The following is a 72,089-nucleotide window of genomic DNA, read 5'->3' as shown; positions in this document are numbered from 1 at the left end:
GGAACAACAAAAGACCCCGAATAGCTAAAGGAATCCTGAGAAAAAAGAACAAAGCTGGAGGTATCACACTCCCTGATTTCAAAATATACTACAAAGCTATAGTAACCAAAACAGCATGGTACTGGCACAAAAACAGACACACAGATCAATGGAATAGAATCAAAAGTCCAGAAATAAATCCACACATCTATGGACAGCTAATCTTTGACAAAGGAGCCAAGAACATAAAATGGGGAAAAGAAAGTCTCTTCAACAAATGGTGTTGGGAAAACTGGATAGCCACATGCAAAAAAATGAAAGTAGACCCTTACCTTACACCATGCACAAAAATTAACTCCAAATGGATTAAAGACTTGAATGTAAGACCTGAAACTATGAAACTTCTAGAAGAAAACATAGGCAGTACGCTCTTCCACATCAGTCTTAGCAACATCTTTTCAAACACCACATCTGACCGGGCAAGAGAAACAATAGAAAAAATAAACAAATGGGACTACATCAAACTAAAAAGCTTCTGCACAGCAAAGGAAACCATCACAAAACGAAAAGACAACCTAACAATTGGGAGAAGATATTTGCAAACCATACATCTGATAAGGGCTTAATCTCCAAAATATATAAAGAACTCATGCATCTCAACAACAAAAAAACTAACAACCCAATTAAAAAATGGGCGAAAGACCTGAACAGACATTTCTCCAAAGAAGATATACAGATGGCCAACAGACACATGAAAAGATGTTCAAAATCACTAACTATCAGGGAAATGCAAATCAAAACTACAACGAGATATCACCTCACGCCCGTCAGAATGGCTATAATTAACAAGACAGGAAACAACATGTGTTGGAGAGGATGTGGGGAGAAGGGAACTCTCATACACTGCTGGTGGGAGTGCAAACTGGTGCAGCCACTATGGAAAACAGTATGGAGATTCCTCAAAAAATCAAGGATAGAACTACCATATGATCCAGCTATTCCACTGTCGGGTATTTATCCAAAGAACTTGAAAACACCAATTTGTAAAGGTACATGCACCCCTGTGTTCATTGCAGCGTTATTCACAATAGCCAAGACTTGGAAGCAACCTAAGTGCCCATCAAGGGACGAATGGATAGAGAAGATGTGGTATATATACACAATGGAATACTACTCAGCCATAAGAAACGATGAAATCCAGTCATTTGTGACAACATGGATGGACATTGAGGGTATAATGCAAAGTGAAATAAGTCAGAGGGAGAAGGTCAAATACCGTATGATTTCCTTCATTAAGTAGTAGATAATAACAACAACAAACAAAGACATAGAGACAGAGATTGGATTGGTGGTTACCAGAGGGGAAGGGGGGAGGGAGGAGGGTGAAAGGGATAATTCAGTACATGTGTGTGGTGATGGGTTGTAATTAGTATTTTGGTGGTGAACATGATGTAATCTATGCAGAAATAGAAGTACAATGATGTACACCTGAAATTTTTACAATGTTATAAACCAATGTTACTGCAATAAACAAAAAATTAAAAAATAAAAAAATAAAAAAATAAAAAAATAAAAAAAATGAAAAAAAATAAAAAATAAAAATAAATAAAAAAAGGACATTATCAAGGAAGTGAAAAGACAATCTACAGAATAGGAAAAAATATTTGCAAATCATACATCTGATAAGGGTCTAGAATATAGAATAAATAAAGAACTTTTACAACTCAACAACAAAAAGACAAACAACCCAATTCAAAAGCGGGCAAAGCAGTTGAACAGAATTTTCTCCAAAGAAGATATGCAAATGTCCAACAAGCACGTGAAAATATGTTTAATATTATTAGTCATTAGAGAAATGCAAATCAAAACCACTATGAGATACCACTTCATACACACACTAGGATAGATTTAAGTAAAAAAAAAAGGAAGAGATCGGATTTATGGTAACCAGAGGTGTGGGGCGGGGAGGAGAGAAGGTATTGAATGAAGGTGGCCACAAGATACAAACTCCCAGTTATAAGATAAATAAGTACTAAAGATGTAATGTACAACATGATGAAAATACTGCTTATTAACAACAGTTAATACTGCTGTATGATATATATGAAAGTTGTTAAGAGAGTAATCCTAAGAATTCTCATCAGAAGGAAAAAAAAATTTTTCTTTTTCTTTTATTTTGTATCTATATGAGATAATGGATGTTAGCTAAACTTATTATTGTGGTAATCATCTCACGAAATATGTAAGTCAAATCATTATGCTATACACCTTAAACTTATATAGTGCTGTATGTCAATTATATTTCAATAAAACTGGAGGGAAAAACAGAAAATAACAAATATTGGCGAGAATGTGGAGGAATTGGAAGCCTTGTACATTGGTAGGAATATAAAGTCATGCAGCTGCTGTGGAAAACAGTTTGGCAGTCCCTCAAAAAGTTAAAAATAGAATTACATATGATCCAGCAATTCCACTCCTAGCTATATGGCCCAAAGAATTGAAGACAAGTACCCAAACACTTGGACATGAATGTTGGAAGTAGCACTACTCACAATAGCCAAAAGGTGGAAACAACTCATATGTCCATTAATGGATGAATAAACAAACAAAAGAGATATATACATACAATGGAATATTATTCAGCCATAAAAGAAATGAAGCACTGATACATACTACAATGTATCTGTACATTGTATACTTAGCATATGTACGCTTAGCATAATGTGAAAAAAGCCAGACACAAAAGGTCACGTATTGTATGATTCCATTTATATGAAATTTGCAGAGTAGGTAAATCCATAGACTTAGAAAACAAATTGGCGGTTGCTGTGGCTGGGGGGTAGGATGGGGTATAACTGCTTAATGGGTATGGGGTTTTATTTTGGAGTGATGAAAATGTTTTAGAACTAGATAGAGGTGGTAGTTGCACAACATAGTGAATATACTTAATGCCACTGAAATGTTTGCTTTAAAATGGTTAATTTTATGTTATGTGAATTTCACCTCAATTAAAAAAATGTAATTCAAAAAAAAAAATTTTATAAACTAGAAAGTGAAGAGATAAGCAGGAAACGATTCAGCAGACCTGAGAAAAATTAATCTTAAACTAGCAGAAGGGGAAGCTAAAAGCCAAGAGAGGTTTAAGTCACAGTATTGCTCAAATGCTAAGGAATTGGCAATCACAGATACCACTAGTAATGGAGATAATCTCTATCTACAACTTGGAGACATCTGGGGATATATTCTCTGAAGAAATAAACAGAAGACTCTAGACTTGGAAATCAGTGTTGTGGCAGGAAATGTATACTCAAAACAAAGACATTACATGGATATTTGCATACTCAAGGCTGAGGCCACCCCTTTAGCTTCCTCCTCCCTTAGTAACCAGATACAGACAGCTAGATAGTCACCCTTTGTGCCAGAAATGGGTAGAGTCTGGACCAGCCCAAAAAGAGAGAACAAACTTCTCAGACAGATCGTCCTACAATTACACACAGTCCTTATGCCATATTGTTCTATTGCCAACTTGGCTAAGTTGGGAGCTACATTTACCCTTTTCTGTGTGGTTCTAAGTTAGAACTGCCCAAGAGAAAAATTTGCATGAAATTTGGGGAGGAAAGTGAAGAAGTGGTCATTACTCTAGAGAACCCCACAGTTAAACATCATGCTGAAAAGTACAGAGTTCCTGGTAGTTTCCCACTCATCTCTCCTTCTCCTCAATTACATGTCTAGCACCTCTTCCTAACTATAGGCCCTGGTGACAAACAGCATTTCCAGGCCCATCACCAAACACCTGGTGGCAAACCTGCAGAGAGAGCACTGAGGTAATAGTTTCCTACAGGCCTCTCCTTGAGCTCCTGTTTGTATTCTCACTCTGGTGGCTAGACACGCATGGTTTCTTAGACTCCCCTAGAAATCCCAACTTGTCCACCCCCCTCAGTGCCTGAAGAAGACCTTGCTAGTGACTTTTCCTCTGATCCACCAGTCCTTCACTTTCAAGACTCCCTTCCAGCCCACTTCTGTAGCTCCTCCTACAATTCTTTAGGTCTAATCCCTTGGAATAATCTCTTAACATTTATAGACTTAGAGAGTCTACAAACCCCATTCACGTGCTCAGAGTTTCCAATCAGCTTTTTAACTCATCACTCTTTATTTGTCTTGACTAAGCATCTGGGGAAAGCCTCTAATAGGAAACGCCTCTAATAGGAAAGACCTAAAACAGTTAAACAGAATAAAACAGCTTATAGCAAACAGAGAGAAAAAAAACTTCCTTCCCCAAAATACTATCATAAATCTCCTTTGAGAGAAAAGAGACAATATTGCAGACACAAAAACAAGACAGGATTCTATTATAAACAAATATTCAGACAATAAAAAGAGCCCTGAGAATTAGAAATATAATAGTAAAAATGGAAAACTCATCAAAAGAACGGAAATATAATATTGAAGCCATCCCCAGAAAGTGGAACAAAAAAATAAAAAGATGAAGAAAAGATTTTTTAGAAAATAGAAGACTAACCCAGAGGGTCCAAAATCTGAAAACACTGGCATTTAAGTGAGAAAAGAGGAAGCAGATAGGAAGAAATTAACAATGAAATAATTCAAGAAAAGTCCCCAGAGCTGAAGAAAGAGTTTCTAGATTAAAAGGTTTTGTACACTGTCCAACAGAATGGAGGAAAATAGACCCGCATCAAGGTACATCACTTGAAATTTCACAACATTGGAGAGAAAGATCGTAACAGCTTCTCAAGAATAAAATCTGATCACATACAAAACACTAAAAGTAAGAATGAGTTTAGACTTCTAAATATCAATAATGGAGAAATGTCTTTAAATTTTGAAGGAAAATTCTACACCTATTCAACTAGGAAGGTAAACTTTTTGCCTGGTCAAGTAAGAATTTAAGGGTGAGTAGCTTCACCCACCCTTTCAGGAAGCTGCTAGAGAGATAGTCAACCCAAGTAAAAGTTCTGACAATTCCATCGTGTGGGTTTTTTCCCCAGACCACCAACAATTCTCCAACACCAGCTGGGTGTCCTATAAGTCAACTCAATTCTGACACTATCTACCTGGAGAAAGCATCAGATTCCACAGGTTAAGGGCTCAGTCCTACAAGACTGTCTTCCTCATCCTCATTTCAGACGCCAATTGCAAGTTACTTTGCTTATCACCTTATCTATCACCTGTGCTTCTGACCAGCCGGCTATAGATTGAGGTTTCAACAACCCCCTCATTGGGTTCAATTAATTTGCTGGAGCAGCTCACAGAACTAGAGAAACATTTTTCTAACTAGATTAGTGATTTATTATGAAAGGATATAACTCAGGAACAGCCAGATGGAATAGATGCATAGGGCGAGGTATGGGGAGAGAAAGTGGAGCTTCCATGCTCTCTCCAACCGTGCCACTCTTTACTCTCTTCAAATTTCCATGTGTTCACCAAATGTGAAGCTCTTCGAACTCTGTCCCTTTGGCTTTTTATAGAGTCTGTATTATCTAGGCATGATTGATTAAATCATTGGTTTTCAGTAACTGATTCAACCTCCAGCCTCTCTCCCATCCCCAGAGGTCAGAGGGGTGTGACTGAAAGCTCCAATCCTCTAATCACATGGTTGACTCCACTGGCAACCAGCTCCCATGGTTAGGTGCATTCCAAAAGCCACCTCATTAATATAATAAAAGACACCTTGATGGCTGTCTTCTCAAGAAATCCCAAGAATTTTAGGAGCTCTGTGCCAGAAACAGGGAGGAATATTGAATATATATTTCAAACCATGGGAGAAGTTAAACCAAGAAGAATACATGGGATAGAACAAATATGAGAGGTAGAGATTTCTTAGGTGATGCTGAAGGGAGTGAAGACATACCAGGAAGAGAAGGCAGGTTCAAAAGTATGAAACCAAGAATGTGTAAAGGGCTATGTATCCATAGATAACTCTTCTCTGTATAGTAAAAAATAACATTTTGAAAAAAATGGAACCATTGCTTCTGTTGATATGATCTATAATGCTGATGATGTATGGCATAGACTGAATGATGTATCAATGAATACATGACCTAGGTTAACATGAATGTTTATATTAAATCCTAGTGTTTCTTTTTTAACCAATATCTTAGCAAAAGACTTCTGATTCATGCAGAGTGCAATGCCTAAAACACATACACACACAATCTGTGCAAGAGGATTTATTTTGATATAATTGATATGTAGATATAGATATACATATACATAAAATATCTTCAGAAGTTGGATGTTATAAGAAGCTGGTAATAGTGCTTGCAACTCTGAGGGTGGAAAACCAGTTAACTGGAGAGAAAAGAATGTGAGGAAGACTTACTTTTCTCTTCTGAGTTTGCATTTTGTTGGCTCTGAATTTTGTACTATGCATATATTACCTATTTCAAAAATCAAAATAAAACACAAGAAAAAGAATGGCTTTAGAGTTCTCAATAGCCAATGAGAGATAGAAGGCAATGGAATAATGCCTTCAGATTTCTAAGGGAAAATTATGACTTAGAATATAACATAGTATGTATGGAAATATTACCTAGAATTCCATACATAGCCAAACTATCAATCGGGCATGAGGATAGAATAAAGATATTTAGATATTTTCCAGTATCAAAGGCTTCGAAATACACTTCCTGGGTACCATTTCTCAGGAAGCTACTGGAAAATATATTTCCACAATTGAAAAGAGATAAACATAGAAAGACAAAGATATAGGTTATGGGAAATAGAAAATTCAGCTCAAGTTGTTACTGCACAAAATTGGGGTTCTCTTGCCCAATGAGCATAAAAAAACCAATTAATTACAGCATCAGCTTTTGGGTAAAGAAATCAGCTTTATTCTGTGAGATTGACCTGCAGGGAGACAGGAGGTGTGTGTCCTCAGATCTGCCTCCTTGATTCAGGATTTGGGGCAAAATTTAAGAGGTTAGGGAGAACAGGCTGGCACACAGAAATGGTGGCAGGGCAAGTTTTGATTGGTGGGCTTCAAGCATTTACGGTAAGGTTCTAAACATTTATGGTAAGGTGGGAAAGGAATTTTAACACTGGATCTTCCTGAATGACGGACCCCTCACTTCTGATAAGAGTCTGACTTTTAAGTTCCAGTCATGTCCTGGTACTTTGGTTTGGTGGGGAGGAGAATCCTTGGTTTCGTGATAAATTCAGGTCAATATTTCTTCTTCTGCACATGCTCTGGCTATGTGACTTTTGCAAATTTTCTGAAAGACAACTTCTTAATCACTCTGTTGATAAGAAATGGGGTCTGTTCAAACTGGCTCTAAATGGGCCTGTGGTTACAAAGTGAGAGACAAAGGGAATCCTCAGGTGAAGGGCAATCCCAGGATCACCACTGTGAGCCAAGCCTAGAAGATTTCCAATCCAGTTAGAGCTGGTCAGAGACCTCAGAAACCTCCAGGAGAGACTGCTGCCAAAAGATGAAATGGCTAGAGCCCCTAGTGCCTCTGAGAATCCTGAGAGGAATTTCAGAACAGTAGTTTGTGCCATTCCTGGCCCTGCTTGCCCTCTGATGCATTCTTTGCCATTCCCCTGCTCTACTCTGTGTTTCAGGACAGACGGCCCTTGGAGACTTACTTTCTCAGGCTTCTGTGGTAGCTTGTGTCTTAGTCTGTTTGGGCTGCTATAGCGAGATACCACAGACTGGGTGGCTTACAAACAACAAACATTTATTTCTCACAGTTCTGGAGGCTGGAAGTCCGAGATCAGGGTGCCAGCATGGTTGAATGAGGGCCCTCTTTGGGTCACAGACTCCTCGCACTATCGTCACATGACAAAAGAGACAAGGGAGCTCTCTCGGACCCCTTTTATAAAAGGATTAATCACATTCATGAGGGCACTGCTCTCATGACCTAATCACCACCCAAAGGCCCAACTTCCTAATACCATCACATAGCGCATTAGGATTTCACATCTGAGTGTTGGGGAGACACAAACATTCAGACCACAGCAACAAGCTTATGACTGAAGCCACTGGTGAAAGTTTAGAGGAGAGAAAGGGAAGGAAAATCAGATTATTTATTCCCTTCCTTCTTTATCTTGGATGACTTTTTAAGCAATATTGATGTTTCCTTTTTGATTCCAGCTCTCCCTGGACATGAAAGCCACAGCTTCAGACCCTAGGGTACAGCAATATCACCTTCCTCTTTTTTCTCTTTAGCCTAGAGGTGCTGGTAGCTTTCTGCTGTTGCTAAATTTTTTATTTATTTCACTGCCCTCTTTCAGCTTCTGAACTTCTGCCTACATTTCAATTCCACGCATTAAATTCCCTTTGTTATAAATACTGGAAGTGGTTTCTTTTTTCTTGATGAGACTCAGACCAATACATAGTTGAATTATAAAGAAGTACCTAGAAATCTAAGAAAAACAATACAGCAAAATAATTAATAGAAGGAACAAAGTTTGTGTGGGAAAGAGAATGTGCTCATATTTTACTGTATGACTCAGCTCACTTTTGTTTAAATGGTCAACATAATGCAAGTAGTGAATACTGATCTAACAAACATTAGGTGTACACTTAGTAACCCAAAACTTTCAATCTGATACAGATCATAGGATTTCTCTCATAAAGTAGATAAATATTCCTTCTACTTATAATGGCTAGGATGTCTTGCAGTCCCATTGTAGAAGGAGAATAAGATATAGAGGCAGGAAAAGGAAAGCCCTTCCCTCTGGTGTAGGTGAAGGGGAGAAGAAAGTAGAGAAGAGAGAAGAAGGAGAAAGGAAGTGCAGGATGTGAAACATGTAGACCCTGATCTACCTTTTCCAATCTTCCTTCCAGAGAAGGCAAGTAACTTGGGTAAACTCCAAAAGCACGGAGTTTTAAAAGGAGACTGACTTCTCAGAACCAGAGGCAGAACCACACCAGGTAAACGTGACAGCATCTCTGGATTCTAGCTGGGAGCTTGTCAGGGGACTGCTGTAGTAAGGATGAGGGTTCTCAGAGCTGGAGGCAGAAGAACAGAACACTTGGGCTGGGGTTTAGAAGTTTAGACAGCACTAAGGCTTGCCAAGGTGGGACTGAGTCAATGTGGAGAGAACGCCAGATCCTCACCGAGCTGAAGATCAAGAGAGAACAAGCTCATTGCCATAATTGACAGCCATGGAGTTCAGCAATGGACACAGTCCAGAAATGAAACAAACCAGCCAGTGCACTCCTGAGGACCAGACTGAAACCAAGGAGAGCCTGTTTCCCTCTGTTCTCTCAATGTCCTGAGGTCCAATAACCCCATCCCCACCCAAAAGCTGCCATCTTGGAAGGAACCCAGAAGGGGAGCAGAATCCCAAAGAACCTGAGTAATGCAAGGTAAACTGAGTCACCTAACAAGAAAAATTAAATTATTGGACTCTACTGTTTCAAGCTGATTTGGGCTAAAATTGGTGTATGTATTTTGTTCTCATGAGCTAGGAGACTTAAAGCTACTTTTTCTTTACACATTTGAGTTGTAGTGGAGTCAGTTTGCCGCCTCAAAATACAGAAATCTAGCTGCAGATGTGAAGATTTTATCTGTGAGAAGACTGAAGCACAGAGAGCTTAAATGTCATTGCCAAGGTTAAAGCTGAAAAAAAGAAGGGCAATTTTAACTACACTTGACCTTAGTAGAAAGCTACCCCTCTTTGCCAAGTCCAGGGATCTTGATTCCATGGTGAGGGTTCTTATCCCTATAATTGACTCTTGAGTCACTACCTCTCTTTTCCTGCCCCAACTTCTGGTTAATGAGGCAGCTCTTGATTCTGCTCAGGACTATGTGTCTGATGTTTCTGACAGACACAATTAGCTGTAAAAAATTACAGTTACAGATAGCTAGAAAACTTAAAAGTTATTTTACAGCAGGTCATCTATGAAAACAAATCAGGGAAGAACCCAAAGTCACTGATAGACTCTGAACAGATGTCTTTGGCGAGAATGGAACGTAGGAAGGACAAAATTCCAAACCATAATCCCACTTCAAGAGTTCTAATAACATTGATACAGCTTTCCAAGTTTAAGGTTTATAATGACAGTAAAACTCTGGTGAAAATACAAGTGGAGAATATATCAGCTGACAAGAGAATATTTTCAACAAGAATGATCACTCAGACTTTTGACAACTGCTTGAGTGTATGGATGATCAAAACAGAAAAGTAGCTACTAGATGTACGAGGATTCTGGACATGGGGCATTTTACCCCACCCACCACTTCACTTCCTTCTACAATTTGACGTGCTCCTGGGCATCAAGGACCAAATTATTTTAACTGTTATTCTGTCTCTGTGTGTTTTAAAATAATTTGATTCCTACTCAGTGCAAGCACTCAACAAAACTGTGGGTTCTTGTTATAATACTTTGTCATTTATAACCTTCTGTTGGATATATTCTCTCCGGTCATTCTCACAGCATTCTGTGTGATAGACGATACAGATGAGAAACTGTGGTTCAGAAAATTAAAGTGATTTTTCCAAGGTCGTGTAACTGGAACATGAGGAGCGAGGATTCAAAACTGAGTCTTCCAATTGCAAACCTCTTTCCACATGGATTCCTTCCTGGATTTATCTGATTTACAACAGGGCATTGACTCCCTACCCTTAACTCTGCCCTAGCATATTACTCATACTTTTTCCTTATCATCAGAAAGTAGTTTGTCAAGAATCACTGTCAAAAATTCTTAATCTGGTGAACTGTGTTGCCCTCCTAAATTTAACTCTAAACCAAATTATGCGTAAACAGAGATTCCTTCGCCTGAAGGCCTGAGATTCTGAAATTTTCTGTAGTGCCTGACAGACCTTTTTGATCCATCACATTTAGTCACATCAATCATATCACCTTGAAGAATACATTGTAAAGAAAATAATGTAACGTGATTGATGTGAACAGATGTGACATGGGACAACTAAGTTTCAGTTTAAGGACCCAAGGAGAAAAACACCTGATGCTCTATAAGGTTCACTAAACAAAGTCTCCATTGCTAACAGTATAAACACAATTTATAGGCTTCATTTTCTCAAGTGGGAAAGAGAGGAAATACAATATATGTAAATAGTATAATGTGTGTTTATCCACCATGTGTGGGAAGAAAATTTCCTCTGAATGTCTGAAATCTAACATTTCCCATTGCATTCCAGAGCCAAGTCTAACTTAGCAATGCTAATCCACAGGGGAAAAAATAATGTTTTAGGAAATAAATTGTTTATCATTATTATACATATGGATGAGAGCATTTCAAAATAATTCAATATATTTAAGAGAAATAAAAGATTTCAACAGATTTGAAATGTAAATATTTTATTGGGAATATTTTTAAAGCATTTTAGATGGTGAATTCTTAAAAGGCATTTACATTGTTACCAAAAGTTGTGACCATTCCTTTCAAGGTCTTGTTTTTGTTGAGTTTCACTTCATAATTCAAGCCTATGTGAAACAAAGATCAAAATATATTTTTAAAATACATATATTTTAAACTAACTTCTATTTTCCTGAGAGTTTTTTCCCATTCTTGAGAGACGTAACATTCATATATTTAAGTATCTTGGAGGAGAGAATAATACTTGATAATCAATCCAAGGCTTTTAAAGCATATCTTTATTGTCGCTTTTTAACATTCTCTCTTTCCTATCTCTGTTACTCTCTCTATCTTGCCTTCCTCTCCTTCTCTTTTTTTTCTCAAGGATTTCTTTTACAAAGAGAATCCCCAAGATTCCAGAGCCTGACTCTCAGATGCTGTGCTTCTAGCCCCTCGTGTGCACAGTTTGTGTTTCCTGGGAAGTACAGACAGAATTCTCCAGACAGAGCTTCCACGTCAAGGTGGTTGTCTAACCTTGGCCACATGACTGAATTCCTGAGCCTGAGGTTTCTTATCTTTATACTTGAGACAATTACAGCTATATATCTCATGGAGTAATTTGTGGGAATTAAAAGAGACCATTCTAAAGTGCCTAACATATTTAGTAGCAGTAGTAGATGTTCACTATATTAGTTTCTTTTCTTCATTACTTAAAGGATTGACAGTTGAATCTTTTTGTTGAAGCTGTAGTTTTATCTCCCAATTTTGTATATTTCTCTTCATTAATGCCCAAGAAAGGGGATAAAGATGAAAGCTACAGGTGTCTTCTCCTCTCTCTCTTCTCTAATTTGATTTAAGGGCGTATTACAAAGCGTTCAGCATGGTGCCATACCCCATGAGAACTAAAGATGAATAAAACAACTTATAGGGAGGTGAAAATTGGAGAAAGGAGTGGAAAGGCATTATAATTAGGAGACAAAACACTGTGTATGGCATCCCAGACCCTTCACAGTAATCCCACCCAGTCAAGCTCCTAGCCCCTCCTCCAGAGAAGTCCCTACTTCAGCCACATGGGAAGGCTTTCCATGCCCCAAACTTTCCTATCTCTGTGCTGTTGCACATTCTATTGTTTTTAACTATAATATCCTTCTCTCTTCTCTACTCATCAAAATTTTACTTACTCTTCAAGAACCATCTCGCATGTTATCTCCTCTGGGAAGCGTTCCCTGGTTCTGCCAGATGAAATTAATTACTGCCTCTCTCTCTGGCTCCACAGCTTGCTGATAACATTAGTGTAGCCCCAGTGTTTACTTGACAGTCTCCTCTACAAAACTTCTTGAAGATAGGATCTTGTCTTACTAACATTTATCTCTAGCAAGAAAATTCAGTATATTTTTATAGAAGATTAAATATATCAAGATCTATGTAGTAATCATCCTACACTCACATTGTTCTTAAAATTTATTTAAAATAATATTTCATGGATGTTGAGAGCTTAAGGCATTTCTTCCAACTTCCTTGTGTGGGGATCAAAACTGGGTACCCCAAAATGTGTCTCTTTGGCTTGATTATTTTTAAGAACAAAAGACTCTGAAAGAAACTTTGACCTTCCCCCTAACTGCCTAAAAGAATTTAAGATAGAAGGGCCTGTCCTAGGAAGGAGGTATCACCACAGATAATTCTAGGTGTGGTAGACAAGAAGGCATCTAGCAAGGGCCATTTTGTCAAAAGATCTCTTTCTGGTCCCATTGTCTACAGATGTCCCAGCACATACTTGTTTATCAAACATTTGCTTTTCCATCTCCATGTAAATTGCCTTCCTCCCTTTTGAAGTCTCAAACCACTACCCCCAACATCCTCCTTTGTCTTTAGCTGAAGATGGTATTTAAGGTGGTAGCTTCAGCCATTTTGGCGAGTTACTCAGTTTTCCTGGGTTTGTCCCATGTATACATGTTATTAAACTTTATTTTATTTTCTCCTGTTATTCTGTCTCATGTCAATTTAATTCTTAGACCACCCAGAAAGACCTAGAGGATAGAGGAATAGTTCTTCCTCCCCTATACCTGCATAGCACCCAACTTATAAGATTCCCTCATGTAAGCACAGTTACTAACAAGAAGCAGAGAGATTTGGAGAAAGCATAAGAATGGAAGATTGGAAATGTGATTCTGTCCTAGCTTTGCCACTCATTAACTGTATCACCTTAAGCAAATCATGTCTTTGGGCCACAGTCAACTCATCCATAAAATAAGAAGTTAAGCAAGATGATTTCTAAGGTCTTTTCAGGCTACAACATTCTACCATTCTACAAATCCCAATCCTAAAGTCTTAACATTGTGTTGTTTTCATCCAAGGACTTATAGTGATAACACTCAGTTTAAATGAAAGTTTAAATTAAGATGAGGGTGGTGACTTCAAAACAACTGGAGAAGAGTTATTGTGACTGGGATGCTGTGCCATCTCTTTTTTTGTTAAAAGTTTGGGAAAGGCATCAATGTTGACATGTGGTGCTGGTTGCTCTGAGTACACAATCAATGATTGCCTTAGGTCAGGTTCCTTAGAAGAATACCCAGAGATGAAGATTCTTGTTCAAATGATATATTGAGGGAGTGTTCTCAGAAGGAGAGTGAAGGAAGAGGAATAAGGCAGGAAAAATAAAGCTCAACAAGAATGTAGTCTCAGCTGAGCAATAGCTTTAGTCTGATCCCATGGAGAAGCTCTGGAACATGAATTACACCACAGATTTGACTCACTTTGAGGCAAGGGGGCTGACCTTTGGATTTCTATGTCAGTTAGTCATAGGCCAAGGCTGAGAAAGTACAGCCTCCAAGGTAGGTGAGTTGGCTCCTGGCTGCCACTTGACCTAGGGCAATTCCATGTAAAGAGAAAGGGGAAGCTTTGAGTTGTTGGGGTTAACACTAATAGCCCCTATAGGATGGGTGCTTCAGCTGATAAAAGGAATCTAGGCAGGTACCAACACCATCCTCTGATTAAAATTCCTTTGCTTCCCAGAGCAGAAGCAAGTACTCAAAAAAGTAGAAGTGTTTCCATGTTTGAGGAAAAATGTTAATACTAGAATATTCTACGTTGGGTGTAGCCATGCATTTACTCATTCATTTCTTCATCTAGTCAATTAAGAAATGTTTATTGAGTCCTGCTTACTATGATACTGAAGGGGAGGAAGACTTTCCTCTACCCACTCTGGGTCCTTTCTGACTGGGCTACAAATTAAATTGACATGAGACAGAATAGCAGAAGAAAATCAAACAAAGCTTTATAACATGTATACATGGGAGAAACCAGGGAAACAGAGTTTTCTCAACAAAATGGCAGAAGTTCTCTTCTTAAATAGATTTAGGTAAAGACAAAGGAGGATGTTGGGGGAGGGGGAGAACACAGCTATGGGAGTTTACCAGAAATTACAGTAAACAAGAGCATGCAGATTTAAGAGTTTCTAGAGATAAGGTCATCCCTCCCTTCTTCCTGGTACAGAGAGGGAGATACCTTTACAAATGGAGATTTCCCTTTTAAATGTAAATGTTTGGCAAACAGAACTTTGATAAGAATGGGTTTAGCAAGGACCCTCCCAGTCTAGCCATACCCAGAGTTAAATTCATTTAGGCAGTTAGTGGGGGAGGTCAAATGTCTGTCAGAGAAAATAATCAAGGCAAAGAGATATATTTTGAGGTGGCCAATTTTGATCTCCCACAATACCCACTCCAGTAAACAGTGCAACTGTGTTCAAGTCAGATGCCCTTGAAAGTGGCAGTCTAAAGATTTCTAGTGATTTAGTATAAGAAATCATATTTTTTAACAAGAGTTCATCACTGGGTGAGATGGATCCATACACTATTCTTTCTGTCAAGGGCCTCTGGAGAATTGAACAGATAGCTTAGACTAAGCTATATGTACCAGACGGTGGACCTGAGTTCACCAGGAGCACTAACCAGTGACCTGTAGGTGTCAAGACCGAGGACCCCTGGATATTACCTTTGCCAAAAACAGAGCTCTTGGCAGCATAAGAGCCTCTATAAGGTGTTACAGAACATGCGGGGCTTTGAATTTGTGTGTCTACAAGTTGTATGTTAACAGTTTATTTTTTCCCCTTGTATAATATTTGTTTGGTTCTTTCCTCTTGATTAAACTTCTTTTGGGTTGTTTGTGGGCAGCATGCTTGCAAGTCAGGAAGTTGTTGCCAGCTTGCTGGAATGTGCAGAGAGTATTCACTACAACCCTCAATGTCACCTAGGTCCTATGAATCATGAATGTCTCTAATAGATAGGGAAATTCATATTTAAATCACTTCCTTCCTGAAGAGAATGACTGGAAGAATGACTCCAAGGTTTCCAGCCTGACTAAATAAGGGATAACAGTACCAGCAATGAGACAGAAAACACTGGAAGAGGAGGTTTGGGAGACAACCGAGTGAATTGGCTCAAAGAATGTAACAGCTCTTTCCCATCCCTGCAGACACCTCTTAAAAGGTCTCCTCTCGTGGGAGGCTTTGCTTCTTGAGCCTAAGAACTCCTTCTGGCCTATCGCCATCTCTAGTTCATCCGTTTGGATTCAGTTCTTACTCTTGTAAGTTTCATTGTAAAGTTTCAAGCTGTCTTTTGCTTCCTTAGCCACTTTGCCTGGTGTATGTGTGTTGTCATTTACCCATTCTTCATTTAGGGACTGGGACTAACCTCATCCTTTCCATGCGTAGCCTTGAATTATGGAACCCCAGACCCAGAAGAGCCCCGGATTCCCCAGTCACCAGGAAGAGGAGATCTTTTATTTATCCTTGAGGCCTCAAGTGTTCAGGAGGTTTTGGGTCTCTAGGGCAGTGGTTCTCAGTTAGGGGCAATTTTGCCCATGGGGACATTTGGCAATGTCCGGAGACACTTTTGACTGTCACAGTTGGAGGGAGAGTGCTACTGGTGTCTGGTAGATAGAGGCCAGGGATGCTACTTACATCTTACAATGCACAGGACAGCCCCCAGGAACAAAGAATTATCTGGTCTAAAATGCCAATAGTGCTGAAGTTCAAATCTAAGATACTAAGCACATTAGCCTTTTTCACATCAAGACTGCACAACTTGGCTCTTCTCTTTACTCGAGTTGCAAAATCATCCCTTCCGGATAACAAGACATATGCGCTTATTAACAAAGGGCTCCCCGATTTCATGCTCAGTCTACTTGCAGCTGCCAGCGAAGAGGTTGAAGTGGACAAGGAGTTCTGCAGATGACTTGCTGCTGCTCTCCGTGGTCTCATCCCTCCCTCTAGTGGTAAGCATTGCAAATGCAGCTGAAAGGACAGAATTCTCCATTCCCCGGCATCAACATAAGGAGGGTGGTGTTGGGAATTGGAGTACTGTATTCAACAGACTATTCCCCAACCCAACTTCCAAGAACAAAAATATATTGGAAACATGGTAGAACTTTAAAAAAAAAAGTGCATGAGGTCAGCTTGAAGGAAATTTTATTTATTCAGTTACAGTGTAATAATCATTCATTTTTCATGAAGATAGAAATAAAAACTTACTGCTGTCAAGTGTAACCCATTTATGTCCCTTCAGCATTTTTGAAACCACCCCTAGGATTCATAGCATGAATCTGAGTTCAGACATTTACTAATTGTGTGATTTTTAGTAAGTAACTTTTTTTTTTAATGATTTTCTTTTTAATTTTTATTTATTTATTTTTTCCCCAAAGCCCCAGTAGATAGTTGTATGTCATAGTTGCACAGCCTTCTAGTTGCTGTATGTGGGACGCGGCCTCAGCATGGCCAGAGAAGCGGTGCGTCTGTGCGCGCCCTGGATCTGAACCCCAGGCCGCCAGTAGTGGAGCGCACGCACTTAACCGCTAAGCCATAGGGCCGGCCCGGTAAGTAACTTTTCAAAGCCTCGGTTCCTTCTTTGTTAAAAAAAAAGAAGTTCCTTCATCTGTATAATGGTACCTATCCTATAGGGTTTAGTGAGGAGTAAGTGAACTGTTGTGTGTGAATCACTAAGAACGGTGTTTGGCATTCAATAAGTGGCAGCTATTATAATGAGTATTAAGTTATCTGGACACACTAAGCTCTGGATTCAGACGGGCAGCATCTGCCACCTTCTTGCTTTGCATTAGGTAGGGAAAGTTAGAAGTGTGCAGTGCCTCTCCTCTGGCCTGCTCAAAATCTACCCCAGGCCTCTGTAGCACAAAGTTGCCTGCTTTGTGACCCTCTATAGACACAGTCTTCCATGGTTACCATTGACAACCCCATCAATGGCCAGATTTGTGGCCTATTCCACGCTGCAGCTCTAACTCCTAACCAGGAGATTGAATGGACTGACTAGCTCTTGATCTCAAGTCTAGGAAGAGCCTATTACATAAATAAGTGACCTGGAAGTAATTATAAACGCCCCAGCAACTCTGGGTGGGCTTGGCTTCATAGCAACCATATTCAACACCACCCACTTGTTACTGCCCCTCCTCTCCCTTTATCACTCGAGGAGATGAGCCCCAGGTGCTTGTGGTCTAATTCAGAGACCACTGTGATACAGAAAGGAGAGAGAGAAAGCTTTGTGTTTGTAGATGCAAATGTAGTTGGTAAAACGGTAAAGAAAAGAGAGGAAATGATTATCATAAAAATATTATAGCTGCTGTAAGGGGGAAAAGAGAGTGCATGATGGGTTTATGGGGTGCTCATAATATTCTCTTGACATAGGGAGTCACTTTTTAATTATTTGTTGAACTGTACTGGTATGTTACATATTCTTTTCTGTATGTATGTATTATATTTCACAATTAAAAATTATATATACTAATATCACTAATACTATTATGGCACAAAGGATGATATTGTACAGAAAAACCAGGTATCAGTGACTCCAAATCTCTCAAAAGAGTTGGACAGTGAATGGAAGGAGGTTTTAATAATATGTTAATCAATGTATTTTGCTTATATTTTCCTTTCTGTGCATGCCCAGGAGTGATATACATTGAAAATATGTATTTAAATCCAAAATAATTATTTCAAGAAATATAAAACAAAAATTCTAAGTCATAATAAAAAAACAGATAGTTATAATAAAAAGGAGAGAAAATTTCTCATGCGTCTGTTGATGCCCTTTAATATCACCCAATACCCGTGTATGCTGGCCCAGTCAGCCTTATATAGTCAAGATTACTGCCTACAACTGGTCTTGAACGTCATTCTTCGCTCTCTCCTAGCAGAATTTGACCTGGACACCTCTGCCTACATCTCTTTCCTGTGGGAGTTGGCTGCAGCAGTCTCCTCTGAAGCTTGGAGGCACTATCTCCCCAAATAAGGGCCTCTCGTGAGCTGAAGTTTCAGGGGGTGGCAGCCACAAATTCTTGCCAGAAGATCCTTTGGCCAGGAAATTTTGTAACCTTTGACTTCACCTGAGCCAGCAGATGGAATGAAAATTATTCATAAATGAATATGTAGAAAATAAATTAACTCAATATATTTAATGTATATATAGTATATTTAACATTAATAATATATTTAAACATTAGCAATAGGACAGAATAATTCCAATTTTGCAGAAAGACCACTTATGTAAATGACTTTTATGATTGCAATTCAATGCTGCTATACATGAGCACAACCTCTTCACACACAATGGCTTTGACAGAATTGCTGACACTCGTTTAGCTCTTCATTTACTTAAAGCAAAGAATAATTACCATATTCTAATCACTGCAAAAACCTGTTCACTGACCCGTGATAATTTAGAAGCTTTCTTACCTTCCCAATTTTAAGAAATTCCTTTAGGGGTTATTTTTTAATCCCTCCAACAATTCATAGGTGGTTGGATGAATGAACAAATGAGTCCCTCTGTCAATCAACAGATTTTATAGAAGAACAAGACTCTCATGAAGCAAATAGAACTGACAACTGATTTCATAAGAGACACACTGAATGAGACAATGTACCTGAAAGCACCTTAGAATGATGTTTGGAACATCATAAGGATTTAAGTAAGGTTTTTAGAATTTCAATCTAAATGCAGTGTACCTCTCAGTTGCTTATTGTAACACATGTAAAAATATGGAAATTATAGAAACAATAATTACTCAGAATAAAAATTCGTGGCATAAATAAGGATTCTAAAAATATTTGTTTTATGAATAAGTGGATTCCAATAGTTCTTAGATCCAATTATTATTTTAATAGATTTTCCTAAGTTTATTCCCGTGCATTTTTTTACAGAGGTGAGATTGTACTGTATAGATCATCTTATCTTCTGCTTTTATGGCTTTATATTATAAAATGTCCTTTCCCCATAAGCACTAAAAACCATTTGAAATATAATTTTAATGGCTCTCTAATACATTTTATATTCCTTAATTTACATTTCCCATATTGTTGAGTAATAGGATTGTTCAAGGTTTTCTTTTGTTTTCTGTTTTAGCTTTATAACTAAAGCTGTAATAAACACTGATGTAAATCTGCACCTGTTATTTCTTCACACTGATTCACAGAAGCGTTATTAAAGGGTGAAATTGTGTAGCAAATGTCTGTTGATTTTCCTGACTGGCCTCCATTTCCACTTCTTGTGGTGACAGCACCTCACTTTGGAGAATCCCCCCTGTATCCCAAGAGGTTTGGGTAGAGCCGACTCCATCCCTGGCTCCAAGGTGTGCGCAGGACCAACGTGAGGGCAGCTAGGGCATTCTGCCCTCCTGGCTGCTGGCACTGACTGGTCAGGACTGAATGTGAGACCCAGCTCAGGCAACAAGACTCAGTGCTGGGATTTTCCAGGAACTACTGTGGAAAAGTCATTCCCTTTCACTAGGGATTGCTAACCCGGATTGATATAAGCCCAATTTTCTAGTGACCACTGGAGAGAACCTGCCTTGGTATAAAGCTAACACAGAGGAAACTCAGAAGCTAGAGATGAAAAAAGGCAGATTCCCAATAACATAATTTCAGTGGCAGTTTCCATCCTGAAACTAGAATGTAATAATTTTCTTTTTGACCTAAGCGGGGATAAGGAAGGGTTTTCTATACTTGCAACCCTCAGAGACCAGACTAATTGAAAGAGTGTAGCATGTTTAAGACTGATGCTTTACTGCTAAATTATTTTTAAAAAATTGTAATTTATACACAAAGCAGCATCAAATAAGGGTATCATCACACCCTTATCAGTATTTCACATTGCTATTTTAAAATCTTTACTAATTTTATACAGAAAATGCTATTTTTTTAAAGGTGAAGTGAAGGATTGATAGGCATATAGATATGAGATGGTAGATAGTAAGACTGTTTTTTTTTTTTTTGAGGAAGATAGGCCCTGAGTTAACATCTGTTGCCAATCTTTCTCCTTTTTTCCTTTTTTCTCCCCAAAGCCCAAGTAGATAGTTGTATGACATAGTTGTACATTCTTCTAGTTGCTCTATGTAGGAGGCCACCTCAGCATGGCTCGATGAGCGGTGCTTAGGTCTGCACCCAGGATCCGAACCAGCTAACCAAGGGCCACCAACGGGGAGTACATGACCTTAAATGCTTTGCTACCCAGCTGGCCTCCTATGCTATTTTATTTTAATCTATATTTCTCAAATAACTAATGGTGGTATTTTTTTTTAATGTGCTGATCATTTTGATTTCTTTGTTAATATTCTTTGCCCATTTATCTATTATTGTTACTGATGTTATGTTATGCAATCTGAATTAGTTTTACACCAGGTTTTTCTAACTTTTATTTCCCATTTGCATTAGAAATATTTTTTTAATCTACTGTTTGACTTTTATGTGTGTAACATCTATTATTTCCCCTAGAAATATCTCCAATTCAAACTTGAGGAGGAACGATCTGATAAGAAGAGCAAGCATGTTCAATCTATATTCTTACTTAATTTACTTTGTAGAAAATATAAGTTTTAGTTTCTAGAACAATATGCATAGCATCTCTTGACTGGCTCTTTTTTAATATTTTTAGTGTTCTTTGTGTGTGTGTGTGCGTGTGTGTGTGTGTGTGTGTGTGTTTGAGGAAGATTAGCCCTGAGCTAACATTCATTGCCAATCCTCCTCTTTTTTTGCTGAGGAAGATTGGCCCTGGGTTAACATCCATGCCCATCTTCCTCTACTTTATATGGGACGCCACCGCAGCATAGCTTGCCAAGAGATGCGTCGGTCTGTGCCCGGGATCTGAACCTGCAAACCCCGGGCCACCGAAGCAGAGCGTGTGAACTTAACTGCCATGCCATCAGGCCGGCTCTTAGTGTTATTTCTAATAAAGTAAACTTTGATATCATGTGCATTCGTGATCATTTAAACATTTCTCTTCCTCCTTCCCACTTCTCCATACTCTTTTATAGGGAATTTATCAGAAGCAACAACGGAATTCTCAAGAGAAGACAGTTTAAATGACGAAACGGCTATTTACACCAATTTTATTAAGTCTTTAAAATTATATCAACAAGGATTATAAAACCTCTTCTAAAAGTCAAAGACAGTGAGTGCCATCAGACTGAGGGGAGCTTAACTGAATTCTCTTAGCTCATTTTATCTAAACTACTCCTACAGCAACAAGTTCTCCAAAAACGCAAACTTGTCTAATACGTATATACCACATTACTCAAGAAGAGAGATAAAACTAATGGAAATGATTATCCTCTTTGGGGAAGTGGGTGAAATGGCTTTTCACCAAACGCTTGTGGCCTTCCTTATGAAAGCAGCAGCTTGACGCTTGACTATTATGTCTTTTGACAAGGCGAACATAAATTCTATGATGATGCCAATAAGACACTGCAAGTTGTTGAAGAGAGCCATTATTTCTCTCCCTTGCTGAGTATTTGAGTGTGAGAAATACGTGTGTTTCATTAGGGAAGATCAAGATCCCAGAAGTGCCCCATAGCGTTGTCAGTTTATTTTCTTAGTGAGGTGATCATACTTCAAAGGGAAAACTACAGGAATATCGAGTTGGTTTTTTGGTCTCTATATTCCACTGGGATGTAAGTCTCTTGAGATCAGAGACCCCATAGTACTCAACGTTGTATTCTCAGTGCTGTTCAGTGCCTGGATCCTGGCAGGCTGCAATGATTATTTATTGTAATAAATGGATGAATGAATGAGCAAGTGAACTAGGCCAGCTCTTTCTTCATTTTATAGGAAAAAATAGTATGTCTGTTATACTGAATTATAGCTCTACGTCATTTTGGTATCGGTACTAATAATGATTATAATAATAATAAAATCTAATAAATTAACTTTTACTGAGTTCTCATCATGTGCCAGGCACTAGGTTAAACACCTCATCTGCATGATCCTAATTTTTACAATTCTAAGGTGGATACTATTATCATCCCATTTTACAGATGAGAAAACTAAAGAAATCCAACAACTATGGAGAAAAGCAAGAACTTTCAATAGGAGCCCTTCCTCCCTGTTTTTTAGTTTTTGCTACTTAAGTGACTTGTCCAAGACCACGTTGCAATTTAACAAGACAGTCAGGATTAGAACCCAGTTTTCCAGACAGTCAGATGAAAACAGTTTCCTCATTACCAGAGGGACTTTGACATGCTTCAGAATCACCTGCAGATCTTTTTAAAAACATAGATCCCTAACTGCTCCCACCCCAAGATCCAGATTCAGTATACCTCTGGCGGATCCCAGTCATCTACATTTAAAATAAGTTCACCAATTAAATATCATATTCTGAAAATTTAGTATCACTATTCCAGAGCCTACTAAAAAGCTAGTGGGGTTCCAATACGTAAGTAAAAATGAATAATGTTTAGACAATATTTTAACGGTAAAAATGCTTTTCATTGTGCAGCAGAGTCTGCTATCCCATCATCATGATCTGTGCCTGTAGATGGAAGGTTTAGAATATATACACAAATAAAAATGTAGGCTTGAAATCTTCTGTCCATATCCCGATTTGGTTTTTAGAAGGAAACAACGTTAAGAATAAAATCTTACACCTTGGAAACATAAAGGACAAATTCATGCACGTACGACATTAGAATGACAGACACCTGCTGTAGCAGTATTTTTCTTCTCAAATACACGACTGTCAACTTTCCAAAATGTTTTACTATCAATCTGAAAGCTTTGGAAATTAGCACAATAACCAGCAACGACCTTTAGACAGGTCAATTACACACCGGAAAATTTCAGTAAATATGAAGGTTAGGTAAATTAAGATAAGCAGATATAAAGCGAACAAATTGTTTCTACCCGCTGACACTGGTTTTCTAAATGATAGCCTGCCGAATTGTGTGTTATTTGGGTGAAAATGTAGCTTTTTACAACAGGTTGTTCTGTGATTTCATTTGTGTTTGTAAACCTGAAGGAAATACTCTCCTAGCTTTTAAACCTAATTCATCACGTGGGAAAGGATTTAGAGAAAGACTGCAACATAACCCACTCAGAGGCCCATGTCTTTCTATAAACATGAGCCTTAAAAGGAAAAAAAAAAAAAAAAAACAGGACAATTCGAAGTGCTAAATGGAGAAATAAGAGACCTGGATTCTAGTCCTAGATACACAATTAATTTATTTACTAGGCCTCTGTGGATCTCAAGTACTTTAATAAAATGGGGAGGTAGAGGGTGGGAGAGAAAGAGAAATTAGAGAATCTCGAGGGTCCTTTATAATAGGCGTTGGCAAATGTACTCTGCTAAGAGTCAGAGCATGAACATTTTAGGTTTGGGGGCCATACTGTATTGGCTACAACTACTCGCCTCTGCCGTTACGGCACAAAAGCAGTCATAGACGATACGTGCACAAACGATCGTGATGGCATTCCAATAAAATTAAAAAAAGCTTTATTTACAAAAATGGGTGGTGAGCAGGAGTTGGCTGTGGATGGTAGTTTGCCAATCGCTGCTTTACAGTTTTTCCTACAATACTATGAAATATGATATTTAGGCTTCCAGAGTACTAACTATAGGCCATAAGTTTTTTTTTTAATTTTTATTTATTTTTTTACCCCAAAGCCCCAGTAGATAGTTGTATGTCATAGTTGCACATCCTTCTAGTTGCTGTATGTGGGACGCGGCCTCAGCATGGCCGGAGAAGCAGTGCGTCGGTGCACACCCGGGATCCGAACCCGGGCCACCAGCAGCAGAGCGTATGCACTTAACCACTAAGCCACAGGGCCGGCCCTAGGCCATAATTATTTTAAGTATACTAAAGAAAATTGAATAATTACAGTTTAAAATAAACTTGTCAGTATTTTTCATACAAAACGTATTCATTTCCTGATATATTTAGTATTAGCCTGCACAAGAAACTTTATAGTGTTAACATTTGCCAATGCATTTTCCTTCAGTAATGCTCTCTTTCCCTCTGCCAGGAATATCACTTAAGAAAAATATGTTAAAAGCATACTTAAACACACACATCCTTGTAAATACCAATAACTCACAGTGGTTAATCATATCATATGGATAATTAAGAGCTCAGTCTTAGGAATCAAGTAGACCAGGCTTTGTCTTTCAGTACTGTGACTTTGGGCAAATTACTTTACTTCCTAGAACATCTGTTTGATCAGCTGTTAAATGGATATATAATACTTACTTCATTGGGTTAGTATGAGGATTAAATGAGATAGCATATTAACATGGTGAAAAGGAAGAAGAGATTACGTTCATATATTATATATAGCCAGCTTTCCTTCTAGATGTTCTTGGCATCTACTTGTCATTACCCAATAATGCCAGGACTGTAGTGAGAGAGTCAAATATATCATTAGACCACATATTTACAATCAGTAGACAACTGATGAAGTTTTTGTGGGGTTTTGGTAAAAAAAATAAAATATATTTTTTGGTAAAAATAATTTTTCTGATAAATTCTGGTCTTTAAAAAATGAATTTATGATTATTCTTAGAATGAGTCAGCTCTCCTTGAAATGCTCTCATTCTAAACATTCTATTAGCTCATGGTTGGTAACAGATTTTGCATGCCAAGCAAACTAAAATGTAGCTTTTTTTTTTTTTCATTTTAAAACAACTTTTATTGGGCCGGCCCCGTGGCTTAGCCGTTAAGTGCGTGCGCCCCTCTGCTGGCGGCCCAAGTTCGGGTCCTGGGTGCGCACCCACACACTGCTTGTCTGGCCATGCTGAGGCTGCGTCCCACATACAGCAACTAGAAGGGTGTGCAGCTATGACATACAACTATCTACTGGGGCTTTGGGGGAAAAAAAATAAATAAATAAAATTAAAAAAAACAAAAGAAAAAGGCAAAATGTTAAAAAAATAATAATAAAAAATAAAACAACTTTTATGGAAAAAGGCAGTACTTAAAATCTCATGAGAGCAGTTCCACTTCCCATAATGATAGAGTAAGAGCAAACCAGACTGAATCCTCCACAGAAAACAAACATAAAATCTAGATCTAATATAAATAGCAGCTACCTGAAGCACTGAAGAGCAAACAGAAGAAGATGGACTCTAGTGGAGTGTATTTGTCTAGAAAAGTGGAGTTCAATAAAGTTCCCTTTTTTGCAACTTCCAGCCCAAGGCCAAGTGCAGATGGTGCTCGATCCAGGCGGTGGGGCTGTGAGGGAAAATGGCCTGGTGAACCAGAAAACTGAAGCTCAGAAGACTGTGGCCACTGAAGAGAGTAGGCAAACTTTAGAAGGAAAAGAATCAGAAAGGGGGTGCGCAAATTCTTCCTGCCTATGTCTTTGGCTCACACTTTGCCTACACATGTGTGGAACAGATAGAAAGCATCTTGGCCAATAGTAATCAAACTGAAAGGAGACTAAAGCTCCCACCCAAGAAACAGAGTTTGCAGTTCAATTTTGCATGGAGTACAACAGGTTAAATAATCAAAAGGATTTACAAGGCTCCACAGAGCGTACTCATGTAAGATTTTTATTAAAGGCAAAAGATATGGTACAGCAAGAGAAAGAGGGTAAAAAACAAAAAACAAGGAAGGAGGGTGTGTGAAACCTCCAGGCACAGCTCCTCAGGGTCTGTCATACTTGCAAAATGAATATGAGTTTCATCTCAGGATTGAATTGCCAAGATTTTTCTGATAAGTCTTGGTTTCTGGAAAGCTGCCCAAAAGTTTCCAGCAGACTTTTTTATGTTCTTCTGCGTATAAAAGCCAAGCCTTAAAGTTTAACTGACCATGCCAGGTGTAATTCATCAATAAACAAGCCAGTGTTGGGTGCCTCCAGGGGAGTTTTGAACTTAAAGCAGCATATTATAAATCATTAGTTAGCTGACTGACCTTTTCTCGGCCAAGGTAAGGTGCCAGACTTCCAGACGTCCCTGGAGATAAATATCCTTGTTCAGCTCTGAAATAATTTTATCCTACACAAATTTCAGTAAGATAATTGCCTGCTAAAACAAAAGAAATAACACACATCAGGGAAAAATAACAGAATCCAGAATCTCAGCAACTTAACCTTCATAATTTCTAGGGTATAATTAAAAATTGCCTGACGTATGAAAAACCAGATAAATGGAACACAATGTCAATAGAAAAGAAAATCAACTAAGAGCAACCCTGAGATGATTCAAGTATTGGTATGAGAAGTTAAGGGGTTAAAGTGGCTATTTTAACTGACTTCAATTAAGTAAAACAAAGTATGCTCACAATTGAATAAAAAGATAGGAAGTCTCAGATAGAGAAATAAAAATGATAAAAGAAAAACCAAATGGAAATTCTAGAAGCAAAAAATATAATATGTTAAAAAAAAAATGGATGGACTCAGCGGAATGGAGATGAGAGAAGAAAAAGCAAATGAATTTGAAGATATAGATCAAAAGAAATTATTCAATAAGAAGAATAGAGAGAAAAAAAATGAACAGAGCCTCAGGGACCTGTTAGATGACAGCAAATGGTTCTATGTACATAATAGTACAAAATGAACATGAGAATGAGAATGTAACAGAAAAAAAAAATTCTTTTAATTGAAGATATCATGGCCCAAAATTCTCAAATTTGATGAATGAAGGTTTCTGTTACAATAGTTGCACCATTGAAAACCAAAGATAAAGAGCAAATCTTGAGAGCAACAAGAGAAAAAATGACACTTTGCATATAAGAGAATAACAATCTGATTAACAACTCACTAGTCAGAAATTAGGAGGCCATAAAAGAGTGGAACATTAAGGTTCTTTTAAAAAAAACTATCAGGAAAAAAAAAAACTATCAGCTCTAAATTTTATATCCAGTGAAAATATCCTTGAAAATGAAGGCAAAATAAAGAATAAAAATATATAGAATCATCCTCATGCCATCCGAATCAAAATCCCAACAGTTTTTTTTTCTTATTTATCTTTTATTTTGTGTGTATATGAAAATTCAGATGATTTTTTAAAATTATATGGAAATGCAGGGTCCAGTACAGCCAAGACAATCTGAAAAAGTAGAACAAAGCTGGAGTACTTATACTATCATATATCAAGATCTATCGTAAAAGTACAGTAATTAAGAGAACATGTTATCAGCACAAAGATACACAAACTGACCAATGGAACAGAATACAGAGTTCAGAAATAGACCCAGACATATATATTCACCTGATTTACAACCAAGATAACACTACAGTACAATGAGAAAAGGATGGTCTTTTTAACAAATGATGCTGAGTCAACTGAATCTCTATATCAACAAAAATGTATTTTGACCCCTACTTTATACCATACACAAAATCAATTTCACAAGTATTGCAGCTCTAAACGTGAAAGGTAAAACAATAAAACTTTTAGAAGGAAACATGGGAGAATATCTTCTTGATTTTGGTTGAGGTAGGCAAAGATTTCTTTAAAAGATTATAAAAGGTTAAAACTTCTTATAAAAGGAAAAAACGATAATTTAGATTATATTAAATCTACAAATTTCTCTTTATCGAAAGAAACCATTAAGAGGGTAAAAAGGTCACCCAGAGGAAAAAAAGGTATTCACAATACACTTATCTGACAAAGCACTCACGGAAAGAATAAATAAAGAACTCCTACCAATCATGAAAAAAATGACAGACAACTCAAAAGACCTATGCTAGGACGTTCAGAGGATTTTTATTTGTAAAATCCGAAAAATAGAAATTACCCGAAAGCCCATTAACAGTAGAGAAGATAAATAAATTGTGGTATATTCATACAAGGGTATATTACACATCAAGAATAAGGAATGATCTATGACTGCCGGCAGCAATACAGATGGAAGCAAAGAAGCCAGACAAAAAAAGTGCATTCTTTAAGATTCAATTTAATTAAAGAGGGGAAAAACAGGCAAGAGTAGATAGTGATTACCCTCGTGGGAGAAATAATGAAAGGAAGGGGCTTCACAGAAAGCTATGGGGATGCTGTTGATGTAATTTTCCATTTCTTGATATGATCACTGGTTAAACAGGTGTATTTGATTTGCAAAACTCCTTTAAACTACACTTTTAGGATATGTTCCCTTGTCTGTCAGTATGTTTACACATCAAAAAGCTGGTACAAAAGAGAAGAAACAGAGAGGGCATCATCCAGAGCAAAAGTGACTAACAAGTCAATGACAAAGGAGGAGCTCTAACTTATAGCCCAGAATCCAGATCCTTCCACTCAGAGGCCAAGGGACAGAGTGGGGATTGCACAGAAAGGCCATCAACAGAAGGGCCATTTGGTCTGAGTCTCCTATTCAAGAAAGGCCTCAAATGTGGAGTTTTGATATAATTTCCAAATAAGAGTATACATACAGTTAGGAGACAAACTGACAATTTGAAAAGGAGAATATGTTCATCGAAAACCTTTAAAAATTATGAGCTCATTCTGCCTCATAATGAACTATTAGGCAATTTTATACTGTTTTTAATAAATCCGGTAATTTATTATGAGTCGCAAAATTATATAGCTTTGTGGGATTTTGTATTAAAACTGTTTAATTTATATTAAAGTATATCAAGGATTTTATAATCTGACTTTGGCATGTCTTTATTTTTAAGGATATTAGGAACCCCTCCAAATGAATCTGACTTATCAAGATTGCTTGTATATAAAACCACAGAAATATTAAAGAAGTAATAGGCTTGCCATAACTGTTTCTTAAATCTGAACCCAAAATTGCAGTTTTCAGTGCCTAATTAAGATCTAAAATAAAGATTGATTTCATGTCCTATCTGGGTTAGTGGTCAATTCATTAAAAACGTCTGTTAAAGCTGGCTATACTTTAGAATTTAGTGTAAACACACAATATGCTGTCTTTTTATGGATGGATGTAATCAAAAGGTCTGATTCACAACTCCGTCGTCTTTTCCTCACTGAGTAAACTGTTTCAAAAAAAGCCAAGAAACTTACTAAAACTCTTACCATGAAAATCCACGCAACAAGAGCTTTATCCATTGCCTCTATTAACGTGTTAGATTAAAAAATAAATAAAAACCTCTATTACTTATAATAGTCATAACTTGGTTTCTTTCACTTTCCATATTTTAATATTTGAATTTTAATATTTAAAATCCACTAGCATTTTATTCAAGAATGAAAACAAAAAAACTACTAAAATTATTGAAGGGAAATCGGTTAATGGACTGAATCCCACCCAAAGCCACAGGAATCTCCAGTAGATTAAAAAGTCACCTGAACTTTCCAAACGTGTCAAGTCTGCTATTTTGACTGGGAATTTTATAAAACAGGATTGTCAGGAGAATGTTGAATACCAGCTGTCTCTGCTGCTTACAAGATCAGAAGTCGAGTGATAACAACCTGCCTACCAGTATTTCAACATGAGTGATCCAGGGCCAGGTAAACGGCAGGAGCGTGGGGGTGGAGGGTGGGCTGGAGAGGGTCAGTGTGAAACATAAGGGAAAACCCACTGAACATGAATAAATCTGAACTTCACATGGTGTAGGATTCAAGTTATGAAGTAAATATAAAGTATTATGAAGTATTAAGAACATATATTAACTTTAAAAGCATTTAAAATATCCATGCCCTTATTAGGGGTAAAATCATAACTTCTGGTGATGGGGCCATTCAAATGGAAAATTGTTAAAATATCGCTATGTGTCCTTAATATTCGCCAACTCTTCTGGTATCTCCTTTCGAGTCATGGCTTTCACTTCCTTCTCTTACCACCAGCAATCCAGGAGCTTCTTCCGTTTTCTAGTGTACTAAACGGCACTATATAAGCAGTATATAGTTTCCCTGTTTTATGATGTCTGTAATTTGCTTTTAAAAACCTCAGCAAAGATACATTACTATAAATGTGTGTGTTGGTTGGTTGAAGTTACATGTAGAGGCTGCATACTTAATCAAGAATTCATGGTCTAGGGGTGGGTGGCAAACATACATCAGAAAGGCCACCTCAGAGAGGACTACAAGTGCTTCCATATCTATGTCTTTGAAACACACCAGACATTTGCTAATTAACATTCTGAATGCCAAATATGGATTTTCACCGGTGAAATTAGTGGTTTGTTAATCAGTATAATGAACGTTAAAAACAGGCTCTCCTTGGTGAAATTAGTGGTATTCAACATATATAGATTGGCTATAATTTAGAGACTTTTGCAAGAACAGGATTTACGAAACTGTTGATTTGACCTCAAAATGGTCCTGTGTCCGGTCATTGGTTTGGAGGATATCTGGTAGTTGAGTCTTTCTATTACAATAGGAGTGCTGTTTCTGGAATATTATCACTTCTGCCTTAAAATAACTTTTCATGCAAGGAGGTGGTCTCAGCATCTAAAAAGAACAGAGTTGAGACTTCATAGAGAATAAGACAAGTCGTATGAAACGTTTAGTGCCTGCTTACCAATAAGTGTTTATTAAATAACTATCTAAATGTGAAGCCAAACTCGGCCTGAGGCTTGTTTTATTTTAAGCTGGTACTAACGTCATGGGGGAGTAGCCTTAACACAACTCTTCCTTTTGTGATGGCCATTAATATATACCAAAAAGAACATAAAAGTTGTGCACAACCAAATTGGCTTAGGTCAGTTCACCGACCTCTTGTTTATTTCTGCTTATTCCTGTAAGAATTTATATCCCCAGTCTTTTAAAGCTCTCTGTAAGTCACAATGCTAAACTAAGTTTTGTTATTTTTTTTTTACCATTTCCAAGAATATACTTTCATTTCCATTTTTGCTTTCTTAAAGATTCCAATGTCTTAATCCAAAGGTGGAACTTTAATGGTGGAAAATCTAGCTTGCAGAGGGAATGAGTGGGGAGGATGGTTTTGGTCTGAAAGAGTTTTGGATGTCCTTAAACTATACTTCATTGGGTGATAATATTCTGACTTTATATCAGGCTGACCCTGGCCTCTAGCCTGTTGTGTAGATGACCACATAAATCTCCAAGACTTTAAAAAATCACCTACACCTTCCAAACATATTAAGTATGCTACAACAGTTTGGATCTTGTTTTTATATCAGTAACCACCTGACACTAAAGTTCCACTTGTTTCCAGTAGCAAATAATTAATTAGTAAGACAACTGGAGGCTCTCTTAAAGGTCTACTGGGGTTTTTAAATTTTGTCATTCTTAGGGCTATGTGGACAGTAATATTTTTAATACATACAGAATTTATTGTTACTATGATGCATGATTTTTTAGAGATAATTGTGTTGTTTCATGCTATCCTAAGTGAAAACGCTATTAAATTTGGTGGTGTCCATAAAGCACATGTACTGTATCAAGCTGTCCATAGGTACCTTTCCCTGTGCACCAAAGCAGACTTAGACATACAACAGAAAGGCATTTTAACGACTTTGGTAAGTGGTGCTATAACCAAGCATATAAATATTTCATTTGGGAATTTTTATCCCAGCTGACTTCTGAAGCAATGCTTAGTCTTTTCTTTTTCTTTGGCATCATTCAACAAGTATGTAAATAACTTTGTTCATACATTTGTTATTAGAACTATATGTTTGTTCATGTTCTTGATTGTTTGCAAACATTTTGCACATAAAAGAATTACCTCCACTTAAAAAATATTCTCCAGGGGCCCGGCCCTGTGACCTACTGGTTAAGTTAGGCACACTCTGCTTCAGTGGCTCAGGTTCCTGGGCACCCACCTATACCACTCGTCAGCAGCCATGCTGGGGCAATGACCCACATACAAAATAGAGGAAGATTGGCACAGATGTTAGTTCTGGGCAAATCTTCCTTAAGCAAAAAGAGGAAGATTGGCAAAAGAGGGTAGCTCAGGGTGAATCTTCCTTGTCAAAAAAAAAAAAAAATGTTCTCCAAATTTCCACTGCATCTAGTACAATACCAAACATAAATGACGGCAAATGATTATGTTGACGAGATAAGTACTTTGCTGAATGATTTTTAATTAATTAAATAATATTCCTTTTATTTGTTCTAAAATATTATCATATTCTCTCATTTGTTACATGATATTCAGCTGACTTGTTAGAGCAAACAGCCAATTGCCAATCTACACAAATGCCTTATTGTCTCTCTTGACATAATCAAAACTAATACACGTGCAAAATCAAGAGTTTCAGATCCAAAACCTCTAGCTTTGATTCCAGTAATTTATTTTTAAGTGGGCACACCATTAATAGAACACTTAAAAATAGCAACCCTCTCTGGAATCATAGAGAAAAAGAACATGTTCCTTTAAAAAAAAAAAAGTAAACTAATATTACTTTTCCCACCATTATTTGCTTGCTTTTTCAAAATTCAGTTAAAGGAAACTCAAAGCCTAAAGCTGAATGAAGTTCAACCTGATACTGTTTTTGTCTTTACCACATAACTTAAAAATCCTCACTAGCACAGTTCCTGAGACATAATAAACATTTCCTGAGTGAATGAATGTAAACATTCACAAATGATCTAAAAATTAGCCAAGCTTAATAAAAAAGGTGCAAGTTTTTAAAGTGAAAGTATTAAATGGTTTACCAGTTACTTCCTATGATGTTCATTTTCACTCTGTACAGAAGGGGGAGCCAAACACATATTTATCCACTGGCTGGGATTCTTTCCCATTAAACAAAATAAAAAAAATTCTTCCCTTTACAAATACTGTTTTTGTCTGTAGCCACACAGTAAGATTCACTTGCAGACAGATGTGAGCTACACAATGAGTTCAGATTTTACCCAGGTTGAGACAAACTTTGATCCTTAAATATCTCTTAGAGATGATAAAATACTAAGTAAATGGGAAGCAAGTTTCAGTTGTCAGATCCCAGAAATACATCTATTGAGAAAAGATTCTAGCCCAAGTCGGTAATATGATGTGAAATCTTCACTAGTCTAAAGGAAATATGGTTGATCAACAAACAGTCATGTTAAGAACACATTTTCTGGCCACTTAGGTAGAATATTTCTGAACTTGCATAATATTGAGGTCCAAATTAACTTTTTCTCCTTACTGTCCAATAAATATTAGATAAAATGGAAATTTGGTGCATAGAAAGGATTATTCCAATACTAATGGAAGGAAATCCATAAGACAATGCTATCTTATTCCAATACAAATTCATCCTAGACCCTTCCAGTCTTAGATAATCCTTTTATGCTTCTACAGCTGCCTTTGGAGTTCCCCACAGGTACTGCAAACTTTTCAACTCTGATCAACTTGCTCTTACTTCAGAGTCAGCTGATAACTTCACCTACTTTAATTGAGAAGTTACCTTCAATTCTAGCTTCCTAATGCCTCCACTCTCTAGCTCGAAACATTTTTTTTCTTTATAGTCTATATTCACTCTTGTTTTAAAGGAAGACCTGTCCTTTTTTCAAAGTTAAGACTCCCCCAGTACCCGGGTGATATTTTCCTTACAAATAAGCCTACTTGTGGCCATTTTAAATACCCTTCCCTTTCCCCAATTCTAGGCCTCTTTTCTTATTCTTTTTCTTTGCCTGCATTAAATGAGGAAATCCACGAAGGCTGTGTGTATGTTCTTTCTGGCACACTGCCTACATCCTATCTCTTAGTAATCTCATCTGTACCTGTGGTTTCAATGACCAATTCTATGAATATAATCCCAAATTTTACAACAATTTTAACCCGAACTCCACAGCCCGTGTCTTGAGTTGCCAGTCAGATAGCTTTCCCTAGATGTTTCAGTTCTTCATACCAAAATATTCCAAATTGAAATCATTAAATTTCTTTTAGTAAATCAGTTCCTCCTCCAGACATCCTTTTTGGTATTAGTAACTTTTTCCCAGTCAAAACTCCAAAATCAGTTTGCACACCTCCTATCCCTTGTCCTTCCCATTCAATCTGTCATCAAGTTCTGATAATTCTTTCTTACTCCTATATCCTACTTCAGGTCCTTATAACTCACTCCTCCACCATTACAATATTCTCCTTACTGATCTCCAATTTACAGCCACCAATTATTTTTGAATGTTGTTGCTATTCATTGAAGTGAGAGTAATCCACCAGGGTTTGAGTGAGATAGGCATCTAAAATCCTTAAAAATTAATCCATTTATCTCTTAAAATTCCAGACATTGGTATTTTGAAACAAAGGTAAAAATCAAACAATGCAGTTGGTTGTCACGTTAAGAAATACTTCTCACAATTCTGAAAAAGAGTTTACTTTCCACTGTGACAATAATGTGCATTTCTCAACTAGCAGAGCAACATGGGTAACAGAGTCTGAGGCCCAGCTCATGGTGGTGCCTAAAGAAACTCTGCAAGAGCTGTAAATGGCTGTCCTCATCCCTCAAGAGCAGTGTTGCCTGACTAGCAAATTAGGCTGCATCCATTTCTTCTGCATAGACAAGGCCTGGCAATCAGAGAAGATACAGCTCTGGGAAGTCAAGTATTTATATTAATGAAACCGGATTGGCATTTCTGAGAATATGAGAAAAACACATTTTAAAAAATCTATCCCACAAATTTTGCAAACCACTACAATGGAGAGCAGCTTCTAAGGTCAGATAAGTGGGATTCTTTATAAAAGCAAATTATTGGTCAAAATGCAACTCACCAGCACTGCTAGAGTATGAAAAATAATAGGATAGCCATTTGGAGAAGCAATTAGGTGTCCATGACAGAAAACTGTTATGTTCCAACACGGAAGCCATCACAGCAACCCAGCTCTCCCTGAGCATTATTACTCATAGGATCACATTTTGGCGCCATTATTCCAAAAGGGAGAAGATCTCACTGAATGTCTTCATCTTTTATGAAGGATCATGGGAAAATCATTTTAGAAATACAAGATATCATACATCCCATATGTTAAGAGAACTAATTATTTAATTAGTGGCTCATGCTATGGTCAATCTTTATGGCTTAGAAAATGGTTCAAGGGATATCCATGAGTAACTTTAGAAGTTCTTTAGTTCAATTTCCAATTGGTCATATAGGCAATAGACTAAAGAGAAAAGGTAGCAGAATGCTTAGACATCAATATCCTTTTATAGACTGAACAGAATATAATTGGAAATAAACACAATTTTTCGCTTTAACAACCCTGCTATAAGACAGTTGCAACTTTTCTTTCATGCAACTAATTGTGAATTAGCATTTTAGGAAATCTTTTTCATAAAATGAATAATTTTAGTAATAACTCTACTTAATAAATCTACAAAAGTAAAGGAAATAATTATGTAAATTAAGTGAAGCATAGACTTTTTTTAAAAAAAGGGGGAAGAAAAGCAGATTTTCTTATAATAAAAAGATTAAATCACATTTTCATGAATGTATTCTGAATCTAAAGAAATAATTTTTAGTTAGGACAAAACAATAGACTTGTTTGAAGGAAAGGACACTATAATACAAGACCAAAACAATATTTATGGGTTGCTGAGGTTGAAGACTTGAAAGTCAGATTACAATTTCTATATCTTTTTTTCCCCTTTTTTAACTTAAAGAAATATGTACCCTTGGAAATAGTATAGCCAGCAAATGAGAGAGCAAAACTATGTCTTAAAACTATAACATTTCAAAAGGTGTTTTATTAATTATTTTAATGAAAGTATGTTTAGGGAAAGGTATCTATCAGGAAATATTTGCCTTCTTCCTTTTTTCTGATATTTGTATCAGTGAGAAAAGAGTAAGAAATAAGGCTGGATGAGTTTGCACTTTTTCCAGAGAATAATGGCCAAGACATTTCCCCATCCAACTTCAGGAGCCACACTGAAGCCTGTTTATGGGGCATTCGCCTATCACAGCCTCCTGGTACGGCGTCTGGGGAGTACTCAAAGGAGATACCCACCCTAAGAATGAGGCCACAGGACTGAGGCTATTGCAAACCCTAATGCAGAGTGCTGAAGAGGGATGACCAGGGAAGCGGTTGGAAAAGAGCATAAAAATTATATGCACAGCTCTACTGTCACTGGGCAGAAAATTCTCCAGTGGATTTTAGAGAAGGAGATGGTCTCAAAGAGGGTCGATAGTTTGGTACCCACTTAATGCCGATTTAACATATGAGTATTTCACAAAAAATATTCTGACATTTCACTAAAAGAAGACTTTGTTTTTAGTGCAATAGTATGAATGGGGCTGAAATATTGTAAATTTTCAGTTCCCTGGAGATCTGGTAGATGTCAAATTATGAAGATTTCACAGTCAAAATGTATTATATATTATACAGTTATAAATACAAATACAGTTTTTGCTAAACGAAGAAAGAGTAAAAATTCAAAGCAGTCAAGGTGTTGGAAGGTGGATCTGGGATGGGCGTTTTTGAAATGTCTCTCTCTCATCCCCACCATTTCTTTTGTCACTTGTCCCTACATAAATTAAAAGGCAAAGAATTAGATCATCAAATAACTCACTCACACCCACCTTCAACTTCACACACCTCGGCCAATATGAATCAAGTTTGCACTGGCTATACTCTTTTCATCACTTTTATTTACTGTAAAATACATATTTTTTTTACTTGGGAAAAGGTTGTAACATTATAAAATATACAACTTTTTATTATCCCTGGACTTTTGATGAAACAAGCACTAATAAAACCAGTAATTGTTATCTGTAAAGAGTAACTACAAGTAGTGGCATTCACGTCTCCAATGCTATTTCATTGCTCTCGTCAGCAAATTTAAACTACAACTTTATCTCGACCTGGCTAGTCCTCTGCCTGTTTCCCTCCACCCTCCGTGTTCACCGGCCGCCTCTCCACTCTCCTCCCCTTTCTTCTGGCTCCTCCTCCCCCTGTTGAGTCATTGGCTTGAAACTTTTAAAAGCTCTGTGCTCCAAGTTAGAAAAAAGCTTTTACGAGGTATCAGCACTTTTCTTTCATTAGGGGGAAGGAGGGAAGAAAGTACCAAAGAGCAGCAGACTTTTAAACTTTAAATAGCCAGGTCTGAGAGCCTGAGCCTGCGTTTTCATTGTATTTCATCCTGTAAGGAGCTGAATCACTTGGCGAGCCTACTTCACTTCTTTTAAGAGAAAGAGTAAGTTAAAAAAAAAAAAAAAAGAAATACTTTACCTATCTGTTTCTTTTATTACAAGTAAAACTTTTCTAAAGTTTTTGAATGTGTTCAGTGTAGCTTTGATAGGATGCTGTAAATGGACTGATGAAAGTGTTCCTGCAGTTTTCAGGTTAAAAGTGAACGTTTGATATTTACGTTTTTGACTTAAAATGTTTCTACGAAAAATGCAACAACAGGTAAAATAAGATTCAGACCTTTCTGATTGGAATACAGCATTAGTTTACTGGGTATTTGGTTCTTCATTTTAGAGTATACTTTTACTTTTTTTGTAATCAGTAATCGTCTAGGCGCTTTGTAACTTGTTGGGGGAAGGGAGCTCAGGGGCCTGGGATGCGGATTTGACTGACAACATCACCAAAATCAAAGTGCAAATTTGCTTAGCGTGCTTGCTATAGAATTCTACGCTTTGTGCTTTTTCATATGGAAATCTTGATTGATGTTCCACAGCCTTGCAAAGCTGACTTCTTAAGTGCTTTGTTAAGCCCTTAGGGTTACTTGACTTCCACGTGGTCCCTTCCTAAAATTTTCCCCTGTAAACAAAAAAGTAGAAAAATCAGAGTTGTAATATTGAAGTTTTTAAAGCAACAGTAAATAGTTAGTTCGTGTAAGCAACCACTATGGAAAAATCTGAGACCCTCAGGAGAGCCACCTTTTACTCGACCACGTTGACAATTCAGGAGATGAAATCCCTTGAATTGGGTGATGGTTACTTACAAAGTATAAGAGGGGGAGAGCAGACGTTTACAAGAGTGTATGCCAGGGTGCATTTCCAAAACCGTCGCCTAAGACAGGAGCTGCTGGAAAGAATATGAAACGAAATTTCTTAAACGGTGCCTTGGAGGAAACTAACCTACCCCACGCCCTTCCTCCTGTCCGAACCTGTAATAGACTTCAGAGCTCTGGGGCAACTTTTTTGAGTTGGTGCTGCCACTAAGCAAAGATGACGCTGATTTGTCATGAAAAACGGTTGAATTTCTTAATTGCTCTTATGGGTAACACACATTCTGTTAGCCAGAAATGCATTTTCGTGCCCGGGAAGGAGTCTGTCTAACTCCACAGACTAAAGTAATGAGTTTAAATTCCTGGTGCGACCCTGCAGTTTGAAGGAGTTGCACCAGAGAACGCTGAAAAGCAAATAAAAATGAAAGCGTTGCGGAGGCGGGGGACCCGACGGGGGCCGGCGCGGGGCGCCTCCTGCCATCTTAGCCTCCGCCCCGCTCGCCCCCGGCTCCTGCGCCGCCCGAGCCGCCGGGCTTTGGAGAGGTTTGGCGAGGTCCCTCAAATCCTTCCAAGTGCAACCGAGCGCAGGTCCGAGTTCCGCCGCTGAAGAGGAAGGGGAGGGGGAGAGGGGCGGGGGGGGATAGACTGCATGCCCAATGGAGAAGAGGAGCAAATGATTAATTGAATTAAACGTGTCGATCTAATTTCCCTTCCCTTGCCTTCTCTCTCATCCCCATCCACAGTGTCCTCCTTTTTCGTAAACTTGTTGAATCCTACCGTATGAGCATTGGTAAGGGAACCTGAATACCGCGGGGCTTACCTAACCGGCACCAGTAACTCTCCTGGAAGTTCTTGAAACTTCCCAAGAATGGGGGCGGAGGGGAGGGCGGGGGAAGCCCGGGAATGAGGCTAATGACGTGGCCTAAGGCAAGTGAGTACAGGATTCCGAAACTCAGTCAGTTCCGAGCAGGGGGTCTCCCACACTGCCCTCAGCCGTCCAGCTGTTTACAGGACATCTCTGATAAAGCTTATCAGAAGCGCTCCCTGAACATCCTCATCCTCACCCTAAGGGTGCCCGTGTTTCTCTCTACAAGAGCAAGTGGGGGGTGAGAGCTATAAACTGCGGGGAAAATAGACATGGCTTTATTTGGAGGGGGGTTTAATTTCTCTTGCTTGCCTAACCAAGTTAGTAATGAGAAGATGCTTAATCTCACCCTTGGAAAATTGAGCCCGCTTGAACTCAGTCAAAAGTGCCCCGTGGCATATGAGATGTTTTTTAAGAAGCCTAATTTTTAGCTTGGTACAAAGATTGCTGAAAATAAATCCTGTAGTAATGCAGAGAAGATCTCATTAAACTGACTCCATTCCCAAGAATAAAATAAACCAGTTAGATAGAAATCACCTCTGGGGAAGAGTAATTCATTTTTCTAGGTAGGCCCAATTGACTGAAAGCTATACAAAGGGCAGGAAGTACGTTCTGTCTTGGCGATGTGTTGAATTCTGTACTGCTGGAAAGTGTTCCCCCGATGTGTGATGCTTTGTACTTCCCTAAATCAGGCTAGAGTTGTCGCCTGTCCTTTGCCTGGAAAATGCAGTGGTGGTGCTTTGCTCCTACTTTCTTTGCTGTTTAAATTGTTCCACAGTTTTCTAATACCTTTTATAGTTTATCACACAGCTCCCCCATCCGCTCAGTTCCTCACCCTTTGCAAAGGGATTCCTACATTAGCTACATTACCGACCCTCCCCGGGGAACATGGTTCCCAAGATTCTCTGTTAGCAAGCATCTACAAGGGTGTGTTTTCAGATATCCAGAATTGTTTTGTTTCTTAGATGTTTCCAATTCCTGTGATGGAAAACTCCCGATACAGTGCATTCCTTCGTTTCTTTTATAATATCCAGAGGTGTAACTTGGTATGAGCCTCAGAGCCTTTCTATCTGTTACCCGAGGGAAAGGAATGATAGGCAAGTCAGCAGTGATTAATACCGAGTACTCCGCCTTTCCTGTTCTGACTTCCCTTCAAGATTCTCTCCTTGTTTGAAGAGTGTGGAAGTTTACTCACACACACACCAGTCCAGCTCTGGAGAGAAAAGTAGCTATCTAGTGTTTATCATTCATGTTGATATTCAATATAGATGACAAGTTAAAAAAATCCCCAGAGTTTCTCCTCCATGGGAGGTTAATTTATTTATTTAATTTGAATTCTTCGGATAGCTACCTAAATTCTCCACATTGCCTGTCTAATTTCACCTTTTGGTTATGTATGTATGTACTGTCTTTTGCCAAAATTAAAACACAAACCGTGGTGAGCTTTATACATGGTTTAGCCTTAAAATTTTCCATAATCTTCACATCCAAATTTCCCTAGCTTTCTAAATAATTTCTAGAAAATACATGTTTTATGGAATGCTTAAAATTCACAGTAATATAGAAAAATGGAGGTTTGTTTGTTTTTTTGTTTTTTTTTTAGCAATTTCTGTAAGCCAGATACATTCTGTAGGATATGGCTTTTTTTATGATTTGAGGCAGATGCCTCCAAATAGAAACACAAAGGCAGACACTCTTTATGGTCATTTCTCCCTATCAATTGATAAAAGGTAAATTCTTCCTTCTTATAAATCTGCATGGGATTGCTAAAATAGCAATTGTGCTCATTACAAGAGCATCTTGAAAACTAATGTTGATTACCATTAGGAAAAATGTCAATCATTTCTTAGTTGCTGTTTTGCTACAGAAAAGATTCCAAAATTAGAAAATAAATGAGTTGTATCTATATCTAAAGATTTTTTTAAAGAGTAATAGCTAAACTTTATTGAGCTCTTACTAAGAGCTTCATAGGCATGGGTTATCTCATTCAATGCTCATTGAAGAAAATAGAATGTTCTTAATCAATACATTTGTGAGATCCATAATGGTGTTTTTATATGGTGGCAAAAGAACCAGGCTCTTCAGTCAAAATAGTCAATTTGGAGGTGGGGGGGACACAAAGAACTGACAGAAATAACATTTTTAAAGTCTATCAGATCACAATTGAAGAACATGGCTTTTAGCCTGCAACTTTTGACTTAAGAGTTTTTCCTCCAGCACCCCAAAAGCGACAGTGAGAAACTTCTGTTAGTGGGGGGGTTGAATGATAGCTATTGAACTCGGGGAGAGATTGTCTCTTATTGGTAAACAGCATCCTCTCTTTGGATGGAATGTCTTGCCCCTACCCCCATCTCCTCTCATTGTTCCGTGGAGGCTGATTTAGGTTGACTGTGTGATGAAGAGGGATGAGAGCCAAGGAAAGAAAGGCTTATTAGTGCCCCCCCCCCAAAAAAACTTTATGTAGTTCAATGCCACACATCAAATGCTTGCAGAAATGTAACGGTATCATTCTGTACAAAGGAATCGAAGGATAGTGAGGGAGACATGAGGTAGATTTTTAAATAGAATAGATGTTTATATGGAAGAAGTTTGATACACCACAGAGTTAGGCTAACTGTCATGGTATAAGGAAGCAAAGGTTGTGTATTATCTGATGAACTGGGAAATATTTTCCATGGTCCCTGATTCAAATCACTTAACTGCCTGCATAGACTCAGACTATATTGTCATATTAACCAGGGTTAATATCAGCTGCTACTCACACCCTTCAGAGCCTTTCCTGAGATTTGTCATTGTTGAAATAAACATAAATTTAAACAGCCTGTTTCTTCTTGTGTTCTCAGTGATGGTTATATCCTATGGTACAATCAGTGTTAGAAAAACATGGAATTGGGAAACAACCACAAGATTTTGTTGTTGTTTTTAAATCTTAACCTGTAACAACGCAATAGTGAAACTGAAAAAACAAACATCTGTGATACCTGGTGCAGTTCTGCAAGAATCCCAAATCACTTTTATTAATTCGGTCGTATTGCCTGTGCAGGAATCATTTGAAGCATGTTGTTTCAACTGACAGTTCTCTGTTTCAGCAATTGTCACTTGAAAATTTAATAGTCCATATAGTATGAGATGCTGACAATACTACTTTTTTTACTGTGGAAGTCCCCCTTTTCAGTTACTAATTTGAAACTTTAGAAGTCTGGGATGCATAACTATAGTTAAGAGAATCCCAAGGAGATGGTTAAAAAAAACAAACAAAACTGGTGAAACCTGGTGCCTTTTTTTTTGTACAGGCCCTGTTTAATTCATTCAGTAGATATTTATTCAGCATCTCTTACTCTTTAAAGCACTGGGAATACAGGAGCAGACAAACTCCCTCATGGAGTTCACATTCTAATTGAGGAAAGCAGGTAGGAATAAATCCTTGTCACGGAAGGAGACAAGCAATAAACAGGTAAATATACATCAAGTAGAGCTAAGGGCCATTAAAAGACAAAAAGAAGGGGCTGGCCCTGTGGTGTAGTGGTTAAGTTCACATGCTCTGCTTGAGCAGCCTGGGTTCACTGGTTCAAACCCCAGGTGTGGGCGGATGCACCACTCGTCAAGCCATGCTGTGGTGGCATCCCACATACAAAACAGAGGAAGGTGGGCACAGATGTTAGCTCAGGGCCAATCTTCCTCACCAAAAGAAAAAAAAAACAGGACAAGGGGAATAGGAAGGAACAGGGCTGGAGTACAGCTGATGAGGTGAGACCAGCGCAGAGACCTAAAGAAGTGAGGTAGTGAGCCAGGTGGATGGGGCTGAGCTGATCAAGGCAGATCAGTTTTTTTTTTCAGCGTTGGCTGTTTGAGGAGAATGGCTTGGCAAGCAGGGTGACTAGGGTAGTGATGTGAAATCTGAAGAGAGGTGATGATGGCTGAGATCAGGCCAGGAGCAGGGGTGGTGGTAAGACTCAGTCATAGTCTGTTTTTTGGGGGAAGACAATGTCTATAGTATTTGCTGACAGATTGCATGTGGGTTATGTTAATTATGTGTGGGTATGAATATTACCAAAGAACATCTGACTGTTGTAACTGTAGAGGAATGGTCACAACTGAGCCTACTCAAAGACGTTTACTGCAAGGGACAGGGGTTTTTATAAAAGTTAAAAACATTAGGATTTACATTTTAGTTTTGCAGCTTAAAATTTTTTGGTTTTAGTATATTAGAAACACACACACACATGGCGTTTCCTTTTCCCTCAAAAAAATCCATTAAATGATTTTATCAAGAACTTCCATAGACATTTCCTTACACATTTTGAGACTTGATGATTTTATTCTTTCAAATATTAATGACCTTCATCTTCCCTTAAGTATTTACTTTCAACCATAAAAAGGTGATAGATATCAAGTCTCGCTTTAGTTTTCAACAGTCCCATCTATTTTATTTTAAACCCCCACTCTCAACTCATAGTTATCTCTTCTTGGGAAAATCTTTAAAATTGAAAGTAAAATATTTTCTAATTCTCCTAATAATTATTAGGACCTTAATGACATGGAGCGACTTGACGGCAGCTTTCGCACGGTGATTGTTTTCGAGGCTCTTGCAAAAGGGACGGTCGAAAGTAGTTTAAAATTGAAGCTTTATTTTCATTTTGAATAAAAAGTTTGAGTCCTTGGGCTCCTGGAGGGCAGCAGATGGAAGTGCAGAGAGTGACAAGGAATGGTGCAGTGACGGGTGAGCTCAGTTCCCAGACACCCAGAGAGCCCTGCTCCTCGTGCTAGCCCTCCGCCCTTGGCCAGTTTAGACACTCTGTCCCTTTCTGCTCTCCTGACAGTTCACAACTCCTAAATATTTTGAACAAGAGAGCATCAAAAATGTGAAGAAGCTATTTTTTGCCTCCTGGCCTGAAACCTTACTTCAGAATCACCTAGGGCATTTGTTTAAAAAAAAGAAAAAAACAAACAAAAAATTGATTTCCCAGGTCCCACCCCCCAAAAATCAGATTCATTCAGACTGGTGAATGCCAGGAATGTGTTTTTAACAAGTTCTGCCCAGTGATTGTGGTGCAGTTCAGGAACCACGGCAGAGGATCCAGATAATCCTGGGGCAGGTTTCATTTGGTGGCCTGTGGCTTTTGGCCTCTACTCCAGAAGGCCATGAAGAACAATGGAAAATGTGATCTAATATGATACATAGAAGGCACAAGAAGGATGGTCCAGCTGCTGTCAAGCAATTGCTCCTAACAAGAACTTTGCACAACTCCTTAACCTAGACCTTAGTCTACATATAAGGTTCTAATTTGGAAACCTAGAGATGAAGGCATGAATATACATGATATACATTCATGTACCAAATAAGAAATATATCTGTCTCCTACTGGTGAATATGAATGCGGTATATAGTCTGTAAATCAATGACAGGAATTTGGTAAACATATAATTATTCTCTTTCCTTATAAAAGGACATTAATTTTTCAACTAAGACTTGGAAAAATGAAAATATTAGCGGAGGCAGGGGACAACTAGTTGATAGGACTTTTGATTCACAACAAAGTGCACAACTACCAAAAAGATAACTGTTTTTTTTTTTTGCCTCTTCTTGAGAATCACAAGCATTATAAGCCATCACAGTGAACATTATCTGATGGTCTCTGATAGTGGTAATGACAGGTATCTGCATATTATAGGACACTAGGTGTCCAGTTGGATAATTCTTACTCAGGTGAAAGAGTATAACTCATTAATACAAATGACAACTGCGTGGATGCTTAAAGAAAAGATAACTTCACAATTAAGTTGCTGATGTATTAATAAAGAATTACTACCTAGAGAACTGCTATGTCATACTATGTCACTATGGGATGTTTTCCATAGAAGGTAAAGAAACTGAGTAATTAATTGGCACAAGCATCTACACAATCATATTTTGCTTTGAACAATGATGAAACACTGACCAAGATGACAACTTCTCCATGTGCCCGGTCGTATTTCTAAACATGTTAAGTTTGTCATGAGCTCAATCATTGCATGAATTGATGAGATGTGTGCAAAGAGTTTACCATTTTATACTTGATTGTTTTCATTGTTTTTTTACTCTCCGCAATTGGAGTATCTGAGCAAAAGCAGATGACACTGGCAAAATATTGTAATTCTCTACAAACAGAATTAGGGCCAATTTACTCATCATCACATAGAAACTGTCCATTGATTTAGCTCCAAAAATTCTGTAATGTTTGTTTGACCCACCTGAACTGTACTTCTTCACTTCCAATGTAGTATTTTTTGCTAAATTGTAGGTTTTTTCTTTTACATTCTCTCACCATCAGACTGTCCATCAAAGCTAAATTACTCCCTCTCACTTCAAGCCATCCCTTGGCTGTTTAACTCTCTTTGTCAACCCTACAAGCCTTTGTTCTTGTTTGACTGTTCTTTTCATACAGCAGTTTTACTGTCTAATGTGTCACTTCAGAATCTAAAATGGCCCTTCCCAAAAATAGAAGGGAAGCTCCCTTTTTTATGACCACTGGAAGAGCATTATTTCTGTGACCTGCCCGCCCACCTCCACTCTTCCCCAGCATTTTTTGGCACCAGTCTCTAGGCTGTCATTGAAGATACGCATCAACTGCTAATTTAGATAGCTGGTAGTTGAGTTTTATGGATCAGCCATCTCTTCTTTGTTCCATCCAGGAAATCCCAGGCCAGGTTTCCATTTCGTTTTTTCTGGCCTCTATAGACAGGAGACGCAGGCATTAGATAGAAATGAAATGTTGCGTGTTGGAGAAGAGGGCTCCCCTGGATTTCATTTACTTTCTACAAGGAGAAAGCTCATGGTCCAATGCCAGATGAGAAACTTCTTTGTCTTCAGATAATGAACATATTTCTAAGAAGCCTATATAATCCTACTTTTAGTTACACTATTTAAAATTCATTACTAAGCTCCTGGAAAGTCTTTGCTTTGCTTGTTTTTAATTATTAGATAATCTTTGACTGCTTCATGCTTTTCTAAATCCTCCAATTCCTACTCTCTGCTGAAAATTAGGCTATGTACTCTATGCTTGCCACATGTAATGTTATTTATTTCTTTCCAGCTTTCAGCCCTTACAAAGATTGTATATATCAAAGCATGAAAACATTTCTAGCTTTAACCCAGCTTTGTTATAATTTTAAAACCAGTGTGGTGCATTGGAAAGCCTTGGCCTTGGGATCATAAGTCTTCTTCTGGCTCTACTGATAGCTGAATATTTCATACACCCTTAAGACCTCAATTTTCATCAGTTAAATGGACCATTAGCAATTAGAAGTATAAATTGAACTAGATAAATAATGTTTGGGATCTCTGCCATCTCTACAGACTTGAGTCTTTTTCTCATCCCCAATAATGGGGAAGTCCTAGGCTTAAGATATCTAGGTATTGGTAGGAAGTTAAATTGAATATATAGGCTGAGGGCCCAAAGCCCAGTAACAGACCTTGAAAGTATAGCAATCAAAAGATGAAAACCAATAATTTTTGCTAGAGATAAACTTTAAGGTGGTCTTTTTTATTTTTCAGGCTATAATTGATACTGACAAATTGAACTTTTGCTTGAAATGTGATGGACATTGAGTCTTTGTTTTTGAAAATAGGTTCCTACATATAATGACACATTGGGTCAATGGTGTATTTCAGTACAACGTATTTTTTCCCCTAGGCAGAAGAGAGATTTCTGAACCACCTAAGTCACTGTTTATGAAAAAAGAGAAGTATAAATGACCATTATATAGGGTATGCACAAATTACACTTGAAGTACCAAGGAGAAACATTTCAGAGTACAATGAGCAATAAAGTGCCATAGTACAGGATTGAAGTTTGGAAAAAGGTTGTATGCATGTGGATGTGTAAGTGTGTTCATGGGTGTCCTTCTCTCGATTCTTAGATACCTATGCTTTTTGAATAACACACATCAGCATTTTTCTTAGGCCTACATCCAGACACAGGCCTACCAGGCAAGAACTGTCCTCATTTATCAGACGGATAAAATAAGCAGAGGCACTTAGCACAGACAGCTTCTCAAGTCACATGGCCAGGCAGTGGGTGAGCAAGTAATACATCTTCGCGGGTTAGGATTGCAATTTACTCGGCACACAGGCTCTGTTGCTTCTAAGACTTAACTGTATCTCAAGAAAATTTGTTTGCACTTGGCTTTTTTTGGAAGAGTGCTAGAAAGATATGAGACCTTTTACAATATTTTGACTGTCATCTGAAAGTAACTATAAAACTAATCATTCACAGTCCATGATCATTGAGTTGTTTTTTTCTTTCTTTTCAGGGGGCACCCAGGCAACATGGGTGATTGGAGTGCCTTAGGCAAACTCCTTGACAAAGTTCAAGCCTATTCCACAGCTGGAGGGAAGGTATGGCTGTCTGTCCTTTTCATTTTCCGAATCCTGGTGCTGGGGACAGCGGTTGAGTCAGCCTGGGGTGACGAGCAGTCTGCTTTTCGTTGTAACACTCAGCAACCTGGTTGTGAAAACGTCTGCTATGACAAGTCCTTCCCAATCTCTCACATGCGCTTCTGGGTCCTGCAGATCATATTTGTGTCTGTCCCCACCCTCTTGTACCTGGCTCATGTGTTCTACGTGATGCGAAAGGAAGAGAAACTGAACAAGAAAGAGGAGGAACTCAAGGTTGCCCAAACTGATGGTGTCAATGTGGAGATGCACTTGAAGCAGATTGAAATCAAGAAGTTCAAGTACGGTATTGAAGAGCACGGCAAGGTGAAAATACGAGGGGGCTTGCTGCGAACCTACGTCATCAGTATCCTCTTCAAGTCTATCTTCGAGGTGGCCTTCCTGCTGATCCAGTGGTACATCTATGGATTCAGCTTGAATGCCGTCTACACTTGCAAAAGAGATCCCTGCCCGCATCAGGTGGACTGCTTCCTCTCGCGTCCCACGGAGAAAACCATCTTCATCATCTTCATGCTGGTGGTGTCCTTGGTGTCTCTTGCCTTGAACATCATCGAACTCTTCTATGTCTTCTTCAAGGGTGTTAAGGATCGGGTGAAGGGAAAGAGTGATCCTTACCACACTACCGCTGGCCCCCTGAGCCCCTCCAAAGAATGTGGATCTCCAAAATATGCTTATTTCAATGGCTGCTCTTCACCAACAGCTCCCCTCTCGCCCATGTCTCCTCCCGGGTACAAGCTGGTTACCGGAGACAGAAACAATTCTTCCTGCCGCAATTACAACAAACAAGCAAGTGAGCAAAACTGGGCTAATTACAGTGCAGAACAAAATCGAATGGGGCAGGCAGGAAGCACCATCTCCAACTCCCACGCACAGCCTTTTGATTTCCCTGATGACAACCAGAATTGTAAAAAACTGGATGCTGGGCATGAACTTCAACCACTAGCCATTGTGGACCAGCAGCCTTGCAGCAGAGCCAGCAGTCGTGCCAGCAGCCGACCTCGGCATGACGACCTGGAGATCTAGCTCCAGGCTTGAGAGCATCAAGATTCCACTCAATTGTGGAGAAGAAAAAAGGTGCTGTAGAAAGTGCACCTTAGGTGTTCATTCTGTTCCAGTGGAGGTGGTACTCAATAGCCTTCGGTCATGAGGCTTAGAAAACACAAAGACATTAGAATACCTGGGTTCATTGAGGGTGTTTGGGATAGGTGGGTGGAGAGGGAGGGGATAAGGGAGGTACATGTTGGTATTTAATGTAGTTGATTCAGAGAACTTAAGTTCTAAATAAAAATTGCATTAGATGATACATAGGTAAGGGCTTTTTCTCCCCCACACACCCCTAAGAATAGCTCTGTGTATGTGAAAGAGCGGGTGATATTTTTGCCTAAATACTTTTTTGTTTTACCAAGAAACAAATAACTTTGGCCAGGAAAAAGTACTTCCTGAGCATCTTATTTCTTTTTATCAAGAAAAAGACCGAGGATTGTCTTTATGTCCCTGCTAAAACATTCCATTGTTAAAATTTGCACTTTGAAGGTAAGCTGTCTCGGCCTGACCCTCCAGGTGTCAATGGATTTGTGCTACTATATTTTTTATTTTTGGTATCAGTTAAAAGTTCAGACAAGGCCCACAGAAAAAGACTTTCCATGCATTTGCAAATCTCAACCAATGATACGTACATCTTTTTTACATCCACTTGCATCCTATTATTACCATCACTTTTTCATCATTCCTCAACTACTATTCACATTCATTTAGTGGTTTCTGTAAACATTTTTAAAACAATTGGGATGTCACTTAACATTTTTTGAGTTAGAGTCAGGGGAGCAAGCCATGCTCAGTATTTAACAATCACTTGTACGTGTATGTGTGGAAGAGTGTGTTTTATTTTGTCATGTGTTGGTACAAGCAGATGCAGTATAAACTCACAAACACAGATTTGAAAATAATGCACACATGGTGTTGAAATTTGAACCTTTCTCATGGATTTTATGGTGTGGGCCAATATGGTGTTTACATTATATAATTCCTGCTGTGCAAGTAAGGCACACTTTTTTTTTTTTCTCTAAAATATTTTTTCCCCATGTATCCTATTATGGATACTGGTTTTGTTAATTATGATTTTTTTTTCTTTTTTTCTCTTTTTTAGAGTATAGCAGTAATGCTATTGCTGAAATGAATGATTTTCTTTTTCAGAAATGTAATCATTGATGCTTGAATGATAGAATTTTAGTACTGTAAACAGGCTTTAGTAATTAATGTGAGAGACTTAGAAGAAATGCTTAGAGTGGACTATTAAGTGTGCCTAAATGAATTTTGCGATAACTGGTATTCTTGGTTTTGTCCTCCTGAATACACGTTAATTCAGAACTTGTATTCTTCTATGAGTTGGACAGTCTTTTAGAGTGACCAACAACTTTGATGTTTGCACTAAGATTTTATTTGGAATACAAGAAAGGTTGAAAGAGGTTTCAGTAGTACACACATGTAACTAATTTATTTGAAATATATCCTAAAGAAATCTACCAGTTCTTCAAATGCCTTTTAAAAACTCATCACAGATCATTAGTGAAAATGCAGAATATCATACTTTTCTTCTTGCATGTCAGCTGCATAAACAGTTTTGTACAATGAGAAATACTAATTTGTTTGACATTCCATGTTAAACTACTGTCATGTTCCGCTTCATTGCATGTAATGTAGACCTAGTCCATCAGATCATGTGCTCTGGAGAGTGTTCTTCATTCAATAAAGTTTTAATTTAGTATAAAGACAGCCTCTATATCCTGTGTGATTTTTAAAACTTTTTTTGCATCTATTCATGATTATCAAAGACTTTTCCATGGGTTATAAGGATTTGGGCAAATAAGATTCACAAGACTTAGGAATCTCTAAAAGGATGAGGTAATCATTAGCTAGGCTCAGTGCAACATTGATTGTTAACATTTTTGGATATTTATTCAACTGAGAAGAAGCTAAGGTATACAAATGTTGAATTTGGAATATGAGATTAATGAGATATGTGATCGAGTTAAAATAAGGTAATACTGAGTAATTTAGTAGATCTATACATGACAGAAGTAAGCATAAAAAGAGAAGCATGCTGAAATTTTAAAGTTTTCCAGCTTTGTGGAGACAAAAGAATAAGAACAGCACTGGTTTGAGTAAGGTTATACTCTGTGACAAAAGAATGAAATAGATCTAATATTCCGTTATTCCAAGACATCATGAAAATACAGACAATAAAATTTTTAAAATTCTTAACACCCAAAGAAAATTGAACCATTCAGTGAGAGTAGAACAATTCTGGGCAACTGATAATATTGCTGTAATTTTAAGTATAAAATGTATTAACACTTTCAAGTCATTTCAAGAAATGTTTTTTTTGTTGTTTTTTTTGTTTTTGTCTTTTTGTTGAGGAAGATTAGCCCTGGGCTAATATCTGTTGCCAATCTTCCTCTTTTTGCTGAGGAAGATTGGCTGTAAGCTAACATCTGTGCCCACCTTCCTCTATTTTTTATGTGGGATGCCACCACAGCATGGCTTGATGAGTGGTGCGTCGGTCTGTGCCTGGGATTCAAACCTTCAAGCTCCAGGCCACCGAAGCAGAGCACCCAAACTTAACCACTCTGCCACTGGGCCGTCCCTCAAGAAAGTTTTTTAGCTTACTCAAATTGTTTGCATAAATATTTACTATCACAAAGTAAACTAGTACATTATTGGAGCATAAAAATATTACTAATTTAGAAATAATCTAGTCTAGTTCAGTTGTGCTTTTTTTTTTTTTTTTTGATGAACAAAGGTTGGGAGATTTGCCTAAAGTCAAAAGATTATCTAATAACCAGTTTCCCAGTCAATATGATTGCTAGTGTCAACATTTCAAGTATTATCATTTGGCTGGCTGAGAATCCAATGGGAGAGGCAAGTTTTCACTATGCATGTATGTGTTTGCGTTTACTATGGGAAACGGAGAAACTGATGCTTTATTTGAGTATATGCATTTGTGTATCCTACACAAGCAGTGTTCATAGAGTATGGATAGACAAGTGATTAGACTACTGATTGTTGGAGTAGTAGGGTGGAGGCATAAAATAGGTTTCTGATGTATGTGTGTGGAGGTAGGAGGGCAAGTTACATCTTTCAGAAATAGTCATAGTCCATCCTGAACATTTACCAACTTTAAAGCTTTTTACTATTTAAAAAAATATTTAAGCATATTATAAATATACACAGTTTTAAAATATGAAAGTATATGAAATGGAAAATAAAACCTCTCAGCTCTCCCCATTCTCCAACATACCCATCAGAGAAGTTCTAATTCCCATAAGAAATCAGTGTTAAAAGTTTCAGGCACCAATTACATATTAGGCACTTTAAGCAATGGAGATTCTTAGAATAACCCCACAGTCCCTGCACCATGAAGCTTGTAAAGTGAATCCTTTCAGAAGTTTTTGAAATGATGTTCCACTCTTCATTCTGCTTATTTAAATGCTCTGCCTGCTTTCCACAACTAAATATTAAATTGAACTGTGTTTAAAAATTATGAGAAAATGATGTACTTTCATTCTACAAATATTTATTAGATACTCATTTTTATCATAAAATTTCATGTTTAAAAAATTGGAAAATTTGGAATCTTCTAGAGGTAGTAAAACTTTCTGTGATGGTAGAAATGTTTTATTCTGTTCACTATGGTAGCCACTAGCCACGTGCTGCTATGGAATACTTGAAATGTGGCTAGTGAGTCCGAAATTAATTAATTTTATTTCAATTGAATACTCAGATGTGGCAAGTGGCTATCGGATAGGGCGGTACAGTTCTAGATTCTGCTGGGGAAAAAAAAGTTAAGTATTTGGATGGAAATGAGAGAGAGGATGGTCATGTTAGAAAGAGGAACAGGGAAGAGAAACTTCAAAGTCTTTTTTTTTTGTGTGTGTGAGGAAGATTAGCCCTGAGCTAACATCCAATGCCAATCCTCCTCTTTTGGCTGAGGAAGATCGGCCCTGGGCTAACATCTCTGCCCAGATTCCTCTACTTTATATGGGACGCCGCCACAGCATGGCTTGACAAGTGGTACGGCTGTCTGCGCCCAGGATCCGAACCTGCGAACCCTGAGCCGCCGAAGCAGAGCGCGCAAACTTAACAGCTACATCACTGGGCCAGCCCTCAAAGTCCTTTTTACGGTCTTATAACAATATTTCTTATTCTGTAAACAATAGGAAACTCTTATTTGAAGCAAAGCCTCAGCTTTTATGTGAAATTCCCTAGCCTTTTGTTAGATAATCATATTTTTTATATTATCATTGTTTTATTTCAGAATTTTATAACAAACTTAATGCTGCCTATTTTTAAAAGTGGTGGGATTGTCTAATGTCTTTATATATTGGCAAGAAGTTCAGTGCCCTTATTTGGTTCAGTGCATCAGCGCTCTAGCCTCTCTGGGTCTTTATTAAGCTTCCAGGCCACGGGCTGTTCTTTTACCTTATTTTGAGAAAATTGTTGAGCCTCAACCTGCCCACACACTGCCTCTCCTAAAAATTACACACTTCAAATTCCAACATGCAGAAACATCTGTGCTTTGTACTCGGAGGGAGAGCGAAATAATGAAGTTTAGGGGCTTATTAAAGTCTTAAAGTGAGTACTTTTTATAAACAGCACACCAACAGTGTAGAAACATGTTTATAGTCTTTACTGGCTCCGAGATTCTGTTTTTACCTTTTCTCAGTTGGGCAAATATAGCTGAGTCCTTGGCATGTCAGAATTTGCAGCTGGCAATTTTCAGAACTCACGAGCAGACATGGAAACAAACACCGTAGAAACACTGCTTCAGAAAGAATAGGGTAAGAAGAGTATCGTGTAAAGAAGAAAGCTAATTTGGAGGGAAAATTCTACATTTGCTTCCTGGTCTTCAAAAATGTTGAAATTTTAAGTTGCATTATTTCTTCTGGTCTCTGAGTGTTTCTTTCAAATGACCAAAGGCTTATTTGGACTATGACGTGTAGAGTAATTTCAGCGCCCACACGCTTTCCTGTTGAATATAAAAACTGGCTCAAGAAGCACCCACTTTAGAAAGCAAATGCTGTGCCCAAGTCTTATTTAATGCAATGCGCCATCTGCCCCAATGCAACACAGAGCTAAGTGGAGCGTGGTCCGGCATTTGTGTTGGAATCTCGTCAGTCAGTTACTCTTTACAAAACTGTTCATCAGAATTAGTATAGACGGTAAGATAGTTTTTAGTTGCTAAGGTAGCAGAAATCATGACTTTTATTTTACAAGCAGATGAAGATATGTGTAAGACTGCCTTCTGCTTTGAAAAACTTAGGTCAGAGTTATATATTTCTTACATTTGGGTATATTTATTAATTCTGAGCACAGTTAACTAATTTAGAAATCCTTCCCTACAAAAATTTAAACAAATCTTAAGCCTAAACCGTAAGAAAATGACTACAATTGAGGGTAACTCAAAGAACTCTAGAGGATAAAAGGTAAAATATTGAGATTTGTTAATAAAGGATTGGAAGCCTCAACTCCAGCCAGAGTCCCAGAGTATGAATTGGCCATTGCCTTTGAAGACTGATGTGATTGTGGCTAAGTTCAAGTTTTCCTCAACTCAGAGCAACTGGAATTACATTGGCCTTTACAATTCTCCAGCATATTATCTTCCAGTCATCTAAGCTACTCACTATATACTTATTCAACGACAGACAACTGGAGAACTAGTTAAAGACAATGTTTGTTATGAGACAATTTTCCAGATTTTGGCCAAGTTTGTCAATGGCTGCCTTTTTCTGGGCAGGTAATTTAAAAATATTTGGGGGGAACCATTTTATATTCATGAGTTTCAAATTTCAGCAAGACCAAAGTAATTTAAAAGTTAAATGTAACTGCATCCAACATCCTGTCATCTATAATTCAGTGTAAGTTAAAACTATAACAGAGATTTGCATGTTATATTGTTTTCCATATACTTGAAATATCTTATAATTCATAATTTAAAAAATTAAAAAATGACAGCAGATACAATAGATTATAGGGTGATTGAGGTTATTTCTTTCAGTTTAAAACTTTCAACCACATTTCTTCCCCATTTTCACTTTCTTAGCTTCTTCAGTCTAACCCTTCACCAGAATTTTCTGATTTGTGATAGCTTAAAATATATATATACTTTCCTCTCAGGTTTTGTTCCTAACTGGTTTCAATTCTGTAATTTATTTCCCACTCTGAATCTATAATTGAAGTTAAAATGGATTCAATGATATAAAGCTTCCATCAAATTCTTTCCCTTTTTTTTTTTTACAAACATTTAAAACAGTTTTGTGGTTAGACTTTGTTAATTTGTGGTATCAAACGCTTCCTTTTGTCATATATACCTTATACCTTGCTCTCTGAAATATTTACCTTTTAATAAACAAGTGCCAAGTTAAATATTTCAATAGTAACGCTGGAATAATCTAGCAGATGTTTAACATTTGTAATTACAGGGTATCATTGGAGACCATCAAAAATTTTGTTTAATTTTTGTCTTCACTCTGGCCCTCACTTGTCTGGAGGACTTGCAGAACTTTGTAATTAAAGAGTGTGAGAGCTGTAGGTGATGGTTATCTAAAACTCCCAACATGGCAGATGTGGGAACCACAGTGCCATTTGGCACCTGACCAGTCATTTTCAGTCAGCGTTATAGCCAAGCTCTGCCTCTAAAGTGATGATTCTACAGGATAATTAGCTATTAGGTGTGAGAGAGCAAAGAGCTGAAGAAGCTCTAACCTATTACAAGTAACACCAAGCTAGAGAAAAATTTCAGCGTGGGAATCTGTTCATACAAAAGTACTTTAATCTTGTAAGAAGAAGAGACTAGTTCTGATAGAAAAAAGCGTGGTTAGCTAGTAAAGAAACTGACAGCTTTTGGTTTATAGCGGCACCTTAGTTTTGGAAGTAAATTATTAAAACAAAACAATTCACTCTTTCAGGGCCGGCCCGGCGGCATAGTGGTTAAGTTCTCGAGCTCCACTTCTGTGGCTGGGGGTTCGCAAGTTTGAATCCCGGGCGTGGACCTACGCACTGCTAGTCAGGCGGTGCTGTGGCAGCATCTCATATACAGGAAAGGAAGACAGGCACAGATGTTAGACCCGGGCCAGTCTTCCTCGGCCAAAGGAGGAGGATTGGCAACAGATGTGAGCTCTGGGCTAATCTTCCTCACCAAAAAAAAAAAAAAAAAAAAAAAATTCACTGTTTCAATTCATCATGAATCAGTCTAACACAGTGCTAAGCCCATAGTTTGTGGTGACAAAGATAACCTGATAATTAGTTCAGGTATTTAGACATGATTTTGTTTTTCTTTTAAAAAATATTTGTAACAGTCCTCTCAATTTGTGGCTAAATACAAGAAGACCTTTAAAAGCAGGCACTGGTTTTAAAAGCCTCGTTACCTTAAGGCTGCAAATGCTTTCAAGAATTAGAAACATGAATGTCTTAAGATTTTCCAAACATCCTAGGACTTCTGGGGAATTTCCAATACAGTATTTGTAGGACATAAACTGTTGCCTCTTGAAAAGTGTTCACAAAACTTGGATAATCAATAAAAATGTGCCCTGTGGTGAAATGATATGTCAGGCAAAAATGATGTAAGCGGAATTAGAGAAGAAATTGCAAGAAAAGGATGTCTGAAAAATTCTTGCCACATTAAATAAGATTTGGTCTTGTGTTCATCCTTGTACACTTAAAAAGATGGTGCTTTGAACAAATCTTGTGCCCTGTCTTGTTATTTTTAGTATCTCCCCAAACCATAAATACAACCATATGTCAAGGCAAAGCTGTATTGATGGTTTGGACATGGTGTACTTAACTTTTATTTTTACCATTCATTTCCATTTATAGGAAGTAACATGTATTTTTCATCAATGATCAGATTTTGCATATTTTTAGTTGTTTGTGGGCTGGAGGTTTGAGGAGTAGAATACTTTTCCTCTCATGCTTTCCAATGCCCATAATTTCAAGCATGTATTTTTTGAGAGTCTATCTAGGAGTACTTTTTTTTTCTTTTTTTAATTTGTGGTTCTAGGAATTTTTGAAGCTGGTAGAAGCACAGGTAAGCTGAAACTGACTACATGGGAAAGTGTTTGTCATTTATTCGTTGTGTGACCTCCAATAAGATATATAACCTCTGAGCCTCAGTCCCCAGCTATCAACAAAAATAGAAATTTATTCCTACAAGGTTTTGTGTTAATTAAATGAGATATGGGTAAAGAGCAGAGGCCATGCAGTAATTCCTTGGTAAATGGGAGGCATTAACTAATGGTTACAATTTCTCTCAAGAGAAATGAACAAAATGAAAGGTAGCATTGCCAGGAAAAAAAATCCATTACAGTCACATCGTGAATGTCAAAACATTACCTCTGTGTTTTCTACTTCTGCAGAACTTGTAATAAGTAAAACAATGATATGTCAATTTGTGTAATCACAAGGCCATTGGAAAACAAATCTTTGTGCCTTACATCATATGCAATGTTTTATGTGAAGACTAGAAAATAATAACAGTATAAATACGAAAAGAAAACAAGGTGAGAAGCACTGTAAATAAATCCAGTCCCTACAGTGGATAGGCACATACAGTAAGTCATCTTCAGACCTCTGAGAATTTGATGAATAAATATCAACCCATAAGGATAAGAGTCAGACTGTGTCCCCACCATAAAGCAGCTAGAAGGAGTATTATTAACCTGCAAAGGAAAAGAATAGAGAAGGGAGACAGAATGAATTTCCAGTTTGGAAATCATTAATGGCTCCCTTTGTCTTTATGGAAATAATGACAGCAACTTTCAGTAATGATGCCTCTAAGTCATTATATCAGCTGGAACTGGGCTCTTGTGCAGGCTCGTTGCTCTTCATAAGTCTCTGAACTGTAGTTCTTCCAGACTTTTTCCAGCACTTCCAAAGCTCTCAGTTTCTTTCCACCTGTAGTCCTTGTACAAACGGTGCCCTCTGCCTGAGTCACATTCCTCCTTCTCTTTTATCCAGCTACCTCCTACTCATCCTTCAATTCTCTGTGAAATCTTGCTTCCTCCTAGAAGCTTTCTCTGATTTCCTGGGCTGCCGGTTTTATACTCCATGGCACCTTGCTCTCTTCTTATCACAACATGGACTAAATGGTTTAGTGTTTGACTTCCCTAACATACTGTACTCACTATAAACATAGGAGCCTTTTCTGTGCTGTATCATCAGTGCTTAATTTTGTCTGGCATAGTAATAATAGCAATACCTAACAATTACTGACTACTAATTAATGAATGCAATTGTAGCAGATACAACTCTCTGGCTCTATGTCAGATATATCCCCATCAGGGAAATAGATAGTCAGGTTGAAACTTGCCATTCACATTATCAAATTTTTCCTCCTTTTTCTATGCTCATCGAAGGACCTCTTTAGTATATTAATATACCCTTTTATGCACAACAAACCTGAAAGATAATTATTAGCATCTTCACTTTACAGATGAGTAAACCAAGGTTAACTAACATGACCAAAGTCAGTAGCCGTAAGTGGTCCAGTCAGGATGTGCAGTCGTGTTCACATTCTCTTAACTCCTCTGCCCTCCCAAATGGCCTTGTAGACGGGACTAGGCTGATCGGAGAATGTGAGGCTCTAGTCCAATATTTAGATGTATTTCTCATTATAAATGTATGCAGTGGTTTCCTAGTTTTTATATCTGCTTCATATTTGGCGAAAACATTAGACCTGCCTTCCAGAAATAGATCAGCTCTGATAAACTGACATTTGAGCTCCATACCCCAGCCTCCAGTGATTTCACTAAGATAATTCTATGGTGTGACACTCTCTCTGGATAGTCAAGGCCAGCTCTTGGGAATGGCCCTACATCCATCTAGTGGCAGCTGCTGCGAATTCTTCCTTTTTTCTTTCCTCTTTTCATTTCTTTCTTCCTTGCCCTGCTTCTGCTGTGGGTGCTGATCCTCCCTCTTCCTCTTCCCTCTCTCCTCCTCTTTCTCCATCTTCTTCTACTTCCTCTTCTTCTCTTTCTTCTCCTTCTCCTTTAGTTATAAAAGCAACACAGTCTCATCACAAAAATACAAAGGCAGAGGTATGTAAGAAAGTGAAGGCTCTCTCCTACTCACTCTCTAAAGGTAACTTAAACACAGATATACACACTGCATGCGAATTGTTTTATTTATTCTTTATAGTGAACTTCCATGTCAAAATATATGGACCCACCTCATTTTTAATGGCTATATAATATTCCACAAGGTGAATATTCTGGACTACATTTAAACTGTTCCTCTATTATTGGACATTTCAGTTTTTCCCCATGTGTCATTATTACAAATAATACTGCAATACTTGTACACATATCCTAGCAGTGTGTTTAAAACTAAAACAAGAGACTTTAGTTAGCAGAATGCCCTTTTTTCCCTATGTGACATATCTCAAATATTTCACTATGCTGTATAATCAGCATTTGGTTCTTAATATGATTGACATTATGTTTGGCTCATGATAGAAAATGTCCTGATCATACTGGCAATTTTTGGTTCAGAATAATATGAGGTATTATCTTACGCAATCTCTAAGAATTTTGCCAAGGGAAGATCAACAGCTCTGCCAAAGACATCTATTTCCTCTGCACTCAGCAATTCCTTTTCACTTTCTGCCTAGCTAGCTGCTGGATACAAAGACCTGTAATTAAAAGACAAGATAAATTTCAATATGACACACTGTATCACTATGAAGATCAAGGAATAGCATAGATCGGCTAACTTCTACGTGTTTCTTTCCTAATAAACACTAGTTGTTCACACTGTAAGTAGAGCATATAGCTTTTCCAAATAATATTTAACAAATTATAAAAGTAATGAATATTTATTATAGAAAATTTGAAAGAAATTTTAAAATTAACAAAAAAAGGAGAAAAACTATAATTTCAACATCTAAAGAAAGAATGATTAAATATAGAGATTTTATTTTAATACTTTTGAATCTATGAATAAATTTATCTTTATTTTGAAAATATTAGTGATAGTTTTTATATGAAAATCTGCATCCTTCAATGTTTTTAGATATAACCTTAAAACCTGCGCATTTTTGCATTGACAGACTCTTTTAAATGTCATTGAGCATTTGAGCCATTGTTTATCTATTCATTCCTCTATTGTTGAACATTTAGTTTGTTTTCAATTTTTTTGTATTGTAAGAAACATTTCATGAACAACTTTGTTCATTTTTTAAAATTTAAGATTTGTTTATTAGGATAAATTCTAAGAATTAGAATCAAAGATTTGAACAGTTTAATGACTTTTTTGAACCTAGTGAGAATTATATTTGGTACATTTTTATTGCTGTTTTCATAGGTGAAAACTCTCATTTTTATTTTAATTTACATTTCTTTAATAGTGACATTAGTAATATATATATCTATATACATTTATATAGTTATCCCTATGGTATTTTTCTCATATGAAATGGGTGCGAACTTTGCCTTTTCCTCTTTTGTGGTCTTAATGTTTTTAAGAACTCTTGTTATAATAAAAAGTTATAATAAAAAGTGAGCTTGTCTTTCTTTGCTATGGCTCTTTTTCTAGACTATTATGTGATTTTAAACTTTAAAACATTCATGCATTTTTTGGCATGAAATTTCTTAGACTTTGTGTAGTAAAAACTTTTGATCTTTACTCCCAAGATTAGAAAACCCTATCTTTCACCTGGAGATTTGATAGTCAACCGCAATTTTATTTTTGCTGTTCATTTTACTCTTTTATTTTTATTTTATGTTTGACTCTCTATTACTCTTGTATTTCTGGAGTAGAATGTATGTTAAGGCATATATTGAATTTTTTCTAAATAGTTGACCAGTTGCCTCAACACAATTTTCTTTTTAGTAACAGTCCTTTATTAAGATGAAAGCTATTGGTTAGTCTCATTGTAAAATATTCTGCACACCAAGACAACAAATCAAAAGATGAGTAACATTGTTGCCAAGTTCTCAGGCACCAAGAACAAGGGAAGGGGTAAAGTCAGTGTTTACACAGGGAGATCCCACCTGGGGAGGTGGGAGGAAGAGGGTAGTGCAGGGAGGTGAGTACAGTGTGTATTGCATAAATGGGTCAGTTGTGGGATGGAAACAGTCAGCTCTGAAACTATGGTGCTTGGAGAGAGCCTTGCTGCCAGCTGAGGGAGTTGAACCAGAAGCAGCAGTTTGCAAACCATGTTCCATGGGGATGGTTCAAGGGCTCTCCCAGGAAGGGGTGAAGAACTAGGAGGAGTTTGTATCCCTCTCTTCTCTCTTCCTCCGGAAAAACACTTGCCTTTTATCCCTCTTTCAATATGAGATTGTATTTGAAGAAATGATTCCAGTGCTTTTTAAAATAACTTTTTATTATAAAAATTTTCAAAAGTACATGAAAGCAGCAAGAATAATATAATGAATTCTCATACTTCATCCATGATCATTTTGTCTTCTGTTTTGTTTTGTTTTTGGTGAGGAAGATTAGCCCTGAGCTAACATCCATCGCCAATCCTCCTCTTTTTGCTGAGGAAGATTGGCCATGGGCTAACATCCATGCCCATCTGCCCATCTTCCTCATTTTCCTCTGCTTTATACGTGGGATGCCTGCCACAGCATGGCTTGATAAGCAATGCATAGGTCCACACTCGGGATCCGAACCTGCAAACCCCAGGCCGTCAAAGCAGAGCGTGCAAACTTAACCACTATGCCACCGGGCCAGGCCCCCATTTTGTCTTTTTTATTGCATCTCTCTCTCCTCCATGCTTTGTTTTTTAAACTCAAATGTTTTAAAACAGATCCCAGACGTTCGGTCATTTCACCTATAATATGTTACTCTGAGAAAGACACCTTCTTTTTCAAAATAAAATTATCATGTCTTTTTCACATGTAACAAAATGAACAATGATTCCTCAATGTCAACTAATACTCAGTCTATATTCAGATTTTCCTGATAACTCAAGGAGTCTTTTTACAATAGATTTGTTTGTATTTGAGACCAAACAAAGTCCATATGTTGTATTTTGTTGTGTCTCTTAAGTCTCTTGACAGTCTTTTCTCACCTTTCTATGACATTGAATTTTTTGGCTAACATAATTTTTTGAGTTGTCCATCTGTTTCTCATTGATTTGTAATGCTTGCTATGTATATTATAATTTACATATAATAGAGTCAGTTCTGGTCCACTAAATCAGTTTTATTGAACAATGTCCAGTGTTACACTATAATGGCCACATTAAAGTTACTTTAATTTCAGAACAGGTTTTATTATCTAGAAGGGCATTTTAGAGCTCAGTCTACCATTTTAAAACCTATTTTATTAAATGTTCTTATTTGCTCTTCCAGATGCTATCTAAGATCCTTTAACTTTCTCAAAGCAAAAAAGGGTGTTTCTAAACGCAAAGGTTTGGGTCACAGGCTCTCCCCAGACATAAAAGGCTTACATAAACCAATAACTTCTGTATTATTTTTCATTTTTCTCTACAGCAAAATTTTCTAAAAATGAATCTAGAAACCAAATTTACTCGATACCTTCATTTAGTTCAAATGTTAATTTGAGGAAAGAAATGTTTTGTAGTAAAACACCCAGACATAATGCAGAAGACAGGAAATGCCGTGAAGGAGAATTGGACTTGCTGTGGTTTGAGCAACAGATGAGGACGCTTTTCTGTGCTGGCTTCTGAACTGAATCCAGGGGAAGAGTGAGAAGATGGGAAACTAGAGATAATGATGTTTATGAAATCAAGGTAAGAGTTTAAAAACCTTTTATTGATTTAGTAATCTTGATTAAGAAGGAGGAGAATAGGCAGGAAAGGCAAGGACTTAAGCTTATGCATTTTCATTCACGCTCTAAAAAATTGTTTCCTTTGAGATCCAGCCCCATCGCAGAGAGAATTTAGACGACCAATTATTTTAGTTTTATGCTCTATCTTGACATGCTAAGTTCAAAATTTATTGCTCTGCCTACAGATTGTGAGGATGAAATTTCAAGCTTTTGCAACTTGTTTAACTTGTTTTTAAGATGAAGTAGGATCGATTTTGACATCTAAGACTGCGTAGAGATAACTGGCTGATTTCTTAACTCTAGGTAGGACACTGTGTATGAAGGTAAAAAGGAAATTAAAGACAAATTAGCTAGATTTTCTGAGGATACTGAAATGTGGGACTCCAAAGCATGGGCCTCACAAACACAAATGACCCTCTTCTTACTGGCAAATGACCCGCATGTTAGGTCAGTCAAACAACCTAGACTAACACAGGACATAAGATCAGATAATTTCTGGAGTTGTTTTTACAGCAAAGGATGAGAACTCACTGGAATAGGGTCATATTAGGAAAGTTTACACCTGTCAATTTAGTCAGTTGTTGACAAAGACTTACAGACTCTCATATTTTAATTTGCCAGGTATTGGCACCTCGCAGGTCACAAACAGGCTGGTGCAAACATCTTACGCATGGCATGACTGATTGTATACCATCTTCCAGGCCACTTTTTGGCCCAGAACCAACCAAACACCTGTAATCTGGTATCTCCTGACATCTTAAGGCAGAGAGGAGTTAGGTGTTGTCTCTTTTCTTCTTCCTCATTTTACCTTTCATATTCTCTTTTTAACCATGTCATTGATTTTTACTCAGACATGATTCCATTTTGCACTTTCACTATTAACCCTCGGTTTAAGAAATATCCCTGGATGCCTGGTAGATTGAAGTACAGGCTCAGACGGTGGTCAGATTGTAAAAGGAACTTCTGGAAAAGAAATTATCCCAGGAGTGCTAGCACAGCCCTGAAAATGTCAGGCTCTCCCTCAACTCCATATTTCTGCATATGTTATTCACATTGTCTGCAACGTGTTTCTTTACCTAACTTATCCTTTCCCATCTTTCAAAACTTTTCTTGGTCATCATATCTTTTGTAGATAGCCCCTCCTGTCTGGGTTAAGTGCTTCTACCATGTGCTTCTATAGCCAAATACTTCTCTCTGTCATAGCATTTATCACACTATATTGTAATCATCTGTTGTTGGTCTGTATCTTCTCTATTAGAATGTGAATTCATTGATCGCAGGAACTGGTTATAGTCACTTTTGGTCACCAGTGCCTCCCATCAGGTATGGCACACATAGTAACTTCTAAGGATAACGAATAAAGTTTGATTTAAGGACATCATCTCAGGAAGAGAAGGAGGGGATGGTTATTCTGAGTGAAGCAATATGTCTACCAGACAATCTTTTGGTCCAGTTTCCATGGACTCATGCCTTTGTCCTAGAGAGAAGTGTTGAGGAATAAAAACTGAGAAGGGCATTTCACTAAAACTCCTGGAAGATGCTAGGAGCTCATGGCAACACTGCTTTAGATACACACAACTGGGTATAATACATTCTTTCCATTCTTCTGATCACCAGCAGCAGCAAGGACAGCTTCTAAGGATCAGAATCCTTGGCAGCCAGTGACCAAACGGAAGAGATGGCAAATGTTGCCACCACCGTAGTACCAGATAGTTCTGTTTCTGAGCACATGGGAGACAAAATTGTAACTGTTTTCCATTCAGTGCCCTTGTTCTTTGCTTCTTCTTTTGTCTTCCTCTCTTTTTCTGCCTTTTCTGTTTTTAATTGAGCATTTTTTATGATTCCATTTTCTTTTTTCTCTTAGCATATCAATTATACTTAAAATTTTTTTAGTGGTTGCCTCAGAGTTTGCAATTTATATTTTCAACAAATCTAAGAACATCTTCAAATAACACTATAAAGCTTCATGGATAGTGCAGGTACCTTATAACAGCGTGTTCTCAATTCCCCTCTCCCACTCTTCTAATATTGACGTCATTCATCTCACTTATCAGTAAACTATAATCGCCCAATACATTGTTGCTGTTATTACTTTGAGCAAGTAGTTATCTATTAGACTAATTAAGAATAAGAAAAATAAAATATTTTATTTTACTTTCATTTATTCCTTCTCTAACATTCTTCTCTCTTTATATAGTTCCTGACATATAGTGCATGCTAAATGATAATAACCCAACATTATAATACTGTTTTGAAGGTAGAGAAGGAGAAGAAAGGTAGGTGGTGCTTTAAGTGCACTAATTCCCTCACTTTTCATAACTGGGAGTAAAAACATAAACACAGCTCTATGATTTAAAGTTATAATGGAACCACCAGAAAAACTAAAAACAGAGTATATTTATGGTCATGGCATCCACAGAATGGAATTAGGGTGCTGGGGTCTGTGGATACCCTAGGTTTTGCTGGAATTTTTCTGTGTACCTATATGACAATAATAATATTTATGATTATTATTTAACAAAAATTATAGCGGCTAGAAAATTATATTCAGAAAATATTTATGCATGTGGGGAAAGATTTAGCTACAAATATATTTCATGTCAGTGTTGATTATTATATTGAAATATCAACAACGTGAATAAGCAGCATTAGAGAATTGGTTAAATAATCCTACAATGAAATCCCACTCAGCCATTAAAATAGTGTAACTATAATGATATGACAAAATTTTCACAATATACCAAGGGTAAATAGCAGGTTAAAAATCAATCTGTCTAGTATAGTTCCTTTAAAAAATATAAAGACATTTAAAAAGTATGAAATGTTCATAATCTATTAGTGGTATTGTTTTTTTTAATTTTTTGGGTTTTTTCTCAAAAATTATTTTACAATGACTATATATTGATCCTATAATAAGAAAAAATGTTACTTTTAAATTTTAACTTTTTTTTTGTTTTGTGAGGAAGATCAGCACTGAGCTAACATCCGTGCTAAGCCTCTTCTTTTTGCTGAGGAAGACTGGCCCTGAGCTAACATCTATTGCCAATCCTCCTCCTTTTTTCCCCCAAAGCCCCAGTAGACAGTTGTATGTCATAGCTGCACATCCTTCTAGTTGCTATATGTGGGATGCAGCCTCAGCATGGCCGGAGAAGTGGTGCGTCAGTGTGCGCCCGGGATCCGAACCTGGGCCGCCAGTAGCGGAGCACGCGCACTTAACCGCTAAGCCACAGGATCGGCCCTAAATTTTAACTTTTTATTTTGAAATAATTAAAAATTCAGAAGAGTTCTAAGACTACTACAATAAATTTTGATAGACCTCTCATCCTAATTCACCAACTGTTAACACTTGTCATGTTTCCTCTATCATTTTCTCTGTGTGTATATATTTGCACACAAACACATTTATATGGGGGGGTCAGTGTGTGTGTGTGTGTATTTTTTCTGAACCTTTTAATAGTAAGTTAACATCATGCCCCTTTACCAATGAATTGTCAGTATACATTTCTTAAGAACAAGAATATTTCCTACGTGGCAACAATATCACATTGTATCAAGAAGTACATGTTATCAGCATAATTTATCATTTGTGCTGTTAGCCTTGACCACTTGGTTAATATAGTGTCTGCAGAGTCTCTCTACTGTAAAGTTACTATTTTTTCCTTTCCATACTCTTCTTTGGAGATGAATCATTAAGTCCAGCCCACACTCAAGGAGAGAAAAGATTAATTTCCTTCTCCTGGAGGAGAATACCTACATATATTATTTGTAATTCTTCTACAAGGAGGATTTGTCTACTCCTTCATTTATTTATTCATTCAATTATTTATTTGTATCAGTATGAACTCATGTATATTTGTTTTATACTTTGGATTATGATAACTGTTATGATAATAGTATTGTGTTGCCCAAATTGTTCCAGGTTTAGCCAATGGGAGAGCTTTCAGATTGGCTCCCGTGAGACTTTAACATGCCTCTATCCTTTTGTTTTTTGAGCATTCGTTTACTTTCTTATATTAAAAGATGCTCCAGGCTCCTCTTGTATTTTCTCTGCCCTAGTCCTAGAAAAGCCATTTCTCTTTTTATTGAGAATGGTACTAGAAACCAAGAACTGTGTGCAGGTGTCCTGGTAGCTTCTGGGGTATTGTTGTTTCTATGAACAGTGCCGGCAAAATTATGTGTATGTGTATTAATCAATGTATACACATACATCTATAATCATCTATCTATCTATCTGGCAAGAGATTTCACATATTGAAGTATATGGGGTAACTATTAGGGTTCAAAATTGATTCAACTTGAACTAAAGAAGCCTGACTTATGCCTTATCAAACATATATTGTACATCTGCCTTAGCCATTAAAGTAAAGAATGTACTCTTAAGATAAGAATGCATACTTCCTCTCCTTTGCCCTATTGATAATGCCCTATTGGTAATACCCGTATTAGTCCCTTTCCCGACATCAGCGTCGTGTTGACTTGCTAATTTGCAACTAAATACCTCTTTGTAACTTTGGTGAAAATGTATCCTGGGTATGTTTATTGTATGCTCTTTGTTCTAAAAAGATATATGATTGTACTTGTTACTGAATCATGTTCATTTTTGCCCGTCGCCCGGAAAGCCAAACACCAAGACAATGAGATTGCAGCAGAGAGAGGGTTTAATCACAAGGCAGCCAAGTGAGGAAATGGGAGAATGAGTCTCAAATCCACTTCCTCCAAAACAGGGACTCAGGGATATTTATGGGGTAGGGAGCAGCGTGGCCTGAAATGTGGAGATAGATGACTAGAGGTGAAGAGAGGTGAGGGAATTGGTGATGTGGGCAAGCAATTGATGATGTAGTCAGACTTCATGCCTCTTCATAGGACTCATGTTCACAAAATGGTGGCATTAGCATGATCTGAAGGTGGAGTTTTTAGCCTTTTGACGTCAAAAGGTCACTTATCAGACATCTGCGATGGGTTGGTGGTCTCAACTAGCCTGAAGTGGACAAGGTTCTAATTCCTTGACCCTTCTAATTGACCCAAGGAGATGTTATCTATAGGAACCTAGTGGTAGTCAGATAGCATATTGTCTAAACAGCACAGTTAACTATGGGCGAGGGAACAACTAAAAGCTATAATCAGTAATTACAAAAAAGGAAAAAAACTTTAGTTACTAGCTACTTAATCATCAATGGCTAAATGTTTGCCAGTTTCATACTGAAAACCATGCTTCTCCAGAACGCTTTCTTCCTTTCTGGAAAAGGCCTTCCTTGGTTATAATCCTCACTCTGGCTAGAGTAAAACTCACTTTATTTCTCATATCTATAGAATGGTTATTGGTTATTTTACATAGACATGTCTGTTATCTATTTATCTATAAAACTAAACATGAGTTCATACAGATGTCTCAACTCATCCAGTGCCACCTGGTTCTGTCTAGACTTCTCCACTTGATTGTAATTTCTTTCTCTGATAGTGAGAAACCTGGTTCCCATAATCTAACACTAATTTGCCTCTTTGTTCAAGATAGTATAGACGTAAAGTACTTTCAGAAGTGTTAGACCATACTCCAGGGAGAAACAAATTTACAAACTAGAGCACAATGTTAATGCAGAGTTCTTTTGTCTTTAGCCTTGGAGTTTCCAATCAAAATATTGTTTTTCGGGCCAGCCCCGTGGCTTAGCGGTTAAGTGCGCACGCTCTGCTACTGGCGGCCCGGGTTCGGATCCCGGGTGCACACCAACACACCGCTTCTCTGGCCATGCTGAGACTGCGTCCCACATACAGCAACTAGAAGGATGTCCAACTATGACATACAACTATCTACTGGAGCTTTGGGGAAAAAAAAAAGGAGGAGGATTGGCAATAGATGTTAGCTCAGAGCTGGTCTTCCTCAGCAAAAAGAGGAGGATTAGCACGGATGTTAGCTCAGGGCTGATCTTCCTCACCCCCCCAAAAAAAAAATTAAAGATGTACTTATAAAAAAATATATATATATTGTTTTTCAAAGTTCCTTAGGTCAGCTCTTTTTTCCACATCTCCTTCAGAGAGGTTATGTCCTACGTTTGTAATACACTTAGAATCATTGTCACAGTGTGCATTTGATAATCAAATTGCCCCAAATTTGGCCTGTGGTTACCCCATCAAGCTGGCTTCTGTGTCTTTCTTATACATCCCTATAATTTTCTGAGTGCTTCCCTACATTCTGGCACCACAGGATGGTCAGGGCTCATATTTAACTCTTTCTATCCCAGCTAGAGACTCAGTCAGCTCTTTATAGAGTCCTAGGGATATATTGCTTTAGGCCTTTTTAGTGGACAGATTTAAGAAAGATGTATGTATTTATAAAAGTACATGGGCCGTGTGTGTGTGTATATAATAGTTATTTTGAATTTAAAATCATAATGGAAGAACCACAGGAATTAGCAGCTAATGGGCGTAGAAATGTAACACCATCTCCATCACAAACATCTTCTTTACTATTTTCTAGTTAAACATGTTTTCCCTCCAGAACCACTATTCAGAATAAATTAATTTTTTCTTTCCAATCTTTTTGTTTGTTTTTTTATTGACAGTTCTGAAACAGTATTGTAATCTGCATTTTTTTCCTTAAAAATAAGCTTTTACAGAATTGTATGGAAAAATGCATTCAATTACAAAAAAATCTACTTAAAAAATTTTGGAACATGTGTATTTTAGGGAATTTTACACAGTAAATCACAAGATGTGATACTTTAACCCTATTGAAAATTTTAAGGTAAGGAAGGAATATTACCCCAAATAGATAATCCAATTTTATAACTGGTGTTTTTCAGACAATTTTGGTACCCCATATTAAGTTCTAATGTCCTCATCAATGACTTTCTTCCAAAGCAGATACACTATGTGAAAGTGACAAATAGAAGATTGTGTGTGGGGGGCGGATATCCTCACTCTCATTTTTTATCTCATAGCCATTTGAACTAGGCAGTTGGTTATGCTGATCTTGAAAACCCAATAAAATTCTGGAACTATTATCTGGGGTAAATTTTTCCACTGTCAATTTGAAAACTGAAGACATATTTTAATATCATAACTCTATCATCTCACTATGGAGTAAATATTTGAACTTTGCTTCTGTTTAATAACTTACATGATTAGATTCTTGTGGAAATAAAATTAAATTTCAACCAGGCCTTGTAATATGAAATTAAAACAAACATTGAAAAACTTACAGTATTATTTTTTCTGTCATAAAAATTTAGGTTGGACACTAAATGTAATATGAAAACTTGTACAACTATCTCATGACCCTTTGATTTCCCAGACAATTTGAATAAGGTGAAAATTTGGGATGGATATTAATATTGGTTTGTGATGAATATAGATTTAATAATGGAACAACATTGCAACTGGATATACATAGACAATTTTATGTGATAAGTGAGATAATTTTATGAGATAATTTTCGTTTTAAAATTATTTTTAACCTTTTTACTATAACTATAATGTATTTGATGAGGGGGAAGATCCCTCAGATCATTTGGAAATTGACAATTGCTCTTCAAACGTTTCTTTTCCTTGGTGGGTAATCTTAGCTAAGAAATACTTCTAATCTTATGTAAGAAACATACATCATCTCTGACTTGTCAAATCAATCATAGTCAATAAGCAAAAAGTATCCTCTAAGATTTAAGATGTTATATAGAAGCTGTTTATCTAAGGTATATTAGGAATAACCACTTCCTATCAAATTGTTCCATTAAGCTAAAAGAGGGATGAATTAATGACATTTAACTAAGAAAGTTCTCAGGTTTATTTGTTTTTGTTTTAAGCAAAGTTGACAATTTTGACATAACTTTTTAGTTTTACTGCAGGACAAAGAGAAGACAATGAGGAAAAAGTTTATGAATTTCTCAGTTCCTTTTATAAAATATTGCAACTGAAAGTAGCCATCCCTTACACATACAACCATCAACTCTGAATACAATATGAATTATACACAGGAAGTGGAATTTACTTAGATGAGTTCTGGCCATTTTTTTAAAAAATACACAAGCATATTATGGAACACTGCAGCTTCTGTAATTTGAGTCAATTTAGAAAAGCAAACTCCTGTCTCCATAATATAAGAGAATAAAAATAGTTTTTCCACATAATTCATACAGAATAAACAAAGTTCACAGTCTGATTTACTTTTATCAATAGGTAAAATGATTCACTGCTATATTTGCATGGGTTATTTTGATCCTCAGAAGTTCCTAAACGCACAATAAATTTAGCATGTACTTATAGCTGGGCTTTCCAAAGCAAGAGAGTGATACAAAATGTATTAAATTGCCTGAAGTTCATGGCAAAAGAAAAAGAAATGGAATAATTGAATATAAAATGTTTACCAACTTTATCGTTTCTAATTTTATGACAGATTTAAGCATTGAGACCTGATTGATGTCTTGATCCTGTCCATTAGGAACATTACTCCATTCTATATTTTAACACCCCTCAATGCCATCTTTTGTTTGGTGTTTCATTTTGCAATTTATATGATCATTTCATCCAACTTTAATTGTTCTTCCCAAGATTTCATTTCATGAGCATAACAAACTTTATTATCTTTAGCGAGTTGAATATATACTTGTTTTGGAGACCAGGCAGATTTTTTTTTCAGTTTTCATTTATTGTCATCAGCTTTGCCTATGATGAGCCATCCTTAGCTTTTTGGAAGCTTTCAAATATAAATATGTTATAATCTGAGCAAGGTCTTTTTGCTTTTCTATGCATTATTAACTCTCTCTTTTATTAATGCTTTTTTTTTTTTAAAGTTGTTGCAGGATTTCTTTTTTCAAAGTCATAATCTGACTTGGAGTTAGCTGTTCTTGAGTTCTGTTCCGTTTAAGCATCTTCATATGTCTGGGTTCCAGCTTTGAATATGGATAGTTGTTCTTTAGAAAATCGAAAGTATAAAGTCAAAAGATTCTTTGGATGACTAAGCAAGGTGGATGAAATCACCTGGGTACATAGATCAATCCGAAGCACAGTCCACTTCCACAGCCGGCGTAGAGCTCCCTCCTGACTTTCCCTGAGCCGTTAGCGAGCCCCGCAACCCCAGCGAAGTGGCATCACACCTGCGAACCTACTGTGCAGAGACGGGTCCTTGACACAATAAAACTCCAACCATAACACTTGGAGCTCACGTGGGATCCTCCTGAGTTTATCACGCTCATGGCTCTGTTTTTTGTTTTTAAACTATCCCTCTTAGAAAATATCACATGATTTAGCTTTAGATTTGGGTAATGCATAAAATGACATCCATTTGGTTAATCTCTGTGCAAATATTTATAATGTTAATATTTTAAGATACTGTCTGCAGTATCTTCAACATCTTTTCTTTAGGCTTTCATTCAGCATTTAAACATGCCCAGGTCCCTCCCATAAAAACACAAAACAAACAGAACAAGAAGGAACCTCTCTCACCACAGCCTCTGTCTGGCAACAACCTGTTTCTCTTTTTCCTCCCCTTCACAGCCAAACTTCTTGAAAGCATCTCCTGTATACTCTGTTTAAACAAGTCCCATTTACTCTCCCACCCACTGAAATCTTGTTTCTGCCGCGTGTTGGAAAGAAACCATTCTCATGTGATCATCGATGACATATACTGTTATAACCAAGGGACAGTTTTCTATCCTTGCTTGATCTTTGGGAAGCATGCGTCACTATCAACAACTCTCTCATTTGAGCTCAGAACTGTCTTCTGGAAAATATTTGGAT

At 37.4% G+C, this 72,089-nt stretch overlaps 1 protein-coding gene across 1 annotated transcript; it reads left to right on the top strand.

The window, feature by feature from the left end:
* Positions 1-37,310: 37,310 nt before the first annotated feature.
* On the top strand, positions 37,311-50,342 carry GJA1 (gap junction protein alpha 1). The gene is made up of 2 exons (XM_058566373.1): positions 37,311-37,512; positions 47,429-50,342. The coding sequence occupies exon 2, from the start codon at positions 47,445-47,447 to the stop codon at positions 48,591-48,593; it is 1,149 nt and encodes a 382-aa protein (XP_058422356.1). The 5' UTR covers positions 37,311-37,512; positions 47,429-47,444; the 3' UTR covers positions 48,594-50,342.
* The last annotated feature ends 21,747 nt before the right edge of the window (positions 50,343-72,089 follow it).

The sequence above is a fragment of the Diceros bicornis genome, chromosome 23 (genome assembly GCF_020826845.1).
Source record: "Diceros bicornis minor isolate mBicDic1 chromosome 23, mDicBic1.mat.cur, whole genome shotgun sequence".
In the NCBI taxonomy this organism is placed as follows: Eukaryota; Metazoa; Chordata; class Mammalia; order Perissodactyla; family Rhinocerotidae; genus Diceros; species Diceros bicornis.
The sequence above is the reverse complement of the archived record's forward strand: the minus strand, read 5'-3'. Positions and strand labels throughout refer to the sequence as shown.

Coding starts and splice junctions, on each gene's coding strand:
- GJA1 (XM_058566373.1), top strand. CDS start 47,445: ATGGGTGATTGGAGTGCCTTAGGCAAACTCCTTGACAAAGTTCAAGCC.